The sequence below is a fragment of the Dermacentor andersoni genome, chromosome 6, assembly GCF_023375885.2.
Source record: "Dermacentor andersoni chromosome 6, qqDerAnde1_hic_scaffold, whole genome shotgun sequence".
Classification (NCBI taxonomy): Eukaryota; Metazoa; Arthropoda; class Arachnida; order Ixodida; family Ixodidae; genus Dermacentor; species Dermacentor andersoni.
This window is the reverse complement of record NC_092819.1, coordinates 127055257-127127345: the sequence shown is the minus strand read 5'-3', so window position 1 is coordinate 127127345 and position 72089 is coordinate 127055257.

Here is a 72089-nt window from a genome sequence, read left to right as displayed (position 1 = left end):
CTTAGGGAGATCTTCCAATGCTGAATGCGGAATACCTGCATCGCACGCACGTCGTGCTGCGCGAAATGAAGAGAAGAGGCGGACCTTAATATGTTAACGTAGGACGGTCCCTTGGGTTCGATTTGGCAAAAGGCTGGGAAGAAATGTTGCTTATGGACGCTGGTATAATCACAGAGAGGTACTGTCTATGTCGACAATGATGCTTGCCTCTTGGCCTGCTTGGCGAAAAATAATTTAAATTCCTCTTATCTCTTCTTATAATGAACCATTTGAAATATTATTTTCTAAAACGCTCCCTAGACCGCGCATTACAAGATCGAATGTATAACAAAAGTTCCTAATGGGGTTTGGTGCAGAGCCCCTTAAGTTGAACTTTACCCATTTGTGACTCGAACGACACGCAATTTTAAACTGCATAGGTGAATATTGACACGTGTACTTGTCTCTATCGGGCGACAAGTTTTGCCGCCGAACAAATGTTATCGCACAGCGCGGGACGCGCCTGTATGTATCCGAAGTTTCTGGAAAGTTATCGATGCTTCTACCCGCTGTCTGTTGTCGCCCAACGTTGTGTTATCTGATTTCATCGCTTGACACGAATGGTGTAGAACATTTTAGAAGGCATGCGGGTCCCAACGTTTAATCTGGAACATTCGATGATTGCTGTATAAAAGCCGACGCGCTTGACCCGCTGATCAGATTTTCGACGATCGCCGACTGTGTTCGCCGCTTTCGTTGTGCTATAAGTGTAGCCTGTTTTGTGGGCACAGGTTCGCCCAATAAAAGCTAGTTTTGTATTCCACCGTACTGCTTCTTTCTTCACCGTCACTACCACGTGACATCTGGTGGAGGTGCTTTTGGACCATGTACCGGACGCCCCCGACAAGCCGTGATCCAAGCCCGGACCGTAAAGAGAGCACCAACGTAGTCACGGACCATCGAGTAAGCCGTCGTCTACAACAGCTGCCCCCGGAACACGGACTTCTACCTGAGAAGACCAAGAAGATCGTGGCCAAGACAACCCCAATGGCTGCCCCAGCGACCCCCGTTGTCCTGCAACAACCTCGGGACCCACCGACCTTCCATGGAGCAGCAACTGAAGACCCGGAATCCTGGCTGGAGACGTACGAGCGAATCGCGACTTTCAACAACTGGGACTCCGACGACAAATTGCGGCATGTATACTTCGCCCTAGAAGACGCCGCGAGAACGTGGTTCGAGAACAGGGAGTCGACATTGACAACATGGGACCTGTTCCGTACCGGCTTCCTGCGCACCTTTACAAGCGTCGTGCGCAAGGAAAGGGCCGAAGCTATGCTGGACGCCCGAGTGCAGCTACCTAACGAGAACGTCGCCATATTCACGGAAGAAATGAACCGCCTGTTCCGCCACGCCGACCCGGATATGGCCGAGGAAAAGAAAGTACGCCTACTTATGCGTGGTGTGAAGGAAGAACTTTTCGGCGCAATGGTACGAAGCCCACCGACGACCGTAGCAGAGTTCCTTCGCGAGGCCACCGGCATTGAGAAGACACTCGAAATGCGGAACCGGCAATTCAACCGCCGCACAAGCTCTACCCACTACGCAGGAATTCAATCACTGGCCACGGACGATCTGCGCGAGACCATCAGGGCGATTGTGCGCGAAGAACTGCGCAAGGTCTTGCCTTCGTCGCAGCCTCAAGTGGCCTCTATCGCCGACATCGTGAAGGAAGAGGTGCACCGATCCCTTGGAGTTCCTGAGGTGCAACCAGAACCACCGCAGCCGGAAGCAATGACCTACGCCGCCGCCGTCGCCCGCCGTCAATGCCCCCCTGCGCGACCGCGCCAAGGTCCTGCAACACCGCAATTCCGTCGTCCACCGCCGCCGCCGCCAGCGCGTCCACCCGTCGCCCAGCGCACCTATGCGAGGAAGACGGACATTTGGCGAGCCCCCGACCACCGCCCGCTCTGCTATCACTGCGGAGAAGCCGGCCATGTGTACCGCCGATGCCCATACCGCGACATGGGACTGAGAGGGTTCGCCGTCAACGCGCCGCGTCCACAGCTTGGGGAGCGCCCACGTGACATTGCCGATTACCTAGCCGCTACTCAGTGGAACTCTCGACGACCGTCCCGTTCGCCGTCACCAGGCCGCTACCTGTCGCCACAGCGCCGCCCATACACTGGCCCAGCCCGGGGCCGCTCTGCGAGCCCATACCCGGAAAACTAAAAGCAGCAACCGATGGAGGTGCGGTTGCTGTTCGTCGAACTGACGAAGATCCTCCGCCGCCGACGAAGACGACGAAGAAACCATCTCGACGACCTAAAGACGACACGCCGCCGTCCCGAAGAAGTCGGGAAGCCAAGACTACACCGACGAAAGACGACTTGACGACGCGACGTTCCCGCTTCAGTTCAACACGACGCAGCCGTGATCCGACGCCAAGACCCAACTGCAACGCCAGACAAAGAACCACCGACCTCGACGTGCTTCTCGACGGCCACGCAGTCACTGCCTTAGTCGACACAGGGGCCGATTACTCCGTAATGAGTGGACACATCGCCGCCCAGTTGAAGAAAGTTAAGACCGCATGGGAAGGCCCTCAGATTCGCACCGCTGGAGGACACCTCATCACGCCGACTGGGATCTGCACGGCAAGAATAACCATTCATGACCGGACTTACCCTGCCACCTTCGTTATCCTCCAACAGTGTTCACGAGACGTCATTCTCGGTATGGACTTCCTGGACCAACACGGCGCAATCATCAACCTGAAGTCGAAGTCAGTAACGCTGTCGGAAGATAAAGGAATGCCGCCGGAGAACCCTCGTAGTCACCACGCCTTGAGTGTGCTCGAAGATCAAGTGAGCGTCCCGCCTCGCTGCAGCATCGTTATTTCGGTCAGCACCGAAACACCCGCTGACGTAGAAGGCGTCATCGAAGGCGACCAACGTCTACTGCTAGACCATGAAATTTGCGTCGCAAGAGGGATCGCTCGACTGCATGGAGGGAAAACTGAAGTGTTGCTGAAAAACTTCAGCCAGGAGTTCAAGCACATCAACAAGGGCACGACGATCGCGTACATCGAGGAAATTCTGGAAACAAGTAATGCGTTTGTCCTCTCGGATTCCGCCGCATCTACCCCGACGACCATGGTTCCCGAACCAGACTACGACATTAATCCAAATCTCCCTATGATTAAGCAACAGCAGCTCAAAAGTCTGCTCCGACGATACAAAAGCTGCTTTTCGACGTCATCGAGGCTTCGACAAACACCAGTCGCCAAGCATCGCATAATCACCGAGGAATGCGCTCGCCCACTCCATCAGAGCCCTTACCGAGTTTCGGCGCGAGAACGTGAAGCTATAAGAGAACAAGTCGACGAAATGCTGCGCGACGACATCATCCAGCCGTCGAAAAGCCCGTGGGCATCCCCTGTTGTTCTGGTAAAGAAAAAGGACGGAACCCTACGTTTCTGCGTCGATTATCGTCGCCTGAACAAGATCACGAAGAAGGACGTATACCCCCTCCCACGGATAGACGACGCATTGGATCGGCTCTGCAACGCTAAATACTTCTCGTCCATGGACCTAAAGTCTGGCTATTGGCAAATAGAAGTCGACGAAAGAGATCGCGAAAAGACCGCCTTCATCACCCCAGACGGCCTCTACGAGTTCAAGGTTATGCCATTCGGACTGTGCTCGGCGCCTGCAACGTTCCAGCGCGTGATGGACACGGTTTTAGCAGGATTGAAGTGGCAGACCTGTCTCGTATACTTGGATGACGTCGTTGTATTCGCCGGAAATTTCGACGATCACCTTAGGCGGCTTGCCACAGTACTAGAGGCCATCAAGTCATCAGGGCTCACTCTGAAGCCAGAAAAATGCCGCTTCGCTTACGACGAGCTTTTGTTCCTAGGCCACGTCATCAGTAAATCCGGAGTACTCCCCGACCCCCAGAAAACAGCTGCCATCGCAAAGTTCCCGCAGCCCACCGACAAGAAGGCAGTGCGTAGATTCCTTGGCATGTGTGCCTACTACAGGCGCTTTGTCAAGGACTTTTCACGCATCGCCGAGCCGTTGACACGTCTAACTAAATGTGATGTTGAGTTCAAGTGGGAAACGCCGCAGGCCGAGGCATTTCAAGAACTCAAACGACGCATGCAGTCGCCGCCCGTACTTGCGCACTTCGACGAGCACGCCGATACCGAAATCCACACTGACGCCAGTAGCCTAGGCCTCGGCGCCGTCCTGGTCCAGAGAAAAGATGGACATGAACACGTGATAGCTTACGCTAGCCGGTCGTTGTCAAAAGCGGAAGGCAATTATTCTACAACCGAAAAGGAATGCCTCGCCATCGTTTGGGCTACAGCGAAATTTCGCCCTTACCTATATGGCAGGCCATTCAAAGTCGTCAGCGACCATCACGCCTTGTGTTGGCTAGCGAATTTAAAGGATCCCTCAGGACGGCTGGCCCGGTGGAGCCTCAGACTACAAGAATACGACATCACTGTAACATACAAGTCCGGACGAAAACACTCAGACGCCGATTGCCTATCACGCGCCCCCATTGACCCGCCGCCGCAAGATGACGAGGATGACGACGCCTTCCTTGGAATAATAAGCGCGGAAGACTTCGCTGAACAACAACGAGCGGACCCGGAACTTAAAGGCCTCGTCGATTATTTGGAAGGGCACACCGACGTTGTCCCCAGGGCATTTAAGCGCGGATTATCTTCCTTCACGCTTCAAGACAGTCTACTCGTGAAGAAGAACTTCTCGCCAGTCCGCGCCAATTACCTTCTTGTCGTCCCGTCAGGACTTCGTCCAGAAGTATTGCATGCCCTACATGACGATCCGACCGCTGGACACCTCGGATTTTCCCGGACACTATCGAGGATACAAGAAAAGTATTATTGGCCGCGCCTGACCGCCGACGTCACCCGTTATGTCAGAACATGCCGAGACTGTCAGCGACGCAAGACACCGCCGACAAGGCCAGCCGGATTACTACAGCCAATCGAGCCTCCTTGCCGACCATTCCAGCAGATCGGGATGGACTTGCTGGGACCCTTTCCGACGTCAATAACCGGAAATAAGTGGATCGTCGTGGCGACGGACTACCTCACCCGCTTCGCTGAAACAAAAGCACTGCCGAAAGGTAGCGCAGCCGAAGTGGCGAAATTCTTTGTCGAGAACATCCTGCTGCGACATGGCGCCCCAGAAGTCCTCATCACCGACCGAGGAACGGCCTTTACAGCGGAGCTCACCCAAGCCATTCTGAAATACAGTCAGACAAGGCACAGGAGGACAACGGCTTACCACCCGCAGACGAATGGTCTTACGGAGCGGCTGAATAAGACCCTCGCCGACATGCTAGCGATGTACGTCGACGTCGAACACAAGACCTGGGATGCCGTCCTGCCGTACGTAACATTCGCTTATAACACGGCGGTGCAAGAAACAACACAGATCACGCCGTTCAAGTTGGTTTACGGCAGGGACCCGACGACGACGCTCGACGCCATGCTGCCGCACGTAACGGACGAAGAGAATCTTGACGTGGCTGCCTATCTCCAGCGCGCCGAAGAAGCCCGACAGCTCGCCCACCTGCGAATCAAGAACCAGCAGAGGACCGACAGCCGACACTACAATCTCCGACGACGCTTCGTCGAGTACCAGCCCGGCGACCGTGTTTGGGTATGGACCCCGATACGCCGACGGGGACTGAGTGAGAAACTATTGCGACGCTATTTCGGACCCTACAAGGTCATCCGACGTATTGGCGCACTGGACTATGAGGTCGTGCCAGACGGCATTTCGCATTCACAGCGACGTCGCGCACGACCTGAAGTGGTCCACGTGGTGCGTCTTAAACCCTTTTACGGACGCTAACGAACTTTCCTTATTTTGCTTTATTCTTTGCTATGAGTGCTTACTTATTACTTTGATTTGTTTGCAGCATCGGGTCGATGCTTTTTAAGAGGGGGGTATTGACACGTGTACTTGTCTCTATCGGGCGACAAGTTTTGCCGCCGAACAAATGTTATCGCACAGCGCGGGACGCGCCTGTATGTATCCGAAGTTTCTGGAAAGTTATCGATGCTTCTACCCGCTGTCTGTTGTCGCCCAACGTTGTGTTATCTGATTTCATCGCTTGACACGAATGGTGTAGAACATTTTAGAAGGCATGCGGGTCCCAACGTTTAATCTGGAACATTCGATGATTGCTGTATAAAAGCCGACGCGCTTGACCCGCTGATCAGATTTTCGACGATCGCCGACTGTGTTCGCCGCTTTCGTTGTGCTATAAGCGTAGCCTGTTTTGTGGGCACAGGTTCGCCCAATAAAAGCTAGTTTTGTATTCCACCGTACTGCTTCTTTCTTCACCGTCACTACCACGTGACAATATGACGCAAAACCTAATGCGAAGCCCTTGCTTCGGTTGTTGAACTAGAAGGCAGAGTTGAGCAAGACTGCAGACCGTGGAATTGTAATACCACATTATCGACCGCGCACTGAGAGAAAGCCGATGACTCCCCATACAAATGAACAAAAAAGAAACGAGCGCGAGATCATTGACTCGGCTTTTGCTAATGGGTGCTCGAGGATCATGTCCGGTTTATGCGAGGATTGGGAAGTTGAAAGCTCCCTTAATCAGTCCGCAGAGAGTTCGGCTTTTCCCCGAGTGTGTTCCATTGGAGACGTCGAAATACCAGAGCTCACGGCATAATGCACCACACATGCCGATGGGAGTAGGCGCATCGGCAGAACGCAAACGCGAGAACGGAAAGCGGCGGTTCGATTTATGGAAATTACCTTCGCGCAACACATATCTCCATTTTTGCCGCATTGCATTCGACTTTGTTAACTTTCTTTTTGGCAAAAGAGAGGGACAATCATGCATTAAGTTGCATGTGCAAAAAAAAATACATACGTACCTTTTTTTTTGGCAGAAGTCTTGGAAAGGTACAGATAGCGCCAGCTTGTTCTTTTACCGTTATGTGAATTCTTATGTGAAATAAAAAGACCGCAGACCTAAGCACCACCTCGCAGCTTACGCGTCAAGCTCTTGTCGCAACACATGACGCCCTGCGATAGATTAACACGGGAAACGCTCTGCACCGGAACCTAAGGTCTGTCTACAGAACGCACTTGTCTATACTAATTTAAAAGCAATAAAGAACAGCACAAGTTGGCATTGATGACACAGCGCGGAATTTTGGCGTAGAACGTAGCGCATATCTCTCCCGTGACTCTTGTCCTGCCATGGTTGACGCTTCTAAGACAGCATGTCACAAACTTAGTTTTATTTATACACAGCGACTAAGGGTTGCGCTTGGTAGAGAGATCGCTCGAGTTAGTAACCCAGCAATGGCGCACGACGCTCCTATCTGCTGCCTAATAAGTAAGCACTAAGCAATGCTAGCACTAAATGGACCTCTTTATAGAAGAGCCTGGCAGGTGTTATTCCAGAGCTTTGGGTCCTGAGTGCTGGCCACTTGACCGACCAATCATGCACATTGCAGCACGTTACCCCAGAGTGCTCACAGTATCCAGCTTAGCGCTGGATACTGTGAGCACCTGTGGCGAATGAGGAAGTAGCTCAATGAAAGTATAGAGTTGTGCCAGTGGGTGGGGTTTCATTTCAAGCGCAGTAGGGGCCGTATCGGGATATTATCTCTATAAGAACAATAGGCGCCCTGTAGAAGTATTTAGGCATGTTCTATGGGTGTCCCCTGTCCAACAATAGACGGTCTTGTTTTAGAGCGGCTGGCGTGACCGTGGCAGGTAGACTGAAGCTGATACCACGTACCTAGCGACAAATATGTAGAAGTGAGGGATGAAGATGTACCTGTAGTACATTATCATGTTGATGCGTCATCCAGGATTTACCTGCAATCTCGGGGAGTTCAAGAGAACCTTCAGGGTAGTTTCCACAATTTGTGACAACACGAATGTCGACATAAAATCAGTGTCAAATCTCTTGAAATCGGACGACAAGAATACGAGTAAACCACTTCTGTACAGCTGCACATCCAGCGGATGTTAAAACCAGGATGGATGTATTGTGTAATCGCTTCCGCATTAATTTTCGAAAGGGTCTTTGGAGGGTAAAGCGAAAGTGTTTGTGCCTGTCCCCCTACTTGCTGGTACTGGCTGCTACCTGCTGCGGCCTTGCCTGGTAGACGACATTATGGACCACTGCGTGTGTGCGACAGGACAAGTTCGCATTCATAATCCAAAGCCCAGAATGGGTGCGAACAGTGTGTTATAAGCGGTATAAAAGTGTTAAATGTATAGAGGTATTTATCGTCCTCGTCTGTTCATTGAACTCTCATCGAAAAATCACCCTTGAGAGGGGTCATATATCGCGTCTTCGCCCTCATGACGCAGACGACCAGCAGCTGAAGGCTTCCTAGTTATGGTTTATGAAAAAGCACGAGGTAAACCAGTTATGGAGATCCCGCGATTGAATTTGAAATTATGAAAACTAGCTTAAGTGCCTTAGATCACCTGGCCAATGCTTCTACAGGTGGGTAGACCTGTCTACAACTTTCTGAAACGTTGGACAGCCGATACAGGAATCTCCATCATCATATTCTTCAGCCTATTTTATGTCCACTGTAGGACTAAGGCCTCTCCTGCGATCTCCAAATAACTCTGTCCTGATTCAAGCAATTGCAACTAGTGCCCGCGAATTTCCGAATTCCGTCGCCCCGCCTAGTCTTCTGCCGTCCTCGACTGCGCTTCCCTTCTCTTGGCATCCATTCTGTAACCCTAATCGTCCACCAGTTATCTATACTAGGCATTACATGACCTGCCCAGCTCCATTTTTATCTCTTAATGTCAATTAGAATATCAACTATACTCGTTTGCTCTCTGATCCAAACCGCCCCTTTTCTATCTCTTGACATCATGCCTAGCATTCTTCGTTCCATCGCTCTTTGCGCGGATCCTAACTTGTTCTCAAGCTACAGCAATATTAATCTGATTTTATTATTTTCTACTTTCTATACAGGTACAACATTCGTGTCATTAGGATTACAATATTGCGCAAGATGTAAACGTGCCCTGTTTTCTTTCTTTAGTGGCATCTTATACCTCCATCCACGCAACAAACCTGCCTGTTTGTAGTAAGAGCAGCGTGGTGTTGGTGCTTGTTCTCCAACCCATGTTTAGAGCTGTTTGCTCCCAAAATACGTACAGCCTAGTTGCTTTATTGCAGAACAGAAGTATGATAAAAAAAGGCGTCGGCGACCGAATAGCCATTCACTTTTATTTGCCTTCTGCTTTCATTGCTTCTTTCCCCATCGGGCGACCCCTTCTAGGGAAATTTATATGCAGCACGCATCTGTGCCCCATAAAGTGCGGTCCAGCGTGTTAAGGCTTTTGATGATGGGCACGTGCCCGGAATGTGTCCGTCCTCTTTTAAGATGTCAGCAACAAAGCCTTCTATACGAGATCCAACAAACTAAACTACCCGTTTAATACAAAACATCTACGGGCGATTCCAGTTATACTTACGCCTTTTGACATCCTGTTAGACCTGTGTTTCGTTTCCTTCTCATACATATCGATATTGCCAAAAGGAGTAACCGTGCGAGCTTTCTTTTCCTATACGGATATCCTTATTGCATCGTTTTGTCTCGAGTTTAATTTGTGGGCACCGTTTAGTGTTTTATTATTTGTATAATCACTTTACCCAATCGGTTGCACGAGTCGAGTTGCCTAATTGCTATCATCAATGCAGTGCCCTCCTCGCCCAAAGTACTTCCTTTTTTAATATGTTGCTTGTTACAAAAAGAACCTATTTTAGATTTCAATCAGCAAATTTGCAGAGTTCGCTCAAAATCTCCCGATGGACAACATTTCTCTTTCCTCTGCCTACATTTACTACACAGAACAAGTTTATTTGATTTTGCCAAAGCATTTTCTCGGCACTAGGCACTTTGCACAGCCAGAACTGGTGATTAAAGGGCCAGCAGCCATCATGCAGTAAACTTTTTCAAGTACCCTCACTGTGAATCTGGCCGGCTTTACGGAACCCGCACGGAACGTCTTCGTTGCAAAGGTGAGTGCGTGGTGAGCGAGTGTGCGTGATAGAATCGAGTAGAACGAGAGAACGTGGAAGAACGAGTATCACCTCCAGCACAGTAACGAAATACTCTTTACGAACTGCGCGAGTGTGTCACACCTTTTTCAGCGAAGATCTTTATGGCTAGGCTTCCGAGCGTCTTTTTCTGCGTCTACAAAAACTATCATCATCAGCAATACTTCATCCCTCCTCTAATCAAGCAAAAAGTCCAATGGCTTATGCATCTCGCAATGCAGATGCTATATATATATATATATATATATACATACGTACATGCATACATATATATATGTAACTGCGAGGCCCGATTTTTATTAGTCATATCATAAGAAGCGAAAAAACAACAACATAGGGGAAATTACTGTTGCTTAATAAATGAAATAATGAAACGATAAATAAATGGAAATTAAAGTGGATGAAAAAACAATTTGTGGCAGGTGGGAACCGAACCCACAACTTTCGCATTTCGCGTGCGATGCGGTACAAATTGAGCTACCGCGGCGCTGTTTCCCCATCCACTTTCTGGGGTATTTATGTGTCCTAGTAGAACCCTGGGAGTGTGGACGCGAAATGCGAAGGTTGTGGGTTCGGTTCTCACCTGCGGTAAGTTCTTTTTTCATCCACTTCAATTTCCATTAATTTATCGTTTCATTATTTCATTTATTAGGCACAAGTAATTTCCCCTATGGTGTCCTTGGTGTCAGTGTTTGTTGGGTTCTTATGATATGACTAATAAAAATCGGGCCCCTCGGTTAACCCCCTTTCTTCTCGTTTATTACATAACGAGGTTCTCGAATCCGGCTACATTGATGCCTTCAGGTAGCCTATGTGGATTTATTGACCAGTTGCCTTCACCCAAAAAGATCACGTTCTCGTGACGCCTGCGGCAAAAAGGGCGTTCCACGTCCGCCGCCAAGGTCTGTGAGTGGTGGCGCTGGCTAACACTCCCAGGGTTCTACTAGGAAACATAAATACCCAAGAAAGTGGATGGGAAAACGGCACCGTGGTAGCTCAATTGGTAGAGCATCGCACGCGAAATGCGAAGGTTGTGGGTTCGGTTTCCACCTGCGCCAAGTTGTTTTTTCATCCACTTTTCTTACCTTTAACTTATCGTTTCTTTATTTCATTTATTAAGCACAAGTAATTTCCCCTATGTTGTCCTTGGTGTCAGTGTTTGTTGGCTTCTTATGATATGACTATATATATATATATATATATATATATATATATATATATATATATATATATATATATATATATTCGTGCATAAAAATGCGCATAAATAAACAAACGTGTTTGCGTACCTTTCGTCGCCATGACCACCGATCAAGACAATAAATGTGTTCGTACCTCTGTTCGAAATTCGGTGTCGCCTCTGTGCCGTGTGCTGAACAGCTTCGTTGGTCATCCACCTTTACGGAGTAGAATGGCTCATGAATTTTTTTACAATAGTTTTTGTTTTCTTATCATTTTGGCATTTCAGGTCCATCTTAATGCCCGCTGCCGCGAATTGCTCGCGCGACCTCGTCCTTAACGGTACCACGCCATAGCCACTAAGCCACCAAAGCGGGTATCTAGTTCTCTTGTTTGTCTTCTAGCTTATACGAAGTGATTACCCTCTCTCCATCTTTTCCTGACTCTCTTCCCCTTTTCTGACCTCCATTGTAGGGTACAAGACCGGACGCTTGCCTGGTGGAACTCCCTGCCTTTCTCTCTCTCTCTTTCATTCCTAGTACCACCTTCCTCTAGTGCAGGGTTGCAAACTGGACGTGCGTCTGGTTAACCTCGAGTTCTTTCGTCTCCCTCTTTCTGCAGTATTCGCTTTTTTAGTTTGTACAAGTTTGCTTCTTACAAACCGCGTTCGTTAAAGTCAAGCCGCTATAGATGCATGTTCAATCTTCATGTTATGTCTGATGACGACAGCAATTGTTCATTATAAGAGCAAGCGCTTTCGGGAAATGAAGGAGAACAGCAATTTTCAGCTGCTGTTATCATTCAAAGGCTTACAGATTCGCGGGTGTCTAAGCATTTTTTTTTTCAGTGTTGTTCTGTATTTTCTAAAGGGGCGCCAACACTGCAAGGGTATCTATTTTACGCTTTCTTTAAGTAGTCGGTTCCACGAGAACGTAACGCGACAGTCCGACCTTGTGTTTAAGCGAATTGGAAAAAGCTGAAACAAGAGAATATTAATGATCTTCTTGCGGTAAAAACCCATCCGGAGTCCCCCACTAGGGCGTGCTTCATGTAGAAATTGTAATTTTGGTACGTAAAATCCAAGAATTCATTCAATAAAGTTTACTTTTTGTGTCTTCATTTTAGTTTTGATACAGCCACACGACACTGAGCAGACGCAAATGTTCTGCCTTTGGAGAAACTGCCGGGCTGCAGTTCTCATTCCAAGTTCATAAACAATGAAAAGAAAAATTGCTTTAGCTACATGCTTCACCTTGAAGTACGCTAGTACGAACTTCGGCACCACTAATTATTCTAGTGATTACGGAGCCCGCGAAACCTGGTAAAGGCAATAATTATGTCACTACGCTTTCGTTTCATGCTTAGGGCGAATAACTGAAAACTGGACAAGGTGGGCCAGCTTTTTTTGGACTTCTACAGCCTCTTTTCTGTGCATCGCGCGTGGGCGCCACGCTGGGCCTAACGCCACGTAGGTCTAGCGAGCCCGCCAAGCCGGCATGGCCGATATGCGCATGGACGACGAACTCTCCTCGGAGACGGAAGACGGCGAGGAAAGAATGGGTTGGCAGGTGGTCACCAACCGAAGATCGCGATCTGCGAAAAAGACCTGGGGAGCTGGTGGAGCCGCCAATTCGATCCAAGAATCACAAGGAAAGCAGATCGCCAACAAAGGTGCTGCCGGGGCCGACAAGCTCAAGCGCCGGATTGTGAAGGCGTCAAGAATGCCGCAACTGCCGGAGGAGCACAGGAAAATCATCGTTAGGCCTCGCGGAGGCCTCAACCTGAACAAGGTCAGCACAGCTATTGGAGAAGCGATCGTCGAGGCAGCCGGACTTACAGCAGACCAAGCGAGGGAAGACATCGTCTGCCCCAACTTCACACAGAATATTGTGGTGGTTAGCACACCGGACTCCTCTCATGCTGAAAGGTATGTGAGAATCAAGTCCATTACGATCATGGAGGCAGAATATGAAGTGAGCGCTTATGAAACAGCCCCCCACTCTACGTGCAAGGGGGTTATTAGAAGAGTGAACCTCAATGACAGTCAGAGTGATCACGAAAAAGATTGTGCATGAATACAACCCAACGGCGTTGGCTGCACAACGTATCAAAGCTACGGGATCGGTTATTGTCCTTTTCGACGGATTCAGGGTGCCCAACTTCATCAAATATGGGTCAACACTCGTGAGGTGCTATGTGTACAGGAAGCAATTTGACGTGTGTTACGCATGTGGAAGAATCGGACACAGATCAGACGTTTGTCCAACACCTGATGTTGTGCAGTGCAGAGGATGTGGTATGCAAGACCCAGGGGAGGCTCATATCTGCTCTCCCAAATGCAAGTTCTGGGGTGAAGATCACCCCACAGGTGACAGGGCGTGCAAGCAGCGGTACCAAATACCATATGTAGTAAGAGTAAGAAGAAGACAACGCTCCAAAGTGGAGACCGAGATGGAATCGGCCCAACCGACAAAGGAAACCTCTCCAGGCGCCGGAAAGCGCTCACGCTCGAGAAGCACATCAAGATCAAGACAGCGCTCAACATCGAGGGGAAGAAACCGTTCCAGGTCTCGGGAGGCGCAGGTGCTCTTCGAGGAGCAGGAGCTGAAGACAAACAAGAAAAAGGAACCAGGAGGGACCTGGGCCGAGAAAGTCAAAGGTACTGTGAAAGTCACAGGTGCGCTAGCCTCGCAGGAACAAAGTAATGATGCCAGAGTAGAACAGCTGATCAGAGAGGTTATATCACTAAAGAAAGCAAATGAAGAACTTAAGCAGCAGATTCAGGAAATGAAAAATGGGTTGAGGACAGAAAGCGGCAGTGTGGCAGTAGCTAAGCCGGTGTGTATAAGTAACAGCCAGGAAGAAGACACTACGGCGCCCAAAAAGAGAGCTGTAGTTCCGGAGGCAGAATCGATGTGCTCGGTTCTGGAGGAGATTAGGAATGCGATTAGGGATCTAAAGGACACGGTAGACAGCGTTAACCTTAAGGTGGATAAAACATGGAAGTGGAAGTTAATAGCCGAGAAAAGGTTGAAAAAGCTAGAGGCCCAAGGAGAAGATGAAGAATATATGCCCTTGGAAGCCGAAAGCGCTAGAACACCCCCAGGAGTGGCAGGTGGTACAGTCAAGCGAACAGTGACAGGGGGTAGCAAGTCAGGGGGCAACGACAATAATAATGGATAACAGAAATAGACTTAGTGTGTGGCAGTGGAACTGCAGAGGATTTCAGCAAAAAAGAGCGTCACTAGCACAGATAATCAAAACGGTTGAAAATAGGCCGAAATTAATAATGTTGCAGGAAACTCTAGCGGAGGAGATCGGGCTGTCCGGCTTCAACTCGGTCTGCAAAGGCAAAGAACCAGGCAGAGGAATCGCCACCCTAATTGACAAGAAAATTCCTTACATTGAGCACGATCTAAAATTAGGGGCGAGTAAAATTGAATACATATTTATAGAAATGGTCCTAAAACGGCACAGAGGTAAAGCGCAAAGCTTGTTTTGCCTCAACATATATAGCAGTCCCAGAGAGATGAGACAGAGCTTCAGAGCCATCTTTAATAAGGCCATGAGGGTAGCCAAAACTGCGCCACTCAAAATAGGAGGGAATTTCAACGCCCCACACCAATCTTGGGGTTACCGCTGGAGTAGTAAGAAAGGGGATGGAATCTGGCATCTCGCCACAGATTTAGGCCTTTCTCTTATCACGGACCCAGCCTTTCCAACCAGGTGTGGCAGTTCCACGTGTAGGGACACTACCCCGGACTTATCCTTCACTTATAACTTACCCAGGGCAGACTGGATCAACTCTGGCACGGACCTCGGAAGCGACCATTATATACTACACATAATGGTAGAAACGACGGGGGGGGGGGGGGGGGATGTAAAGCATTTCACTTACATAGACTGGGATCACTTTAGAAAAATCAGAAAAGACAGAGGAGACACAGATAGAAAGGGGCGCATCAGACTACAAGAGTGGGTGGCTCAGCTTAGGGACGACTTGAATGCAGCAACTAAGGCTATAGAGACAGAGGAAGAGGTCGAACAAATTGATAGTAGATTGGCGCATTTGATCGAAGCCAAGCAATCGATTTTACAAAGATGGAAATCACAACGCTTAAACAGGAGACTTAGGAAGCGAATTGCTCAGCTCAATAAGAATATAGAGGAACACGCACGATATTTGCAGAAACAAAAATGGGATGAGGTGTGTAAATGTGTAGACGGAAGGATAAAACGTGGAGGCAATTGGAGTTTGCTCAGGCATCTGCTCAACGAAAAAGGCACTAAATCGAATAGACGTACGGCAGTGGCGAAACTGGTACACCAGGAAAGTTAGACTGCAAGCGCAGAGAGCATAATGGAGCGACTGGCTGCTAAATACTTGCCTCTCAGGAAAGAAGATCAGAATGTGAGTTATCCCGATTACTTAGGGTTAGAGTGCAAATATATGGATCAGGAATTCACCGAAAGTGAGGTACGCACGGCACTGTATGATCTGAATAGTAGGTGAGCAGCTGGCCCGGATGGCATATCTAACAGATTGCTTAAGAATTTGGACGACGAATCAATAAAATATGTGACCACATACATTAATGAGCTATGGAAAGATGGGGTATATCCAGAAGAATGGAGGACGGCCAGTACTATCTTAATACCAAAGCCGGGCAAGCAACTCAACTTGGATAACCTGAGGCCAATTTCGTTAACATCATGTCTAGGGAAGACAATGGAGCATGTCATATTGAACAGGTTAACGAAATATGTGGAGGACAATGACATCCTACCGTACAATCTGATTGGTTTCAGATCAGGCTTGTCCACACAAGATACCATGTTGTTAATCAAACATCAACTGCTATTGGCTAAACCAAAAAACACTCGAGCTCTCTTGGGGTTGGATGTCGAAAAAGCTTTTGACAGAATTAAGCATAGAGCAATACTTGAAGTGATTTCCGAACTGGGATTGGGGAGAAAACTCTATGAAGTGGTCAAAGCCTTTCTTGGCAATCGTTCAGCTCACCTTAGATTCGGGGATATTAAATCAAAGAAGATTGATCTCGGTGACAGAGGGACACCACAAGGGTCGGTCTTGTCACCTATGCTTTTCAACCTGGCCATGTCAAAAGTGGCAAAGGGACTAAAAGGGATAGAGGGCATTCACTTTACCATTTATGCAGACGATGTGACTATATGGACCGCTGAAGGAAGTATGGGACATGCGGAAAGCAGACTTCAGAAGAGCATTTATGAGGTAGAGTCTATTTTAGAAGACATGGGACTCAAATGCTCTGCTAATAAGTCTGAACTCCTTGTACTCAAGAACAGAAGAAGGGGTAGAAAACCGAGGGGATACGTTCCCGAGGAAGAACCCAGGTTAGTACTAACCACGAAGGCAGGCGAATCTATTAAGCAAGTAGAATCCATAAGAGTCTTAGGGTTATTCCTGGAGGCAAACGGGGCAAATGGAAGAACAATACGACACATCACTAGCAAGACTGTGGAGGTAATAAGACTTCTAAGGAGAATCAGTAACAGACACAGAGGGCTGGGAGAGGAGAGCGCCATGAGATTGGTCCACGCTTTCGCCTTGTGCCACTTCTCATATGTAGCTGGGATGCTCAGTTGGACACAGACAGAGCTAAACAAGTTGAACAGATTAATTAAAAGGCTAGTCAAAACAACAGTGGGGTTACCGATTAACACCCCGGATAACAAGTTAATGAAACTGGGGCTCCACAACACAATAGACGAGATAATAGAAGCTCAGCAAATTGCCCACAGAGAGAGGCTCTCTGGAACAAGGCCAGGTAGAGCAATACTAGAAGAGGTAGGATGGTGTCCAACCGAATCCAAAATGTCAGGTGAAGGCACAGTAGAACTAAAAGATAGCATAAGAGAGATAATCAAGACGACTCCTTTCCCCAGAAATATGCACCCGGTGCACAACCTGGAAAGACGAAAGGCAAGGGCAAAAGCTCTCCTGCAAGAGATAGAACACGACAGAGAACATGCGGCATTTGTAGATGCTGCGTGGGTCAGAGGAAAGAAAGCCTTTATGGCAGTAGTAGTAGATGCAGATGGTCTCACTCGGGATGCTATTACAATCATGCCTAAAGATACGACAGTCGCGGAACAAGTAGCGATAGCATTGGCTTTAAGGAATAATAAGTGGACGAAGATTTACAGTGACTCTAAGATGGCTATTAGACACTTTACCAATGGCTTTGTAACCAAAAGGGCTGCCCAGCTGATCGGTGAGTTGGACAGCCAAGAGATCGAAATCCGCTGGTTTCCTGCGCACATGGGGTCTGTCGATCCATCTCGGAAGAATTTAAACGAGATGGCTAACGCAGCTGCACGAGGACTTACTATCCGTGCACTACGCGACCAGTACCTTAATAATATACAGGAGGAGAACAGGGACCAATTACTTACATATAATGAAATCACGAGGCATTACTACATGAACAGAAGGGAATTCCCAGTGCCACACGCTAAGCTCAATAGAGCTCAAGCGGTGACTCTGAGATTGTTGCAAACAAGAACTTATCCAAGTCCAAACTTTATTAACAAGATATATCCTGAAAGAGAGATACCAATCAATTGCGAGAAGTGTAATGGCATCATTACTCCGGATCACATGCTTTGGCAGTGTCCTGTGACTTTCACAGACTGTGTCAAGGAGAGAGACTGGTGGCGGCGAGTCCTACACAGTGGAGTTCTTTCCGATCAAGTACAGGCCGTCCAGAAGGCCCATGATACGGCGGTAAGGTTAAACCTTACTGTCCCGACGTGGGAGCCGCCTGCGTCAACCTAAGGGTTGATCTTCAGGACATTAAATAAAGTTCATCATACCATACCATACCATACTGTTTGAGCATTGTATAGCACAGTTAGCCGCATAGAATGTGTTTTGAGGAGAAGGAACTTTGGATGTCGGCTGATTTTTCTGCAGATGTGCATCCTAGAGAATGCAGGGCATTAAAATATAATTTTACGTTTTCAAAGCACTTAAAAACCGATAAAGGTCATGATGACATGGGATTCTGGAAGAATCCATCTCACGATGACTGCCGACGTTATAACGATTATCAATCAAGCAATTAAGCAACACGCGGTATCTTCCCCTCTGGAACACGTCGTGTGCATCTAGGCTCCACTCTCTCACGCTTCTTTCTAGACACATGGCGCCATCTGGAGGAGCACAAGCAAAGTCCCCCTTCTTTTCCGTAGCCATCCAGATCGGCCCAGTGGTGCACTGCAGCGCGAAATAGCCCAGAATAAATCCCTCGCTGCTGGCGGGCTTTCGCGTTGCAGAGCTAAAGTGTTTGGCTATCATGCTTGAAGAACCCTAGTGACACAGGTTAGCGTTCACCGAACCCCTGAGAAACGTTAAAGCAATTTTTTATTGACGAGAAAGCGACACAGTGAGACCGGATAGATAGGCAGACAGACTTACAGACTCAAACGGGCTGAAGTAGACTTGAAGTGCTCATCCCATTAAAAACGCCGTTAGGCTGAAAGATATATACCACAGCCAAGAGGTTGAAAACATGAGTTGGTTAATGTCACTAGATTTAACACCGTTTTTTTTTTCTTTCAAAATTTCCTTCCTCATTTCTTCCACTATAAATACGAGCATCTTTGTAACCCATGAAAACTAATACTGAATGTGTTAAAACAGCACACGAGAAATTTCTATAGCCTCTTTCTTCTTTATGGTTGTGTAGAGGCAATGCGACAACACCTAAAAAGTGTTTTACTGTGACAAATAACGCAAACGTTCGCTTTCATTGTTATCATAGGAAGGTAAAATGCAGGTCTTTGTTCTTTGCACAGGGAGTGTTTTCACTGCGTTAGATTTCTTTAAGAATCACAATTCTTCTTAGCTTATTCCGTAATTTTTTACAAAATGTAACAAGACGATAGAAGATCTTTTCAGATGTTAAAGTGCAAAATTTGCTACTGTCCGTCAAAATTCGCTATTTATCTTTATTCGCAAATATCATAATGTGTGCAAGAACACAGCTGTAGTTTTTTCGGTGACATTTTACATAGATATGCTGAGTGAGTACAACTATATGTACAACGAACAGGCTTAAAGAAAACACACATGTCATAGTGGGAACTAAGCGCATTCTTAAGCGTACAACCATCACGCCGAACATCATGACGTAAGCTGTGAACTAAACAGCAATTACACTCCTCCCGCTACATTTCTGGGCGTAACCTGAAGTGGGTTCCTGTTTGGTGTCACTGTAAATTGGCCTCGTAGGCCGTATAGGTAGTTCTCAAATCCATACCCACCCGTTTGACGGCTCTAAGTGTGTAAGAAAAATAGGTCTCAAAGCCATAGTGTATCCAACTGCATGCGACGGACTCAATTCCAGCTGCCAGCAAACACCTCATGGGCGCCAGGTTTTAGACATCGCTCATTGTCCGCTGCTTTTCGGAGAGATTCACCGGCTCGTTTCATCGCCTTCTCCTTTATTCCAGCGTTCTAGATTTTCGTTCTTTCGTTCTGCAGGGCCTACGTCTGAAGAGTTAACACAAAAGGCGGCCGTACTACACTGAAAACGCAGGAGCCTCATTTGGCGAAAATGTGCTCGAGTATCGCGAAAATGCCCTTTCGGACACTGCACAGCAGGACAGTGGCTCAACCCCGTCAAATCCTACGGCCGCGATGGTGTTACGTAGTCGCCATTATCGTTCTCTGCGGAAGTAAACGCGCAAAGCGTAGTAATTGCAATAAGGTCCACCACTTCGAAGTCATTTGGTTCAGCCTCATCACATTACGCGAACCTAACTGACCACTTAAGAATGCCATTTACGGGCCAAGTCACGGCTAACCCGGCAAAAGGTGACATCGCGTAGATATTGTTTTTGTTATCTTTTGTTTCATAGTTCTGTAGGCTTGTCATCCTGCAGATGTTTCGGGCTGTGGGGTTGGAGCGTAGACGATGCGAGCTTTACGTCAATTCCCGGGACGTAAGGTGACTTGGGGATTGTTTTGCAGTCATCGCGAGTTCATAACGCAGATTGGATGCCATTAAGTTCTCATTTAGACAGTTTTTTGAGCGCTTCATTTTGACATATTGATCTAAACAAGCTAAAGTAATTGCCAAAGTAGAATAAAACAGCACGTCCGTGATTTTGTACCGACGCGTTTTCGAATGATATTCCTTTACGCGCTATTAGCTCTTCGTCAGCGACCAGACCGGCTCTCCGCACCCCTTAACATATGATCAGCCGGACGTGAATGGTGGCTAATAAGAGTGGTATATAATCAGGTCATAATCAGGTAATCAGGTAATAAGCATCAATACAAGTTCGTGCTACAGATTCTTTTTTTCTCGTAGTGGACACTGACAAAACAGTACATCGTGCTATTTGTTATTTCTTTCTTAGCGTCAGTAAATGGCAGTATATGTAGCTTAACATAGAGGCGTATTTAAAGACTTATACACAGAGTTCAGAAAACGAGATTGGCGACACCTATCACTACCCAGGTTCGAAGAAGCTGCTCACATAATTACGAGTGTCCCTGTGACGAACAGCTATGTTGAGTTTGCAATAACGTTTGAAGTGCGCGTAAGTTAAGGTGAAGATGGAAGTTGAAGGTGATGCAGTAAGCGCCGCTGATGATGGTCATGCAAAGTGTACACCTTAATTTAACTTCACCCTTACCAGAGGAAGAGATTGTATATCATGTAACAGTAGATAATCTTCCTATTACATAGCATGCCGGTTTTCAATAGGAGCGCTCTGCTCTCGACTAGAAATTTCCTGAAAAATATTTCTGGAAGCGGCAGCTGGATCTCTCTGCAGTCACTCGCACTTGGCAACAGACTTTACTTTTGTATTCTCATGGGCGAGCACTGGAAGTAAATGAGAAATCATTTGCTGCTTTCGGGAAAAGTTTATACAGTGAATAACATTTGCAAATGTGATGCTGAACCATAAATATAGCGTTAACAGACGCGTCAACAGCGGTAGAGAGAGTGTTAAACCTAAAACCTGAGAGTGGGGCACAGTGTAGTAGGTAAGAGCAATGCGAAAGAATTTGGATATGAATCTAAAATGAACACGAAAGGATGAAATTCAAAGCGAGATGATTAATGATATTCGACAGTGCTGAGCGCTACTGTTTGGGCATATATATAAATGGGAATATAATTCTCTGCGCGCGATAGTATAGGAGAAAACCTTCCAATAAAATTTCCAAAAGTTTCAATGATGACTGTTCGCCTGTAAAGCATATGGAACTAACGCAGGATACTCTGAGCACGTTCGGTAATAACGTAAGAATATGCATATATTAACGTCTATGTACTGTTCAATTCACTGACCGTGAATGATCGTAGAAGAAAGGTAAATGAAGCTGCAGTTAAAATTAATTCAAGACGACTGTAGTCAAAGAACTAGAACATGCTGGAATGAAATGAGGATCTGCATTGACTTTTTCTCCTTCTCACGCTGCCCTTTAGTTGTGATAACAACCATACTACTCTAACTCTTGTTGTCAATGCAGATTCCTAATAGTTAACTGTTCAAGGAATTTCGTGCAGCAGCCACGGAATAATATGGCATATGATGATACCCTTCAGGTTAATTACCGTCAAACAGCATGTGGGTATGAAGAGATATAGGAACCATGGCCAGCCCAAATTAATTATTCTCTCCTAAGGTCGAGTAGAATGCCGCTTCCCCCGGGTGCTCTCTAAACCACGCCACAGTCTTCCGATGTCCTACAGTTATCCTTGCCATCTTTATTTCTATCCCTTGTTGCGGGCTCTTTAACTTCTTCTCCAGCTAATTCAAAAAGCCTCAATTTTCTGCCCCATATATTATTTCCAGTAAAATGCATTTAGTATAGACTTTCATTTGGAAGGGCAGTAGTCAACTGGCGGTAACGCCTTGATTAAAGCAAATTTTTCATTCTTTTGTAAATTTCCTTCCATGTCTCTGGGTTTTCTGTAAATAGTTGTCCCAGATAAACGCATACTTACAGACGTTGTAGAGGCTGATTGACCGACTAATTAAATTTTCAGGTGTACTCACACACGTTCTGGGCTAACATCCACGATCATTTGTTGTAAATCGCTCCATCATCACTGAACGCCGTCTGCAAACCCAAGGTTGCCGAGATATTCATTATTGATTTTGTTTTTAAATCATTCCCTGAATAAACAGTCAGAGAAGGCTTCTAAGCGTGCACTAAGTAGCATTGGTGAGATTGTGTCTCGAGTCTTATTCCTTTCTTTATTGATACTTATTTCGATTTTTCCTTTCAATCCTTACCGTAGCTGTGAAATTTTTATAGGTATTCGGCAAAAATTCAGGTATGTTTGCAGTACTCTTTGAGGGCCGGTGTCTTCTCAATGAAACGAATTGTTGTTATCTGCAAACGCCATGTAGAGGAGTTCGTTGTACCTCGCAGATTTCTCAATTACTTGATTGATGACACAGGTTGGCACCACAGTCGAATGACTAAGCGTAAATGAAAAGAGCAATGAATAATCAATGTTTATTAATTATGTCTATTAGCGCCGCACATTATATTTTCTCTATGGTCTTAGCTTATCCGAAAAATTAGCATAAAAGTGTAGTTTCTTGGGCTAAGCATTAACTGCATTACCTGCATTAACATTAATTAATTAATTAATGAAGCATTTATTAAGCATTAACTGCATTAAAGCATTACCGACTGGGGGTGTGTTTGTGGAGTTTGTCTTTGCTTAGTCGTTTACGTTAAAGTACGCAATAATTCAGATAAGTATTGCAAATAATGATAATGATACAGATTTTGCCAGATGTATTACGATGCAGATACAAGGCACTCAAAGCATTCGTATTTAAGAATCATGTGTGTTTAATACTCCCGAGCCCTTAGTTTAACACTGCTCATGAGAAAAAAATGTACAACGTTAATTTTACCGCGTAGGTTCGTGAAAAATTGTGGAAATACTGCCCAATTCGTTTCAAGAGACAAAAATTACATTCTCACTTTTCCGACAGGTACCTAACTATATTTAGGCGCATGTTTTTGAGCTATGTCTACAACTCCTCATATTCAGATGCTTTTTTGCAAAAGGCATTCATTCGCCATGTCTAGAATGGTGGCCGTTCACAAAAATTTTCAAAAAGTGGGAATGAAAACACCGGGCTCCGATTCGTGAGTGTCATTTTAACCGTCGTGGTCGAAAAATTGCAAAATCGCCCTTCTTTTTATGCTCAGTATCATCATCATCATCATCAGCCTAGTTACGCCCACTGCAGGGCAAAGGCCTCTCCCATACTTCTCCAAGTACCCCGGTCATGTACTAATTGTGGCCATGTTGTCCCTGCAAACGTCTTAATGTCATCCGCCCACCTAACTTTCTGCCGCCCCCTGCTACGCTTCCCTTCCCTTGGAATCCAGTCCGTAACTCTTAGTGACCGTCGGTTATCTTCCCTCCTCATTACATGTCCGGCCCATGCCCATTTCTTTTTCTTGATTTAAACTAAGATGTCGTTTACCCGCGTTTGTTGCCTCACCCAATCTGCTCTTTTCTTATCCCTTAACGTTACACCCATCATTCTTCTTTCCATAGCTCGTTGCGTCGTCCTCAGTTTCAGCAGAACCCTTTTCGTAAGCCTCCAGGTTTCTGCCTCATATGTGAGTGCTGGTAACACACAGCTGTTGTACACTTTCCTTTTGAGGGATAGTGGCAACCTGCTGTTCATGATTTGAGAATGCCTGCCAAACGCACCCCAACCCATTCTTATTCTTCTGGTTATTTCAGTCTCATGATCCGGATCCGTGGTCACTACCTGCCCTAAGTAGATGTATTCCCTTACCACTTCCAGTGCTTCGCTACCTATCGTAAACTGCTGCTCTCTTCCGAGACTGTTAAACAATACTTTAGTTTTCTGCAGATTAATTTTCAGACCCACCCTTCTGCTTTGCCTCTCCAGGTCAGTGAGCATGCATTGCAATTGGTCTCCTGAGTTACTAAGCAAGGCAATATCATCAGCGAATCGCAAGTTGCTAAGGTATTCTCCATCAACTTTTATCCCCAATTCTTCCCACTCCAGGCCTCTGAATACCTCCTGTAAACATGCTGTGAATAGCATTGGAGATATCGTATCTCCCTGTCTGACGGCTTTCTTTATAGGGATTTTGTTGCTTTCTTTGTGGAGGACTACGGTGGCTGTGGAGCCGCTATAGATATCTTCCAGTATTTTTACATATGGCTCATCTACACCCTGACTCCGTAATGCCTCCATGACTGCTGAGGTTTCGACTGAATCAAACGCTTTCTCGTAATCAATGAAAGCTATATATAAGGGTTGGTTATATTCTGCACATTTCTCTATCACTTGATTGATAGTGTGAATATGGTCTATTGTTGAGTAGCCTTTACGGAATCTTGCCTGGTCCTTTGGTTGACAGAAGTCTAAGGTGTTCCTGATTCTATTTGCGATTACCTTAGTAAATACTTTGTAGGCAACGGACAGTAAGCTGATCGGTCTATAATTTTTCAAGTCTTTGGCATCCCCTTTCTTATGGATTAGGATTATGTTAGCGTTCTTCCAAGATTCCGGTACGTTCGAGGTCATGGGGCATTGTGTATATAGGGCGGCCAATCTTTCTAGGACAGTGTTCCCACCATCCTTCAACAAATCTGCTGTTACCTGATCCTCCCCAGCTGCCTTCCCCCTTTGCATAGATCCTAAGGCTTTCTTTACTTCTTCTGGCGTTACCTGTGGGATTTCGAATTCCTCTAGGCTATTCTCTCTTCCACTATCGTCGTGGGTGCCACTGGTACTGTATAAATCTCTATAGAACTCCTCAGCCACTTGAACTATCTCATCCATATTAGTAACGATATTGCCGGCTTTGTCTCTTAACGCACACATCTGATTCTTGCCTATTCCTAGTTTCTTCTTCACTGTTTTTAGGCTTCCTCCGTTCCTGAGAGCCTGTTCAATTCTATCCATATTATAGTTCCTGATGTCCGCTGTCTTACGCTTGTTGATTAACTTAGAAAGTTCTGCCAGTTCTATTCTAGCTGTAGGATTAGAGGCTTTCATACAATGCACTGGAGACGGATACTCTTGCACTGGAGACGGATACTCTACCGTCCCCGTAGGAGTTAAATTAAATATTAATTTATGGGGTTTTACGTGACAAAACCACTTTCTGATTAGGCACGCCGTAGTGGAGGACTCCGAAAATTTCGACCACCTGGGGTTCTTTAACGTGCACCTAATTCTAAGTTCACGGGTGTTTTCGCATTTCGCCCCCATCGAAATGCGGCCGCCGTGGTCGGGGTCCGATCCCGCGACCTCGTGCTCAGCAGTCTAACACCGTAACCACTTAGCAACCACGGCGGGTCCCGCAGGAGTTGTACGCCTCATTTAACCTACAGTGGTGCCCTATTTGATCAGTCAAGGTGGACCAATCTGAGCTCGGTTATACCGCATGGATGGCACTCGGCTAGAGAACCTGGTATTTATGACCTGCACATGTGAGGCCATACATATTTGAAGATGTATATCTTTTTTTTTTCTTTTTTTTTTAGGAGGGTTCCCGTACAGTGATAAAATAAAGGAAAAGACATTAAAAGAAAGAAAAAAAAAGAAAGAAAAAGGGGCGAAAAAAAAGGAACATAACAGGTGATTTGAACTCGTGACCCTTCGATGTTGCCCGGAAAGATAGCTCAGTCGGTTGGTTCGTCAGGCCCCAGGCTACTTTCAAGCGCCACAGCTCCTGCTCCGAGCGTCACACTTACGTGGAAAGAGACTCATGTTGTCCGCGATAGGCATACTTTCTAGGAAAAATGGCCGCTCGAGGAGAAGAGCGAACTCGAGCGGCTTTAGAGGCTAGGAAAACTGCCTTAAAATATTTAGACTTGAGGGAAAGCTTCGTAAACAAACTATAACACGGCAATCAGCACTCGAATACGACGAGAGAAATTACTGAGACGTGGAAAGTTCTCTTGAAAAAAATCTGGTTTGCGAGACAAATGCTTGTATGTATTGAACCTCTTAAAAGATGAGGGGGGAAATATGCGCTCACCGAGAGGGCATCTTCAGCACGGGACCACCCCAAGGCACCTTACAGAGATGTGGAGAGCTTCGCGGCCGGAACGAAGCATCCCCTCTCCGCCGGCCAAGAGGGGAAAACGCGCTTTCCGATCGCTCAAGGTTGCGCGGACAAAGCATAACTCTAGCGTCTAGGAAAAGCTTAACCAGGTGCGATGGCGGCACGCATAGCGTGGGAAGCTAGCCGCCAGAATAACTATACCAAGGACTGCTGCTGACGACGGCGAAATACCTTCGTGTAATTATAATAACCCTAATAGGACTACTTTCGAAAGAAAAAAAAAGGAAACGGCCCAGAGGGCTATGCTACGAGAGCTATGACTGATAGTTTTCTATATATATATATATATATATGGGATCGCATGCGCGCGCTGTTGCTTTGTCTCTGCGTGTAGTAGTTAAGAGAGCCAGTTTAAGGGCGGAGAAGAAGAAAGGAAAGAAAATCAAAAACTGCAGCGCCGTGGTTTTAAAGCGCACCCGTGGTAGAGAAACGGAATGCGATATAAGCGTGCGTAGCCATGATACGCACACGACAAACTGCCTTAAAATATTTAGACTTGAGGGAAAGCTTCGGTAACAAACGATAGCACAGCAATCAGCACTCGAATATAATTATAACCCTAATACTAATTGTAAATATGCATCTCATCTATGGGATCTAATGCGCGCGCTGTTGCTTTGTTCTTTGTGTAGTAGTTAAGAGAGCCAGTTTAAGGGCGGAGAAGAAGGAAGAAAAGGAAAGTCTCTGAAGCAAAATTACAGCGCCGTGGTTTTAAAGCGCACCCGTGGTAGAGAAATGGAAGGCGATATAAGCGTGCGTGGCCATGATACGCACACGACAAACTGCCTTAAAATATTTAGACTTGAGGGAAAGCTTCGTAAACAAACTATAACACGGCAATCAGCACTCGAATACGACGAGAGAAATTACTGAGACGTGGAAAATTCCCTTGAAAAAAATCTGGTTTGCGAGACAAATGCTTGTATTTATTGAACCTCTTAAAAGATGAGGGGGGAAATATGCGCTCACCGAGAGGGCATCTTCAGCACGGGACCACCCCAAGGCACCTTACAGAGATGTGGAGAGCTTCGCGGCCGGAACGAAGCATCCCCTCTCCGCCGGCCAAGAGGGGAAAACGCGCTTTCCGATCGCTCAAGGTTGCGCGGACAAAGCATAACTCTAGCGTCTAGGAAAAGCTTAACCAGGTGCGATGGCGGCACGCATAGCGTGGGAAGCTAGCCGCCAGAATAACTATACCAAGGACTGCTGCTGACGACGGCGAAATACCTTCGTGCAATTATAATAACCCTAATAGGACTACTTTCGAAAGAAAAAAAAAAAGGAAACGGCCCAGAGGGCTATGCTACGAGAGCTATGACTGATAGTTTTCTATATATATATATAGATATATATATATATATATATATATATATGGGATCGCATGCGCGCGCTGTTGCTTTGTCTCTGCGTGTAGTAGTTAAGAGAGCCAGTTTAAGGGCGGAGAAGAAGGAAGAAAAGGAAAGATGTTCAGTATAGTCGTACGTAATGGGCATCACTACCCCATGTGTACTCTCTAATGATTTAAATAGCATGGGCTAGCCATACACCAAGAAAATTCACTCAGAGTTTCTAAGTAGATGCATACAGTTAATGAATTTACTTTAGCTAGCTGCAATCAGCTCAACAACGAGAAATGGAGATGGCTACATCTATAAATGGAGATAGCTACGTCCTACAAACAGGGAGGTAGCTATCAGAGTAGCCAAGCTGTCCATCTATGAGCCACCAGCCGAGGAAACGTTTATTACTAAATTATATTTAATGTCCTGTACGTCGCACTTTATACAAAGATGTCTTATCTCTTTGCAGGGGATAATATATTACGGGGTTCATCCTTCTAAAAACTGCGTTGCACGTTATGAAATGCGCGTATTCGGCAGTTCCGCATCATTTTTTACCACTTGGGGCTTACTGATTGGGACCCAAAGCTCGGAACACAAGCTTGTCTGCATATCGCCGCCATCATAACGTGGCTGCCATGGCCTGGAGTCGGACTTGTGACCTGTTGTGTAGCAGCACAAAACGATGTAGACAATAAGCCACCGTAGAAGTCAAGTACGATATCAGTTACTGTTTTGCTGCGCACTTAGTTGTAGAAAAAAAAAAACAGATCTTTTGCGGCCGAAGTCTGGAGAATGAAGAAAATAAACACTTCTTTCTTGCTGTCCAATTTGCTTTTTACTTCTGCCATTATTGGCGTCTCGCGGCTTTGATGGACTCATTAGCGATGAAAATCCTTGCGAATATCTACACGTACCTTCCGGACACTTTATTGAAGGTGTGCGCTGCTCTTGACAGGATGCGGAATTTCGAAAGCCGCGTTAATGAGAATAGTAACCATGTCCTTTAGTAAACGCGTTTGCAGGCGCCGGCCCCACGAATTTATGCCCTGCTTGTACTTTCTAATCCCGACCTAGCGCACTGGATATTAATTATTCTTTGGCGCGAGCGCTCAGGTAAACTGCACGTGGAACGATGTAATTAATTTATCAGAAGCTTAGATGCGGGTTTTGCAGCAGAGGCGCTTTGGCAGGTTTCAAAGTGCCCAGCAACAAACTTTCTGGAAGTGGTTATAGAACGTCCCAATTTCATAAATGTAACCACTGCAGGAACCGCGTCCGCAACAGAGCATGCCAAGCCATCGCCGCAAAACGGAAGCATATCGCATCCTGTGAAACTGCGAAGGCGCAAGCGTAAAAAAACTACTTTGTTAATCCTGAAACTGTATTTATGATTCATGCGACTTAAAACAAAGGACCAGCTCTTGAAAAAGTAACCAACCTGCAAAGAGAGAATTGCAGTGAACTGAACGTCGATAACACGGCTGTCAAAGTTCCTAAACGAGTTTATCCACTTCCAAAAGTGCACTCCCAGTATTCGCCCTTATAGAGCCTGGTTAAGAAAGCTAGCGTTTAAAACGCGTTGCCGTAACTACAGACTTTGTTTGAATAAGTCCCAATCCTTTATGTGCAGCGAGCATGAATCTCATTAGGAGACAACCAGTAGAGGGCTCTGGATTTATTTTGATGACTTGGGTTTCTTTAGCGTGGACCCGTGCATGGTACATGAGGTGTTTACATGCCACAAATATTGTGTTTCGGCTGCAGTGGCCGGGATCGAACCCATGACTTTTCCTACCCAGCAGCACAACGCCAGACCCAGTTAATTAACGCTGCGGGTACCCAGTGGTTTCAGCGCAAAGGCATGTCTCGTAAAGATCGTAAAGGTCTCGTAAGCTCCTAGATGGGGGTATGGAAAAAAGGGCGGTAGAGAAATGTCTCAGAAAATACCGTAATGTACAGCGACAATCAGTTTCCAAGAAACGCTAACTGTAGCGCTACGCTGAAAAGTGCACTTACTAAGTAATTTAGCGTAGGAAATGGAATAGAACAGAATAACATTCCGGCGTTCCAGCTGCTCATTCCGTCATCGCTATTTGCCCCATGCTTACAATTTTTTCAATTTAACTTGTAACACTCGTACGCAACATGGAAGACAGATATGAACCACCTGAGGTTGTACTAAAGTTACAGGCATCAAACAAGTCAAAGAGTGCGCATGAGTAAGGAATGAGAATTTAGTTTAGGTTTAGAGTTTGCATTGAGCGTTGAAATATAAGTTGGCCTATCTCGTGCTCTGGTATTTTAAAGCGAAGCTTCTTCTGCCTCTTCTTCCTAATTCGCGAGTCCTAGCTCCGGGCTACCGCATTTGGCTGCTCGCTGATGCCTCGCTGGTTATACAACAACTTTATCCTCTGGTTAAAGTTGTACAGCCGGCGAGGTAGCAGAGACCAGCCAACCACGGTAGCCCGGAGCCATAACAACATGAAATTTACTGCATATTAACCTCTAAGGCGCCAGTGACTATGAGGTGAAGCAAAACGTTCAAAATATTCGGGTTTTTGATAGCTGTGTCGCTTACATTTAATACATGCAATTGCTGACCCTTTGTGATGGCATATATAAGTATACAAAAAAAAGTGTTTATTTTATATGTAAATGTGCAAACCACATCGAGAGCAAGCGAATTAAAGGAAAACAAAAATAATTTTTTGCTCAAACATTTGACCAATAGTAGGGGCATGCACCAGACAAGAAACTGGAAATTGTCTTCCCCCAAAGTCACCTAAGACTTCCTTTGGAATTTGTTCAGAGAACTCTCATCGCACGTGAACCATAGGAGTACATTTCATTTGAATAACATACCGTGTGTGGCACCACTACAGCCGGATATCTTGCATCGGTGTGTTTCTTCTGACCACTGTTTCAAAACAAAGCAAGCCGTGTGCCTCATTTCTTTTCCTCGTACTCAGTTGCCGCTCTAAACGAAGAAATGAAGCATGCAGCCTGTCATGCAAAGTTAGCCGGATACATATTGCCAGAAACTTCTTACTCAATACTGAAACCCAGCGAGACAAAGAGTTCTGGTAAGTTGCCTGCAGGCAACACTCGTCGATTAAACGCTTATAAGATCGGTCTTATCGGTAACCCTTGTTCTTACACTTTAAATAGAGGTATGACTCATGACGTTTCTCCGCTCTTGCAAACATTTTGGGGTCTCTTCCTATTTCCGACGTCGTACGAATATGCGGCACTATTCACCATAGTGGTGCCCCGAGGGCTCAAAAATCATCCTTGCGACAAAATCCGGATATAATTTCTGAAATGAATTAACCTTAATCCATTTCATCAGAATATCAACAGACTTGAGCCGTCCTCCCAGATCGGAACGCGTCTAATGCGAAAGGAGCCGATTGTCACAGCTGGGCACACCCAACATTTCAAGGGCAGCTTCTGTTTTGCGAAACACACATCGTCGCTTCCGTCGGCTACAATACTGTCTCTTATGGCTTCCGAATTATATGCACAGACGCCACCACCTTCCTTGCCTGTCATGGCTGCCAAACTTCGAGATCACGAAGCTTCAAAGCTGCGTGATATGGCAGTGCTTAGCGTGTCCAGCTCCCAACTTCACATTACCCCGAGTGCATGAATTCGAATCCCAGTGGTGTCCGACACTATGACGACGGCAGGATGACAGTCGTTGATGTAACGCGAAAAAAAAAGGCAGATTTACACGATGAGCTGAGTTTCAAGTTAATCAAGGTTTCTCGCAGCAAAGAAAAAAAAATGTTGACAGAACGCACATGTTCGAATCTAGGGAACCAGGACCTTTATTGAAGCATTTAACACTTATGATTTCGTGCAATGCGTTTCCATCACAGCTTTAACCTCACACAAAGTTCATGTTTATGCAATGCTCTACTTACAAGTTACAATGAAGACGTCGAACCTGGCACAACTCCAGACGTAGCGATTCCTCGAGGGTGAAGGCGATGCTTGATGTATGTTGTGGAGAAAACGGGGAGAAGATATTTACGCAGAGAAGTGCGACAATCCCAAAGGGCGTCAATCACATGAGGCTAGTACGATGCCAGATAGCAAAGAAAAAAGAAACCATTGAAGCGTGTGCTGTTCGATAAAAATGTATTTGTGTTTTAGGGGAGCTATGAGACGGCGTCATGTAAGTTTTAAGTGGTGAATAATTATTTTATTACGCCGATCACTGTTTCATATAATGGCGCGGCTGGTCACGCGAACAACGCGACGAACTTCTCAAAGCGGTAGCTGGCTCGAAGGTTATTCGACAGGAACACCCTCAGCGACGCGGTATGTCGGGGTGACGGTAGTATAGGCAAAGAAAGCTTTGCTTCACATAAAAGACGAGGAAAATGCTTTTGAAAGTGCACGATGAGCATTGCCGCAATTGCATGGTAAATCATTCTTGCAGGCAGTAGTTTTAACGTATTAGGGCAGGTAAAGCTCAAATAAAACACGGACAACGGGAAGGATGAGTGCCTAGAGAGCGCTTTTACCACTTCTCATGACGGTAAACGACTGCGAATGGCCTGCAAACATAGAGTCTCAGGTCGAGGGCTCGTACCTCGCCGGTGCTTGGGAGACTATACATGCGAAAACCCCCCCTACTTGTGAGACAGCGTTTCCAAAATACGAGGCGCCAGCATGTCGCCGTGACGCAGGAAATGGGTAACGACGGCTTGCTCACACAAGGTCGTCGAACGGGTGCGCCTATTGCCGGAAGGGTTGCTAAAAAAAATCACGAATTTCTTTTTCTTTCTGCAAACAGGAATGCTTGTAGAAGAGGAAGGCACGAGGCTTCAAGTTCCTTGCCTGCCTAATCGCTGGGAAAACTGAGTGAAATGAGGCGCACGGCCTGCAATGCATCGTACGCCATGGCAAAACGTGGGACGTAGCGTTGCACAATAAACGCTAACCAACGATGCCTGTAGTGACGACGTATACCACGCATCATAAACGCTGAGGGACCGCCAAAGATAACAACAGACGAAAGTATCGTCAAGCGTTCTGGAGGACGCCCTCAGGCGCAGATACGCTTTTTGAGCTTGTACGCAAGCCGTGTAGTTTGTCTCATAATCCCTTGGCTCCGTCGCACTTGGTAGCCTTTGTGCCTTTGAATTACATTGTTTGGCCTTTCTTTACAATTCAAGAATACTTGCTAGGCGACTTGTGAACAAAAAACGAAAGCGCCCAATCATGTGCCCCAGCACTATATAGACAACGATGGGTAATAGCAAATATGATATTCTGTGCTTTTGCTGCTCTTCGACTTCTTCTTCTAATTTTGCGGTTTCGCTTCTCTAATCTTTACTTTATTGGATATCGTTACCATGCTGATGCCTCCTACCGACGCCCAACCCTGATCCTAGGCCATTGTCACTGTGATAGCTGAGTCTACGATGATAGCAATTTCTGCAATTCTATGAAATCTTCATACATTCCTTTATGAGTATATAACAGCGAGTTCACTTTTCCTGTCCCACTGGTTTTCCTTATGGTCTGCTTTTTATCCCGAAAGTATTTTACGCAAGGGTCAACCGACAACTTCCTGTAAGGCATGTGAGACGGGCTCGTACGCGTAAAATATGCTATCTCTTGACTGGGATGGCACCGCCTACAGAAGCACTGAAGCGAAGAACGGAATCATGACACTAATGAGCGCCGACAGTGGGCGCTTTAGTAGTCTGAGCGCAGCGGAGGCCCCAGCACGGTGTTGCCTGGTGTAGGCGGTGTACGCGTTCTGCTGAGGTGACGACGCAGTTACCGCACATGATTTGTCTTTGGCGTCCTGTCAGCTTGTGACGCCTCGTCGCCTACGGAGTGCAGCTTCAACATGAATCCGCAGTGCTTACACGCCACCTACTGCTTCGCTTGCGATGACACCTACTAAGACCACTTCTGCACTAATCGGCGTAGAAACGCAATCACGTGGAGTGGCGAATCTCGCTTTGGTACGGCGACAAACACGCAAGCGTTAAGCAGAACACCACAACTTCGCGCGTTCACGGCGAGCGCTCCGAACTCTGCCACTCAAATTCATGAAGCAAGGCGAGTTGCAACTGCCTGACCAAGACATTACGGAGCCGAACCAAAATGCTGGTACCTTCGCCGCAGCGACTCGGCAGCAGGACGCCGCGCGCCAAGGAAGAATGCAACAGCGTCGCCGAGCCATAAATCTTGCGCCTTTCGCTGCAGCTGACCGTGAGTTCACAAAGAAAATATGCAACAGCTTCTGTGAAGACACGTTTCACTTTCGTGTTCTACTTATTGCTTGTTAGGAATAAAAAAGCTTTACGTCAATCCTCCTGAATACTAATTCTGACATTGAAGTTGTCTGAGTTGCCTGCACGGTATTACAGCGATAGCAATTATATGGACACTCCAGGCGCATTTCTGCCGTCGGCGTTGCCATTACCGTGAGGTTTCGTATAAAGTCCAAGGGCGATAAAATCGTCGCCGCGCGCTGTAGGCCGTATGTGCGAGTGAAAGCGTGCGAGGGTGAGCCGGCGAACGCGGCTTAATCACGCGTGCGCGAGCGAGAAAGGCGTGTCGGAAGCGCGCCCTCTCGTGTCGCGCGCGAGGCACGGGGGTGACGCGAGGGAGGGGGCTTTCTTCTCCGGCAGCTGTAGGCGGCTGCGTATGCACATGCATACGCATATGCATAGGCTGTATATATCCAGCTCTAGAGGAAAAGATGGGCCGAAAGAGGGGGAACCGCTAGGGCGCCGCCATGTTGCTACTTGTCTATGTGGCTTGCGCAATTGAAAGAGCTGAAAAGTACAGGCCGCCTTATGATTTGTCATTAAGCAACGCATATCTGAGAGCTTTATGAATGTGATGTGTGAATATTAAGTTTACAGAAAGCGCTTGCTAAGTGCGCAATTTATGGAAGTCACGATGTACGCATTCATTCAACAACACATGGCGCTAATTTCGGTTTCGATTATTTTTGTTTTTTGGATGCGCAGTAGTTTCGTACAGCTTAGGTTTGACATGCGATCGCGCGATGACATCGGATGCTATGGCACCTTCGTGCCTTTTGTGCCACACCCAAGACTCGAAGGGCTCTGGCATTTACTTTCACATGTAAGTAGAGGAATGTATCTTCTTCTTCAGAACATCACTGTAGTAGACAGCTCTTGTGATGTATCAGAATCGTTTTAGAAGCGTCACAGCAGAACATCTTTTTTTTTTACTTATTGCTCTGTCTGCAAAGCAATAAAGAAAGAAGACAGTGAGCATATGGAGCGGTGTTTTTATTTGCAGGTTTCCCTTCAGTAATAGAGAATGGCTCGACAGTAGGATAAGCGCAACCGGAATTCTACTGGCGAATCTACAAGCGGGTCATAGAGTCTGTTTAATTATTGCACTTTGATCAGTCATGCTTCCACCAAGTGCACAGCTGAAAGACATCGAAGCCTGATGTTGTGCCGAGTATTTCTGTGCCAGGAAGCAATCAATAGTTGAGTGCCTAACGCCGACGAAATCGAGGGCATGAACTCACATATTAATAGCGTAGGCGTTTTATTAATTGTGCAATATTTTCAACGCTTCCTTGTATGCAATTTTATGTGACATATCTTTTCTAGTCATAAATGTGTACAGTGAATCTATTTGCATGGACGACTCTTATGGGACCTGTGGGACTCCTGCGGACGGCCTCCGAAACCGTTCAGTTGCACTTGATGCTGAGCCTTTTACATGTATCCATAAACTGCAGATATGCACATCAGAGCCTCACGAATATATTATAAATTCAGTTATTTTTGACAGCGCGCACATATTCAATACTGACATAATCTCAAATACCACTAAGCAGTTGGGACACAAATATTTCTTCAGCATATTCTCGCCTAAAAAAAGTAGATCATGTGAACAGCTTCAGCTCCTTTTCCTTAAATCAGTCTACAAGGCGTACGCAAAAATATTTTTTTTTTTCGCGCGCACCAATTATATTGCTGTATAAGTAAGAGAACCCACCACATTCGTGTAACATATGTTGTACATCATACTAATATGTGCCTTAATTTACCAAGTCAGATGAATTATTTTTGTGGCTCATTCAGTCATCTGACTGCAAGCTGCAGTCATCAATCTTCTGTTGGATTTTGCAAATGTTCAATGAAAGACATTTCGCTGTTTTGCAGGTATGCAATGACAAGCCCTACTGTGTGTTCCAAAAGTAAAATTTAAGCTCTATATTAAAGAATACATTTCTAGTCAGAAATAACAAGCAAAAATTATTAATGGATGGTATCAGAAGACCAAGGTACAGAAATTATGAGAAGTGTCAACTGATCTTAAGGAAAGAGTGGTATTTGAAAATGCAATAATACTCTTTAGTGGAGGTCAAGCAAGTCAATGGAGATAGGTTACACTGTGAAATTATGCGAGTGATGGGATAGGAAACAACGGCTCAGGAAATGTGTTGTCATTCTGCAAAACAAAAGCTGATGATTTTCATTACACGAGTCACTTTAGCATCATGAGACTGCTGCTTGATAAATACAGAAAAAAAAAACAAGAAACGAGCAACAAAAAAAAAAAAAACAATTTAACGCTGCTCTTTCCACACTGGGATAAATAAGAAAAAACGCGGATCACGTCTAATGTGCACATGTCAGACACCTTATGAAACAACAAAGAAAAAAATCAATTTCGAGCTATGGCACTTGCCGCATAGGTATAGGGGGTCTTGCACCAATATTGATAGTTACCATTGCATTTAGAAATTGAATGCATTCATGCAGACAAAGATGATTGTTTATATTTCTGGCTACAATTGTAATGCCTCCACCAAGCGTTACAATGCTTCACGCAGCCATACCAAGGATCTCACAGCAACACCTGCAAGTAAAAAGTAAAGGCAGTCAAAGTGCTGGTGCATTCTGGACACTATCTTTGACAACTGTTAGGCAAGAACAGAGCAAGAAGCAGACATAAGAACTGTATTTCTTTCCATAATTCCCCGTTTGTATGGCCTTTTCTTCTTGCGTAGGCAATGCCTACGCCTATCCACAGCAGCTCCCTCATGCAGACTCCGCAAGCCAAGACGCCGTGGAGGCACATGCAGGCAAGATGCAAGAAGCAATGGTTACTTATGCAAAAAAGATGAGGCGTGCAGTGTTAGATACGGGACCTTTTCCTGAGCTCCCTTCGAGTTCACCAGACCACATCGAATCGCGTCACACCTAATTAAGGAGCGCAGAAGCACGTATACCACATTCCCGAGGCGCGGCACGTGCAAGCAAGTTGGCGGCCCCCACCTCGTACGCTGCATCTGGAACTATTCACTGCTGGACTCTTCCCGAAAGTGAAGCGAGAGCCTGTCACTGTTCCAGGTAACGTGGGTCCAAGAGGCAAGACGGGTGTAATGCAGTGTGAAGCCCTGGCAGCAATCCCCCCTGTCCGCCTTTGTCACGGTAGTTGCAGACCGGGAAGGCAAGACGGCAGAGAAGTAAGCACTCGGACAATTGGGGACCAAGGAGCGACCCTCTCCGCCGGGTGTGACACAATCGCACGGGAGCCTACCATTGGCCGAAAATGACGACACCTGAGCGGGCTCGCCGATTGGCCGAAAATGGCGTCACGTGAGTGGGCTCGCCTATTGGCCGAAGGTGACGTGTCTTCGAGACACCGAAGGGCTCAAAAGCCAGAGACCGGGAGCATCCCAGAGAGCATTCCTTGATTCATCTCTTTCGAGCTTCTTGCCACGGGCCGCAGCGTCCGAGTTGCTGCCGGCCCGTAATGACTTCTATGACTGTTAATTTCTCGGTCGTCTCAATGTAAATAATGTAAATAAACCTCCAAGTTTTTGACCCCGACGTCCGCCTCAACTCTTACAGCAGACAGGACACAAGAATAGAGAAGTGGACAACACGAACGCCCACTATCAACTGATTGACTATCAACTATCGACTATCAAATATCCCCTATTCTTAACAATATTTACCTGAGTAAGGTTGACAGCTGATTAGAGAAAGCCTTAGGTGATAGCGTTATCAAGATATCTCGTTACGTTGATGATTACCTGAGTTTCTGCAATAGGGAAGAATTCGAATCCGCTGCTACCTCAGTAAGTGAGCAATTTAAACTTTATAGAGGAGGATTAAAGTTTACCAAGGGATTTCCTCAGCAACGCGTAATCCAGTTTCTTGACATTTCCTTGGTCTTCGAACAAAATCACGTTTGTTGGCAGTACTCCCCAAGGTCTTCGAAGCCGTTGCTAAACTTTTAATCCAAGCATTCCAATGTAGTAAAAAACGTAACTGCCATGTCGCGCCTTAAGTCTTCTCTCACCACATCCTACATGCACAAACTGAGCGCCAGTTTGAATGAGCAAGTCCGGCGCCTATTAGAAGCAGGTTATCCTAGTGTAGCAGTGGCCACTGTGGCTGAGCGCCTAAAGAAGTCGGTTTCGAGGGGGACGGACGTGATTCCAGAATGCAGTAATAGCAAAAAAAGAGTAGTGGCTATTCCGTACATTCATTCAGTGTCACACAGGCTTAAAAAAAGTTGCAAGTAGATATGATGTTAATGCTGCTTTCACTGCTCCCAATAAGCTAGGCTCGCGGGATCGAATCCCGGCCACGGCGGCCGCATTTAGATGGGGGCGAAATGCGAAAACACCCGTGTAATTAGATTTAGGTGCACGTTCAAGATCCCCAGGTGGTCGAAATTTCCGGAGTCCTCCACTACGGCGTGCCTCATAATCAGAAAGTGCTTTTGGCACGTTAAATCCGATAATTTAATTTTTAAAGTAAGCTAGGTAAGATATGCGCTGCTGTACAGAGGAAAAAGGAGCAGGTAGAAGGCAAAAAAGAAGAGATATTTGTCCAGTGAAGCACAATAAGAACAACAGTTTTACCGACTTTCGTATGGGTGTGGTTTATAAAATTCCCCTTAGCGGTGGCCAGTTCTACGTAGTGCAAACGGGCCGGTGTATCAATCAGAGGATAATGGAACATAAAAGGTCGTTAACCGGTGGATCGCCTTTAATCTTTCCCTACATTGCCAAGATTGTAACTGCACGCCAGAGTTAGATGAATGCGCGATATTGTACAGGCATAAGAAAGAAGATACGCGTCTTATGGTTGATGCATGGCATATCTATAATGGTGGAAGTGCGTGCGTGAGTCAGCCTTCGATTACTTTACATAAGGAAGAGATTAAGTGCCTTAACAGTTATCTCTCGCGTAGACCGGCACATGTACCCGACTGACACGTGGTGATACCATTCCTGAGCTTGCGCAGATGAGTTTTGTGTCCTCTTTCTTTTTTCGCCTCAGTGCTCCCTTCAAAATAATGAATCTACCAACTAGCTCAGCTTTCTGTCGTTCTAAGAAGCAATGACACTAGTATTCAGAGTCATCCAATTTCTTTCTTTTTCTTGCGTTTAGGCAGCCAGCACACCTCTAACAGCCACCTTGACTGCATGTGGTTCGCCCTAGTTGCCAAGGAAGCATTTGAGAGAAAGCGACAGGCAATGACAACAGCCACTTCTCAATGTAAACGGTACACTTTCCCTCAGATGGCTCCTACGCCTCGCCACGCCAGCTCGCCTGTGCAGACTCAACCAGCAAACATGCCGCGGAGGCAGGTGCAGGTCAGAGGCGAGAAGCAGTGGCACTGGTGTTGACATTCATCCAGTTTCTCTCTTTTTCTTACACTTAGGCAGTCAGTACACCTGGCAACAGCCATCTTGACTGCGGATGTTTCAGGAGATTCCTGTTGTACATATGCGGACAGTAAACTTAAATAAACTTCAACTTGATCATAAATTTGGACGCAAATGGAACATTGATGGATTGCTTTTTTGAACATTTAGTGTACACATACAATATATGTTATACTTTGGAGCACTACAGAGCGAATTCAGAAGCTTTCCTCTGTTTTTCCCCTTTATTTATGTATATGATGTGTGGCCCTCAATGCTGCAGTTTATGTTGTAGCAGCTGTTTGTCTGTGTATTGCACTCTGATTTAAGCTTGCGATATCCACATATGTAAAAGGTCCGCGTTTCTCTGACAAATGCAAAATAAGGTTTTACGTACAGTTCTCAGTGTTACAATAAAAAATAAATTTAAACAATCTCACCATGGTTGTGTTTATTACGGTAATGCCTATGACAGTTATTGACAAGTTGACAACTTGAACAGGTCAGTCCGTCATGGAAGGAAATGTATGTATACATATAGAAAAAAGAGTATGTGTGTGTGTTTGTAGGCGGGGGTTATAGGATTAGGGTGGTACGAAAAAACGTACCAACACCGTCCTCTAGACCCATTCCTTTAAGGCACCGTAACAGAGCGTATTATGCATACAGTTCATGCTACATGCGCCCGGCGACGCGAGCTATATGTGTCATCACTCGCATTCGCGACTGCATCGGATGCCCTCCATATTATTCTGGCTAATCGTGCTCACTGCATCGAGACAAAAGAAAGATTATGGGCGCAGGTGCCTTTAGAGTATCTCGACCTTCCGAGACACCACTGCGCGTGCCAGGGGAGCTGTCTGTGCGTATGCGCACACACCGGCCTCGGCGGCCCCAACATACAGTCCGCCTTGTTTCGAGTTTTGATCCCCCCACTGCCCCTTGGGTGCCTTGCACCGCCTCCTTTATTATAATCTCGGGTACTCTCCTGAGACCTCCGTTTGTCAGTCACATGTGCCCTCCAGCTGCATCAGTGCTTGTAAAAAAAAAAAAACTATCTATCGTCACGACGAGAAAAGCACCCCGCAACGAAAAAAGCGCTCTGCAGCTTCGGCAACATAGCGAGCCCGTGCGAAGAGAATTGCGGATCGCCAACGAGGAATCGGCCGACCACAGTTTTGAGCTCCTAACTCATAACCTTGTCGAGTGACACTTGCAACAGGAAACAGTCCGTGACCGTTGAAAACCGCATATTGCCGGAACATTTAACAGGATCATCCTTCGGTGGCATAACTGCCACCTGCACGGCTAACACCCCCCCCCACACCATCCACGCCATAGAATAAAGGACAAGCTTATAAAGCCCACACACCCCAGACACACGGCTTCACGCGCACCACATCGCACCACTATAAGCGAGACGCTGCTACGCGGGCTACGCTGCTAGAAGGTATCGGTTGCCAGATTAAAACTGACTACTGTCGCCAAGTCTAGCAAGCGCCTCAGGAGCGGGCAACCTCAGCGCGGAGCAACATGGCGGCGCTCATGATGTTTCTAATTTCAGTGCATGGGCCCTATGGGTGGCTTGTCCTCTTCAGCCAGTATAGTAACTCTATGGGCAGCTGCTTCTTACGGTTCCGCCGTGCGGGCGACGCATCTTGAACACGATCTGCGAGGTGGCACAAGTGCGCGCCCGCGCCGACCTCATTTCGAAAGCGATATGCTATGTTTGCAGAGTGTGCGTAGTGTCGGTTGCCTCGTATGTGCTATGCTTTCAACGTTTCGTTCGCGTTGAAGCAAGAGATGTACCAAAGTCAGTTCGCTCGCCGTTGGGGCCGCGATTCCTCACTCCAGCATTTCTACAGCGAATTTCCGCGCTTGTCAATAGAGATGTCTTCATGTTTACCTATGCGGGCGTGACACAGTGCTTGTTCGTTTAGCTAAAGCACGTTAGCGGCCTAGTTAGTATGAATCCATGATAGAATGTGTAAGTGCGACAGAACGAGGACGTAGAAAGAAACACACTCAGAGACAGGGCTGTCCTTGTGTGTCTGTTTCTTTCTAGGTCCTCGTTCAGTCTCGCTTACACATTCTATCATTGTTATTTTGTTAGTAAGCGAACGTTTTTTTATCAGGATAGTGATGCGCTGCTCTTACCGCCCACCCGCTTCATATAGATATATTATAAATCAGTTGCGCATTAGCATAGAAAAGGCATGTGAGCTCTTCGCCGCTGACATTACCTATCCGCTTGGTGACTTCAACTTTCCGTTAATTGGCTGGGACAAACTTTCATTTCCCTGCTACATGTCGACTGAATTCATTAATTTAAGCCTTGACTAGAACCTCTCCCAAACTGTATCGCAGCCAACACGTGGCTCTAGCATACAAGACCTTATACTTACAAACAATCCTAAAACAGTAGTTCACATAGAGCATTTAAAAGTTTTAGAGGTCATAACTTGTTTCAACTCAGCCTAAATATAGCTTTTACAGTTTCTAATATGTCTCCTAAACTAATTCGTGGTTATAATGAAGGTAATTCATTGTCATCACCACTGAACCAAAAACGTTTTCGGCGCATGGATCCTATGGTCATTCTTGGACCGGTTCAAGAAAATTGCTTGATGTTCAAGGAAAAAATGCCCTCGTTAACTAACATACATTGCTCGCATAAAAATTAGTAATGATATATCGAATCACTGGTTAAAAAAGCTCTTAAGCACATGATGATTAAAAAAAAGTGGCTGTACAATTGCGCTAGGCGCGTAAGAACGCCTTTATTGTGGATTGAATACAAAGCCTACCTTACATCATATTGCATTGCCCTTTGCACTGCAAAGGATAAGTACTTTTCTAACGACCTTCCACAATTACTCGATGACAATGCAATAACGTTTTGGAATACAATTAGCCCTAGTCAAGAGAGTAAACGCATCCAGTATACGATGCTAACAGAATCACTCTTTCTGAGAGTGAGTGTTCAATGGTTTTCAGTTCCTTTTTCACACCAATGGTCACAAGTGAGAATAGCTCAAATGTACCTTTTGTACGTTGTCTCGAATACGATTACATAGCACCGATAAAGATCACGGTCATGGGCATTCCTTTGTTCTTAGCCTTAGAGTGTCTTCTTCTTGTGGCATTGATGGAATAAATCCTAAGATAATAAAAATATGACTTGTGTCTCAAGCGTCATCCTGTTACATATACTCAGGCAGTCCTTAATATCTTAAGAGAGCAAAAGCTTTACTGATTTACAAAAATGGAAGTATAGAGCAGTAATTTTGCCACGCATTTTTCTCCGCTCACTGCGCGTATAGGGTTCGGTTAGTATATATACATGAGTACTTATCAATCCCATTACGTTTACATTTCCAATTCATGGTCTAGCGTACAAATAAACTAGCGTACAACAACGGAGCTGACATACGCTAGTTTCCAGCGCATCGCTGCGTGCATAGACCAAAACCCCGTAGCCACGATACAAAACAAAAGCGTATCACCGGTGTACCGTCTCCACGCACCACCTGTGCGTCGTGCGTAGATGACCTTATAATGAAGCCTACGTACAAATGAAATAATAATGAATAAAATAAAACTACAACGGCATCTGAAAATAGCCAATGGGTGCCTCTCTTTAGCGGGTGTCGTCACGCAATGCTTAGCCAGGTTACCGCCGTTGCGTACCCGCCGTGTAATGGGTACGCCGTGTATTGTGCGGACCGAGTAAGAACAGCGTGCCTACAACGAACGACGGCGTGAGCAGACGCGGGAATCGGCACGAAGGCGGAGGGAGTATACGCCAAGTATACCATAGCGACCGCAAAGCCATAGTCACCGTAGTGACAAAATAATAAAGACGGCAGAAAATCACAATTCGTGTGGTATGTATCTGCATATAAATCGATATAGTTTGTCACCATATATAAAGCTCCGCTGGTAATCTACCTTCCCAGAATGGAATGGCACTCAGGTTTGTTTGTGTTTTAACATTACGCAATGTATAACGTCCCAACGCAGAGTAATTTCCTGTCTTTATGCAATGCTTCTTGGTGTTATTGCTGTTTTTATACACACTGTTACAAAAAAGATGTAAAATTACGGGAGCATCCTACGGGACCGTATCTGCCGCGTCCTATAACGGGCTTGAGTGGCTCCGAACCCGTTTTACAATGGAATCTTATTTTGGGTTATGATAAGTAGTTGTGTTTAGTGTGACTGATGTGGTGACTACCGTTATTGTCTGCGATTGCCAGGAGGCCGATCCTATGTCCGTTTGACTAATGCAGCATTGAAATTTCAGTGGAACTAATATCTTCCTCGGAACTTGCGCGACGACGCCACAGCGCGGAAGAACACGGCCAGGTGTACGCAGGCCTCGTTTCTGTGGCGCTTTTCGATGTGCCACTGGCGGCGGCTTCGTCCCGGGTTTCATCATTTCCCGCGTTTTTCACTGCTGCAAAGTCCAACCGTGCAGCGTTGTGGGTTCTTCGGCTCCTGTCAAGAGATGGAACGGTCAGTTTGAAACAACTTGAATTTTCCGTTGTATGAGAAAGCTGTTCACCTACGAATTACTTATCAACTGCCTGGCCGTGCGCCTGCCTTTCTGTATGACACGCTTCGTTGCCATAGATTAGTGTTATAGACCTCACGCGAGTGCTTTTGCGAAGTTCAGCCGTCGCCATGCTTTCCCGGCGTTCAACTCAATGGCGTAGCTTGCTCTATAACCCCAGGACATTCAAAATTTGCCGGCCGGTGCTTGCTTGTCACTTCGTCTAGCCGCTCACAGAGCCAATGTATGCATTAAATAGCAATGAATAGCGCTTCGAGGACGAGGCATTAACGTTCAGCCACACATGAACAGTTGGAAGTTAGCGCTCGTACTGTTCGTGTGTTTGAATTTTACTGTCTCGTCCTCAGCCCGCTATAGTCACTGCTATTCAAATCATGCAACAACAAGCCCCAAAAAGCTACGTGGCTGAATTACAATGTATGCAGCTGGCGTGCCTCTGCGGTGCTGATTCGCATGTACGGTGTGCCGTTGCACGAGTTTGGGCCCTGACTGCGTGCTCATAACTGCGCATAATACGGTGCAAAGGCACAGCCATAGATGCCACCCACGCCTTACCCTGGCGCACCGGCGTTAGATTACGCGCCGCTGCTCGGGACGCGTTCGACTAACGCTGGAAAGAAATTCGCGAGTCAGCTGCGGCTGTCACAGCGCGATAACCGTTTGTTGGTGCATCGCACATCGTTTCCAGCGCTGGCGGCAAACGAGGCGCTGGTAAGGCGGCGCTACTTCGACAAAAACGCCACTCGTAGCGGCGCGCCAGCCGGCACGGATCAGATGTCTGGCCCATCTGTTTGTCTTGATTTTTTCCTTGACACATACGCCTGCGGGCGCCGTTGCGCACAAGGTGAGGCGGAAGGGAGGAGTGACTAAGCGGCACGGCACGTGGGCACAGTATAGGGAGCACGGTTGATTTTCATTACGTCAGGCGCTCGCTGTCATAGGAAAAGAAGGCGAGGAAGTGACATGAGGCTCACACGCCGAGCGCTTCGAAGAGTTGGCTGGATTTGGAACCAGAGAAGTATGCATGGCAGCCTGGCCTAATTGTTAGCGCTTCTGTACTTAACGGCCGAGGTTCGACTCTGCTGGCGGTCACATATTGTTGAGACAAAAGGGCTAAGTGGCTCATAACCCCGATGCTCTGGAAAACGCGGCGTGCGGTACAGAAAGACGTGTGTGCTTGCCTTGCGCAGACACGCGCTCGTTGTGCTGCTCGCACGTTCGCCGTCATCTTATTCTACAGCTGCCTCCAATGCTACTCATGATGCAAAAAAAAGGGCAAGGTTAATTAAGATGGAGTTAATTTAGGCACTAGAACCATCGAGCTTACGTGGAACCCACGACTTTCGGTGTTAAGGTGAACTCAATGAAGACATCGATAATTAATATAGCCTTAATTAGGGCACTCGAACCCACGATCCTTGGTGTAAATTCGGCCGAAGTTAATTAAAGCAGAGTTAACCAAGGTGTCGTCATTTAAGGTGCTCCAACCCCACGGCCTTTGGTCGGAGAAAGTAAGTAATAAGAACCAACTACGCATTCGAATGAGAATGACAATTAATTTAATGAATGTGTCTTGAGCGTGCAGGCTTTCGCCTTCACCTACCTTGGCGTATGCCAAAGTGCCCGTCAATTAAATTTTTCTGTTTCCGCGAGGCTGTATCAAGAGGCTTCGTCCATGTTCCTAGGCTAGTACTGATTTCGCACTAAAATAAGCAAGGAAGCTAACTGCGTTTTTGATTACGTGCGTGCGTCGTTCCTTGATACTCGCACCACTTTCTATAAAAGTACTAGCATATTCGACAAACGTATGACCGAAACTAAATATTCCGGTCCAGTCAGGACCCTCGAACATATCAAATACCTACAGCTATATTTATTTATAACAAGTATTGCTACTACAGTAGCGTGTTCTTACAGACCAACTTTCAGGCCTTTGAAGTAAGCCACGAAATTTCCAAGTTCTATTACTTTTTGCAAACGTTTAAGCAATTTTGAAAGTGTTAGCTGAAACAACCTGTATAGTTATACAAACTGGTCATGCATGTATACCATCATGGCTACACGTATTTCCATTGCAGTGCGGAATAGCCTAGCATGAGTGCCAACATTTCGATAGACGATCGCGTGTAGCTGCTGCGATTTGTGTGTATCTTAACAAGTTGTAATAGGCGTAACATCCGTCACACGAAATTGATTCTGGACCCCGTCGTAAAACACTTTCGTCTTACATGTGTGTGTTTTGACATAGGAAGTGATTTGACCATTGATAGAGGTGCTTTACGGTGTCGCTGGAAAGCGAGCGAATGGAATCGGTACACATCTTTTTTATGAGTTTAAAGGCCTTTGTTGGGGAGGTACGCAGCTCTCATAGTAGAAGCCATATGAAGTATCGCACGTATGTCAGGGTTTATCAGGTCCGAAGTCCAGACATATATATCGTCTTGTACGCTAACATCTCGACTGAATTTGGGAGATATTCGAAGGTGCCACTAGAGCTTAGCATTGAATTGAGTGAAGCTTATACTCAGCCTTGGGGAATGATCCGTTGTGCTTAACGTTTTGTGGTCGAGCACGCTCCTGTATACTGATAAAGAATGACCTCATAAACAGATATGTATAAATTCATTGTAAGGCTCACTCTACCCCCCCCCCCCCCCACAATAAAACAAATCGAAGCGTCTCAGTAGCATCGAGAATGACGTCATGAGATACGTTATAGCGTGCTGTCATGGGTATCCAGGAAGAAAGCGGCAGATAGTCATTTGCGTGATTTCTGTTGCTGGTAATACGTCGCTCGATCAGCAACAACTTAATAAACTGATGAACGGTCACGTCTAAAACCAGCCATGGAACGTGGATAGACGATGTGGTGTTCTAGATATCACTCCTAGCGATTACGAGATCCTTTCCATCACCTTTCGAATACAGCTGGCCTGCGAATTGGCGATGTGAGGTGAGTTACAGTGCGGACGTGCCATGCATCAGGAATAAGACCACACGACTTGTCTTCCATTATTCGGGAACAATACCACCCAGCCAGAATATGTTGAAGGGGCATAATAGTTCTCTCTGTGCGTATTATACCAGGTTATCCAATGCGCGGTATGATATTACGAGCGGTGCCATGGACGAAAGCCTGCCAAAACGCTGGAGTGGTCTGAAGGTTGTCGATTGAAAAAGAAAATCAACGAGGTCCTGATGACAGACGAGGGTGTCACTGTGGCCAGTGAGGTAGGACAGGTTGCTCGGTCGGCAATCCTTACAAAAATATTCTGCTTGACTAATCTCTAGTGACCTCTAGAAGAGCGCTTGGGCTTTGAACGCAAAATGCGGCTCAGGAAGTGAACACATACCATGCAAGGCTCTCCAGATGTGAGAAAGTCGCTACTGGGGGTCTAGTGACTAGCAAAGGGTGGTGCCAAATTTATAAGCTAATCTATCTGTGCAATGAGCAATTTTTTTTAATTGACTTTTCGTCTAAATGTTACACATGGAGTTTCTGCGCCGCTATCGTTGTTGCGTCCGGCGCAAAGGCGTTTAAGGTCACTCCAACCCTGTAGCCTAATTTATTTGTTCAGACGGAAACATGAGTGTGTACGTGGCGTGTCCCATTGCCTAGTTTATTGTTTTCACTATATTATTTTCACCTCTTTGCATCTACCAAAGGTAAATTTAAAATTGACTTTGTCAATTATTCAAATGGCGGGCCGTGGGGCAAACTTGGGCGTTGGTGATGCGAAATCACTCCCTTCGGTTTCAATATATATGAAAACCATTCAACACATCTGGTGAAACAACGGTAGATGCAAGCCTATAATCAAGGAAGGAAGGAAGGAAAAAGTGGAGAAGGAAGGCAGGGAGGTTAACCAGTTTTGCCTAACCGGTTTGCTACCCTACACATGGGAGGGGGATGGGGAGGATGAAAGATGGGGAGAAGAGATAGAGGGCACATAACACGGCACACACATCGTTGGTTACAGTCTGTCACTCTTGTGTGGTACGTGACATCACTGTCACAGTCGCTTGTCCAAGCCCGTATCCTTCATAAACCGAAGTAGTCCCTTCGTCGCCTTCAGCTGCGATGTCTTCAGTCGGCGATATGTGAAAATGGTTGCAACTGACAATGGTCTACTGTCAAGGTGCGCTAGAACGGACGCCATGGACTGTCTCTGAACATTATATTCAGGACAGTCGCACAGAATGTGTTCCAGCGTCTCCTCGCAAAGACAGGCATTGCAGAGAGCGTTGTCGGCCATTCCAATGCGAAACGAGTAAGATTTCGTGAAGGCCACCCCTAGCCATAAGCGATAAAGCAGGGTGGCCTCACTTCGGCGGAGTCCGGTTGGCATACAGAGATGCATCAAGGAGGGCAGGTCGTGTTGATGATCGCTGCGGTTGGTCTGGCTGCTTGGTGTGCACCATAGAGAGAGCGTGATCTCCTGTGCAAGCACTTGAAGTCTGCTGGCTGCGTCGGAACGTGAAAGTGGTATGGCCTCTTCCTGTGTGTCTTCAAGAGCTGTCCGAACGGCTTTATCGGCGTCTTCATTTCCGATGACGCCGCAGTGACTTGGCAGCCACTGAAATGTCACGTGATGTCCTTTCTCATGTGATGTATGAAGTAGGCATCTAATATCGAATACGAGCTGTTCAGATGGCCCGCGACGCAGAGCTGATAGTACAGATTGTAGGGCTGCCTTTGAGTCGCTGAAAATTGACCATTGTCGAGGTGGTTCCCGATTGACAAAACAAAGTGCAGCTCGAAGAGCAGCTAGTTCCGCAGATGTAGATGTCGTTGGGTGGTCAGTCCTAAAGCTGATGGTAATACCTCTTTCTGGGACGACTGCAGCACCGGACGAACACTGGATGTTTGTGGAACCGTCAGTATAAATATGTGCACTGTCTGCGTACCTCTCGTGCAGAAGAAGCAGAGACAGTTGTTTCAGCACAGGCGACGACAGCTCAGACTTTTTCCCGATTCCTGGCACGTTGAGATGGACTGTGGGGCTGACAAGGCACCAAGGGGGCATCGATGGTTTAGATGCAGCGGTGAAGCCCGAGGGAAGTTTGTCGTTGTACTTGACAATAGTTTTTGAGAATGATGCTTGGTGCCTGTCTGAAGGTAGTGTTGCAAGGTGGTGATAGGGGGCCCGTGCCAAATGTCTGATATGCGTTCTCAGGGTTTCCACCGTGATGTGAGTCTGCATTGGATGGTCCCGAGCAATCGCAATAGTTGCCTCAGTTGACGTGCATCTCGGTAAACCAAGACAAACTCTGAGTGCTTGAGCTTGCGCTGCTTGCAGAACACGAATATTTGTCTTGCAGGTGTTGTTCAGTACAGGTAGACTGTATCTTAAAAAACCGAGAAAGAGAGCTCTGTAGAGTCTCAGCATTGCGTCTACTGACATCCCCCACGTCTTTCCTGTCAGGTATTTAAACAACTGGGAGGTTGCTGTTAGGCGTCGTTTCATGTAAGCCACGTGCGGGCTCCAACAGAGGTCTCGGTCGATAATTACGCCTAGAAATCTGTAGGTTCTGACATAGGAAATGGTCCGCCCGTTGATTGAGATGACATAAGGCGTCATTGGTTTGCGAGTAAACGCCACTAGGGCGCATTTTTCTGGCGATATGCTGAGACCTTGTTCACACAAGTAGCTCGCTGTCAAAGTAGCCGCTCTCTGAAGCCGTGCACGTATCTGAGGACGTGTGACTGCCGAAGTCCAGAGACAGATGTCGTCTGCGTATACTGAAATTTTGGTGGTAGTTGGCAAGTGTTCAGCAAGCCCAATAAGAGCGAGGTTGAATAGCGTCGGGCTGAGAGCACCGCCTTGAGGAACGCCCTTGCTGGTATAGCGTCGCGTAGTTGGGCCATCGTCAGTTAATACATAGAATGATCTTGCAGATAGGTAACTTGCAATCCATAAAAATACTCGGCCACCTAGGCCAACCGTCACAAGAGCGTCGAGAATAGCCTCATGCAATACGTTATCGTATGCCCCTTTCACATCTAAGAATAAAGCTGCAGATAAACGTTTACGGGACCTTTCGTGCTGGACATATGAAACGAGATCAACTACATTGTCGATGGAAGAGCGGTCACGTCGGAAACCAGCCATGGAACTCGGATAAATCTTGTAGTGTTCAAGGTACCATTCCAGGCGGCCAAGGATCATCCGTTCCATTATCTTTCCTACACAGCTGGCCAACGCTATCGGGCGGTAAGAGCTGAGCTCTAGTGGGGATTTGCCCTGCTTCAATATTGGCACCAGGCGGCTCACTTTCCATTCGTCAGGAACATTTCCCTCCTGCCATGAGGTGTTGTAGAGACTCAATAGTGCTGTCCGTGCGGATTCTCCGAGATAGCACAAGGCTCGGTATGATATACCATCTGGACCCGGAGATGATGAGCGCCTGCAGAGAGCTAGTGCCGCCTCGAGCTCCTCCATTGTAAAAGGAAGGTCCATGCGGCAATCTCGGGAATGGGGGACATCATCTCGGGCTGGAGGATCTGGGCGTGTCGCTTGGTCTGCCATTCGCACACAAAAGTCTTCTGCGACATCGATGTCTTGCCGCCCTTGGAAAAGCGCGAGTGCCTTGAATGGAAAACGCTGTTCCGGAAGGCAACGCAGACCTTGCATCGTTTTCCAAATGTGAGACAGCGGCTTGCGGGGGTCGAGTGTTTGGCAAAACGTTGCCCAACGTTCCGACGCTAATCTATTCATTCGACGCTGAATCTTCTTTTGTATCCTCCTGGCTGCCCTAAGGTCAAGGATTGATCTTGTACGCCGATATCGACGTTCCGCCCGGCGACGAAGTGCGCGAAGTCGCTCCAATTCTATGTCGAAGTCGTTTCGCGTGTGAGAGATCGTCAGTATGCGAGTGGCGTTCCGCATCGTATTTTTAATTGTTTGTTCTAACCCAGAGGGCAGGCCCTCGCTGCAGGCATCTTCCATATCAGATTTGAAGTTGGCCCATTGAATCGTCCGAATGGTATTCCGTGGGCCAGATCTAGACATCAAGCCTTTGATGTTCAGATAGGTGGGAATGTGATCACTCCCATGGGTCTCAATATCTGGAAACCACTTCACATATCTGGCGAGAGAGTTGGAGACAAAAGCAAGGTCGAGGCAGCTGCCGTATGTCACGCCTCGAAGAAAGGTGGGGCTACCATCGTTCAAGAGAGTAAGGCCATAGTTGTAGGCGATGCTTGATAATCTTCGTCCTCTTGCATTTGTCTTTGTACTTCCCCATGCTGGATGGTGTGCATTGAAATCTCCTATGATGACCCATGGAGCGGGGCAAACACTCAAGATATCCGCTAATCTTTTAGTGTCGAAATTGTTGGAAGGCGATATATACACGCCTATGAGAGTAAACAAGAGTTTGTTCTTTTTAACTGTGACGCATATATACTGATTGTCGTCGTGGGGCGCAATCGGTTGCAAAACATAGGTGAGTTCCCGACGAACAAAAATGATGATTTTGCTGCATGCACTATTTGTTGATGACATGAAACATTCGTACCCTGACAGTCTGATTGGTTTCGACAAGTTGGGCTCACAAATGACGATGAGTGGAAACACATTAGTGTACACATACTGACGGAAATCTGAAATTCGTGATTTTAGCCCTCTGGCGTTCCACTGCATGACGGACGCTGCCTTGACTTCTTTTCGGAAGGATGGGGTATGGGTAGCCATCATTCTAGTTGAGGGATTCAAGCACTGGGCTTAAGGCGTCCAGCACTTTAAGTGCGCTTCGAGCAGACGGTGTCCCCATCTCAACTAAAATCGTTCGGATGGCCTCCATGAGGGAACGTAGCACCGAGATGACTTGATCTGTTTTAGGTGAATCATCAATGGCCGGAGAAGGCTCCGGTGGCGCCGTGACCTTCTGAGGTTCCTTAGCAAGGGAGCGGCTCGGTAGCGTAGGCCATTCCTCTAAAGAAAGAGTCTTATCTGATGCCCTCGTGGAAGTGGTGGGCCCTATCGCGTCGCGACTAAGTGGTGCCGTAGTGGAGCGGGTACTATCGCTTCGCTCATGCGCCTTCTTTGAAGACTTACGACGGTGCCGACGTCGACGCCGACGCCGGACTACTTCGGCTGCCTCCCTGTGGGCCGAATTGTCTCTGGCCATTTGCTTCAGAACCGCGCGCTCCCTCTTGATGCGGGGGCAGTCTTTCGACGAGGCTGCGTGAGGGCCGCTACAGTTGGCGCACTTCAGAACTGTGGCATCGCAGGTCACTTCTGCATGAGGTTCAGCGCAACGGGGACACAGAAGCGAGTTCGGACACACGCCCTTTACGTGTCCTAGCCTGAAGCACTGATGGCATTGAAGCGGCTTCTGGATGAATGGTCGAACTGGATGTCGAAAATGTCCGACTTTAACGTGGGAGGGTATGCAATCCCCCTTGAAGATTACTTTTACGCAGCGCGTATTCCCAAGACGGCGCACTTGCGTAATGATCGTGCCCTCGTTTGCCGGCTTGATGAGGCTAGGTAAATCTTCATTGGGAATGGCAATGTCAATGTCGTAAATTACACCGGCTATCGATGTGTCGTCGATCGGGATGAAGGGGCGCATTTTGATTCCGCCAAGCTCCGTGATTTCTTGAAGTGTTCCAAGCGCACTCGCGTTGTACACGTCTATGGCGAGTATATTCTTGCGTGGGTTTATTCTGATGTCTTTAATTTGATCCGGCACCGCACGTTCCAGAAAAATGGATAGGGCTTGCCTGTTCAGCAACCGTAGGTTGCTTGACGGTTCTTCCGGCATAAAGATGATGACGTGTGGCCAGCGCGCAGGCCTTGACTTCATAGTCGTAGTGCTCGCAGGAGGTGACGGCGCTGTGTTGGCGATCTTTCTCTTCGCCCTCTTACTCCGGACGGGTATGAAGCCGTCGTCGGATGAGTCGTCTTCCGACATAGAGTACAGCTCGGTGTCCTCGGTGTCGCTGGGGGAGCCAACTCGCTTCCTTGCGGTTGACAGCCGTGATGACTTCTGGCCAGGAGGGCCTGTGGCATGCTCCGCGTCCATGGTCGCAAGACGGGGAGGTAAGGCACCCCGAAAGGCAAAGAGTTCACCAAAAATGCAGAGAGCACAGAAACAAGCGTTCTGTCAAGAAGACCGCCTATAATCAAGGTAGCTGCTATATGTAGCACCTCGTAGGAAAGTTGGGCTGCTGTCATTTGAAGACGAAAGGCCGATGCTGCAGCGACAGTCGCTTGTCTTCGTCATCTTGCCTTTCATGATTTGTCTTTGTGCTTTCCCGTATAAAAAGGGGTGCACTCAAATTTCTGGTAATGACCCATGGAGCGGAACACGTCTTCAATATGCGTGCGTATCGTTTGGTATTATTACCATTTGAAAGGTATATAAAAACGTCTACAATTGTAAACACGAGATTGCTCTTTAGAAATGTTAGGCATAAAATATTGATTGACATTTTAAGGCTGTGCCAGCTAGTGAATGTTGGTCTGTTCACAACGTACAAACAGATGACTTTGATGCATGCACAATCTGTTGTTCACATGAAACCTTAGTATCATGATAATCTGACTAGTTCCGCTATTGCTAGGAACACAGATAACTATTATACGGAACGTATTACCACGTATAAACACAAATTTTACCTAATTAGTTACTTGACATCAATTACATATCTGTCTAATTTTCATTTTGAACAATTACAAGTACTTGGTTAAGTCAGTAACCCTCACGGTAATTGTATTACTTCTTCAGGTAGCAAATACATGTGTTAATAAACACATACCTTATTCAGGAGACAAACTGCAACAAACGACGCAGCTTTGAGGACATGCACTTTGCTAAAAATGAAGTAGAGCACAAGAGAAAGGCGAAGAAGTGTTACTGCATGTTTTACTTATAGAAACTCAATTTCTAATAAAGCCAAAAATTACTGCCCGAAGCATACTGTCAATATTTGCCTCATCTACGCAAAGAAACCGTTTCACTGCATGGCGTGCCCTTAGAGAAGAGTAGGATTTTTGTGTCTTTTGCTTCCTAAAATATCGCGTGTCAAATACCTTTTTTTTTTAAAAAAGTGTTCCTAAAACGCTTCATTGGGAAGTGTACGTTGTAGGCTTTACTTATCTTTTTTCAACATAACGACTTTGACATTCTTAGTCGTTCTTAGAAATTATTTTGCCTTTACTCACAACCTCCGCATTTGTAAACACTCATTACTTTTCGGAGTGTTTCAATGCTTAATTACATGCTGTAGCACTGTCTACGACGACAAAACGTTTTTTTAAAGATTTCTGAAAGTATGTCCCTTTTCTCAATTGCGAAATAGTTAAAAACGAGGTGTGTTTTTTCATTCATTCATTCATTTATTTATACTGGCAGTTCTCATCGGGCTATTACAGGAGTGGAGAATAAAAACAACAAAAAGAAACAGAATGCGACCGAGTTACAAGGTTTGAGTGACAAAGCTTGTCTTAGAATGGAAAAGACGTATGAAATACAACATACAAGGGAACGTAATAAAGAAACCGTTCACAATTTGGTACCGCATCGTCATATACACAATAAGAGTCACACATGTTAATGCAAATGCATACATATTGGGTAATTCACTATGTGTTATTACAAAAAAATTTTGCTTTTAAGACTTTCCAAAAAGGGAGTTAAGGACATCAAGGTTACAAGAGACTCGGGTGATAAATTCCAGTCTCTTATCACCCTAGGAAAGAAACTGAACTTGAAGCAATCATTGCTGGCGGGTGGAGGAGGAATGTACATACTATGACGATGCCTCGTAGACGCATTCATAAGAAGCTCAAAATAATCATCTGGTTTGATATCTACTTGATTGTGAATAACTTCGAAGAGGAATTTTAATCTGTCGTATTTAGTTCTGAGCTCAAGTGGTGCTAGATCAGCTAAGTGACATAACTGTGTTGGAGAATGGATGCGACGATATTTATTAAATATAAACCTGGCAGCTAGCCTCTGTATTCTGTCAAGTTTAGAACAGTTAGTTATGGCGTGGGGGTCCCAAACGATTTCAGCATATTCAATAATTGGTCTAACTAGAGTTTTCTAAGCAAGACATTTAATTTCAGCGGTTGCCCGATTGAGGTTCCGCCTCATGGGGCAACCGATGAGGCGATGAAGGCGCACGTGTTGATATCACTTGCTGAGTAGCGACTAGTGGCAGTTGAGATTTGGCATTGAGTACATCATCCATAGATAAAGAGTACCATAAAAAGCCACATACTAGAACAATGCTGTATAATAAGAGGTTATGCATAATGACGAATTCTAAGCTAAGACGCTATATGACATGCTGCAGCAAATAACAAATGTATTGTGCATATATGGACCCGTAAACATGGTGTATTTTCTTTTTTTTTTTTTTTGCGGCGAGATGACACAGTTATCAAGTGGAGAAAGCAGTGTGGTGGCAATATATTTGGTATGATACCTGCTTCGTATCTATCACCTACATCTAGGCGACAATTGAAAACATCCTCAGCGACAGATTTTTCCATAAGTTCAGGATAAGTTGGTATTATGCAAATTTCTGTCGTTTCTTAAAAAAACACATCTAATAAACTGCCTAGGTGGACTGTGCAGTCAACCACTGACCGCTAGGTTTTGCTACCTCATTGTGATCGGCCTTCGTTGCCAACAACCCTTGCAGAAGTAAATACTCTGGCTGTGGTCTGCATGGTTATTACCGAAGAAGCGTTGCACTTCGCAAGTTCATGCACTGTTATGGCAGCAGTTTGCAAAATTCCTTCGTCCTGCACGCAAGCTGTGCATAGCCCAAACGGGCTGCTGCGTGGTTTATAATGAAGGAGACCGAACTGCGGCTGCCCATGGCACTTCAGTCAACTCAGTATGTCGAATGAGCAATAATAATTATGAAGCACAATCATAAGCACGCAAAAAGAAACATTACTGGAGCTTTCATTACGAGAAAAAAGAATCACACCTGTCTATGTAAGCCTTCAATGTTACCTTCTGATTGGAGAAGTTTTATTTCACGATTGCCATATTAACCTCTCTTTCTGCGCACTTTTCTAAGTTTTCAAGGGGATATATGCCTGACATATCAACGCGGTGTCGTTAAGGGCGTCGTGTCACAGAAAATCCGGTGTCGGCATCGGTGGAGTTGTCCGTGAGTGAAAATTTCCTCATATCTTTAGGTATTTGCAACGCCACGCTTTTCTATAGGACATGTGGTATATCCAGGCTTTACTGCCACACTATTCTATCACTAAAGATGTTCATGCATTGCCTTCCATTCTTGTCTACGTTATGCCTCCTAATTTTGAGAATGACAGCGTGCAAACAAATGACATGAAAGAAGATACCGACGGCGCCTGCCTTTTGTGTTAAATCTTCTCAGGCGGAAGTATTAAAAGTGCAAATCAATAACAAAAACCTGAAAATTATGTAATCTTTCTTTAGCGCGGCTGCGCACTACCTCCGGTATCGGCCTATGCAAAGGCCGCGATTTCGCCAGAAATTACTCAAATATTGTTGCGCAACAAAAAACGACAAGGACGTAAGAGAGGACGACGCACCAAGCGCAAACTTTCAACTAAGTTTATTGTACCACTGAAACCGATTTTGTACATGTGAAGCAGTGTAGACCGCGCATGCGCTTACATGAAAATGAACTGCGCATTCATGTAACATAGTTACGAGTCACGTGATGCCGCCTCCAAGAAACTTAGTTCTTTTTCTGTGAGAGCTAGAGAAGGGAAGCTAACACACTTATCACCCAGTTTTTCGATCACCTGCGCTTCAGATATTTCAAGGATGAGCTGCGTGCGGCCACGGGAAACAATCGTGCACAGTTTTCTCTGGCTCTCGCAGAAAAAGAACTAAGTTTCTTGGAGGCGGCATCACATGACTGGTAACTACGTTACATAAATGCGCAGTTCATTTTCATGTAAGCGCATGCGTGGTCTACACAGCTTCTCATTTATAAAATCGGTTTCAGTGGTAGAATAAATTTAGTTTAAAATTTGCGCTTGATGTGTCGTCCTCTCTTACGTCCGTGCCGTTTTTTTGTTGCGCAATATCATTTCAGTAATGGATTACCAACTTGCCCGGAATGCTGCTCTCGCCAGAAATATGGTATTCGTGCATAGCGTTTGGCGGCAGCGTTTCCCAGTAAACATTTACGGTTACGTAAGCTGCGGTTGCCGGGAAGCGTGAGGAGCAGTCGGAGGTCATTTTGATGCTATCGCGTTCGATACCTTGTTGAAGTGAACCTTAACCATCCTCTAAGCTTTTCTTTTTGTGACTTACTAGGTTGTCCTTACTTTTTTAGGCTGTAGGCTAACATGTGACCAAGGTTTTACCTATTTGAGTATTAGCACTATTTATGTCGTTTTCTTAACTCCCATTTTTATCTTTTGGTGGGTTATTAATTCGTGTCAGTTCTTTGTTTATTACGTTTCTATTTCTCTTTTTTTATTTTTGCCCGCCTAGTTCATTTTTCCCACGTCATGAGTTGGTACTTGTCTTATCTGTTTCGGGCGAATGCAAAGTTGGTGAGATCATTTTGGTATTCCGGTAGCGGCAGCACTTATATTTCGTTCCTCGCGCTTCTTCCAGGGAATGCGTGTAATAAGTGCGCCTTTATATTTGATTCCTACCATTTGGTGCAACAAATGTTGACATCCCCAACTTTTTCCTGTCTGTGTTCTTGTCGTATTGAAATGCTCACTCTACTATACGTATTGAACCCTTACGCAACCACCGTCCAGTGGTTCTGATTTACTTTGCAGGGAAAGGCTCTCTGAGAGAACTTTAAGGCATATCATCTTTCTCAAGTAGGTAGCCTGCCTATAACGCCCAGCTTTGAGCGTTTTATGAGAAGAGATCAGCCCTGCTGTCTGAGACAAGCGCACGACGTTGAAGCTGAAAAACACAAGGCGATAGTTGTTAGTTTTGCGGTAACGTGGCTAATTACAGCTCGCCATTGGAGCTATAAATTCGTTCATCTGCTCCTGCATTACGTGGAAGCGCTTAACTCTTGCAGTTCCACTAGTAATCTCGAAAGGATTCCCCATGCCAGCTGCACAACGATGCGCATGAAGACGCAATGCAAACTTCGGCCGCCACGCGATTGCACAACAGTCCTCGAATTACCATTTTCGTAAAGCAACAAGTCGACACTGTGCCTGAGGAAGCACGTGCTGAGGTTGGACAGCTGCCTCCGGCAGGCAAAGAAGACATTGGTCTGCTGCTTTGGGATGAGCTGTGAATGATAAATGCGTTAGATTCCAGACGAACCCGTTGAACGGAAAGCTTCCGCACTTTGTATGTAGCCTACATCCACACAGTGACCCCACTCGCGAAGAAGCTGTGACGAGTGAAAGTTAAACGTGCACGCTTGCGCTTACGTGCATCCTCTCTCGAAAATTGAATTTTCGAACCAGCGACGCGCAACGTTCGCACACGTTGCGTGGCCAGATAGGCACGCTGCGTGCCAATTCAATTGGGTCATCGACTTTCGGCTGACCCCTCGTTAACGCGGGCGCTTGAGTGAAAATTCAGTACGTAAAAAAGGTAGGACATAACCTTGTCGTCAATTATCAGCACTACTTCTTTAAGGCAGGGTCGAGGGGGCGATGGAGTTAAGCAAGAGAAAAAGAATAATAGGATGATGATGGGGTGGGTCTTTCTTACGGAATCGCAATCAGGGGAGCTGAGAAGTCAGCAGAAGAACAATTTTGCTATCGGCTATCGTGTTCCACTTCTCTTTTTTATCTCTACGGTGTAAATCATGACTGCTCCGTGACGTTCGCATTAACAGCTACGCAGGCACCACTCAAAGGTGTCTCATGCACCATTTGTTCTTCCCTGCCGACTCGGTCCCTTTACACCGGCAGAAAGTTGGCCGGGCTTTAACGAAGTTACTTCCCCTGGTATGTGTGTAGAGTGCGACGGATAAAAAGGGTTGTAGTTTATTCTCCATCAACAAATGTATTCGAACGACAATTGTGTTTTGCAGTGTTAAAGCTAGACCCTACAACATCCCTCAAGTGCATTTGTGGTCATCTTATACGTATACCGGGTGTTTCTGTATCACTTTTTTATATAATATGCTGAAATTTTAGAAATTTGGTAGCTAACACAATTGGAGTCCTTCGGATAGATTATTCGAAATGCGGGGCGCCACTTGCCCAATTCGTGAAATGTTCGAAATATTTGCGAAATTTCGCCATGTGTTTCAACCTAACTACTTTACACTGTACATTGCAGCTTACGTGATGTAACTGATCAGTTTGCAAGGCGTACCCACTTGGGTAGAATGCTCAGGGTCATATCATTTTACTAATTCCCAAATTGTACGATAAATTATATTCGGATTCAAGTTGATTTTTATGTTGCACTGCATGAAATGGCGTTCCGGTAAAAAAGTTAGTTGGGCAATATTACGTTAGGTTTCACATTTACTTTACAATATCTTTGCATTACAACTCACAGTGCATATCTCCAAATTAGTGAAATCCTCAGAATCTGCTTAGGTTGATTAGCTTTACGAAATCGCTGGCCATAATTCGGGAATGTAAACAGGCGTCTTAAATTAATTAGTTAAAAAAAATTGAATACTTCTGTTTATGACCAATAATAGATTTCGATTTTTCCTGGAAGTAGTGCTCATCCCTTTGAGCAGTTCAGTTAAAGGATTTTAGTGATATTATGTTATATTATATAATATAGATCATAACGATTATAATTCTTTATAATCTAAAATGTACTCGTCAATATTCTCTCTGCGCCTTTTTGCATACCTTCGTATATAACTGTACTGTACCGTTCTCTATGTAACACGTAGGAAGGCGACTGAATGTAGCGAAATGCTTACTGCCTGCACCGGTAAGATCTTCGGTAGGCCGCAAGATGAGCGCTGTACTTGTAAACATAGAACACTGCGTTACCAGCAAGCAGTCTCATCTACCGCGTAATTTCGAGCCATTATCTCGTGCCAGTGATCGTAGCATTGTTCTGAGCAATGAAACAATAAATCACGCCCATATACCTCAACATTTCTATTGTCACATCATGGTTATCTGCTTAGCAGACGCGGAATTCAACGGTTTTGTTCTTAGAACAGATGAAATGGTACGTGAGAGCATCGGCAGAACGCATGGGGTGTAACTAAATAAGCCATTGAACTCTATAAAGATCAAGCGCTGCATCCTGTCGCCACCAGAATTCCGACTAGGGTTTCTAGTCGTCCCTGACTTAATGATGCTTTGCGACTTATGAATAAATGTTCTGTGCCCCAATTTGGCCTGCTCGGAATCGTCGAATGGTCTTCAAATGAAAATGAAACGGTAAACCCGGTTTAGCCGTGGTTTCGAGACCAGTGCTGCACCTTTCTTCCCATAATTCGCGGCAATGTACGACTAAAAAAGATTGTGGAGCACGAATAGTTGCACGCAGAGGTTGGCGGCTATGAGCACTGAAAGAGTCGGCCCTTCACACACCGCAAAACACAATGATGATGCTGACGAGAACTACGTTGCGTACATTAAAAAAAAAAAATCTCCAGTAGAAGGCCGTGTTCAATGTTAGAGCCAGCCGCCATGCACTAATGAGTTAAGTGCAAAAGAAATTGCTAAAATCTGCTGATCGTGCGTCTTTTTTTTTTTTTTGCGTGTATGTGTCGGCTTACATGGGCATTACCTGAACCCTTACTGCCGTATTCATTGCTTGGGGACGAAGTTTAGAGTAGCGATCATATATTTTTTTTCAGAAGCATTTTCTTTATATTACAGCACGCATAGTCACAATAAGCGCCTCCAGTACGGCTATGCATGAAGCATGCCGTGCATAGGCTTTGTAGTAAAGGCGCACGAAGTGGCCGCCAAAGTTCACTCGAGGAATTGACACATATGTCCGTTTATCTCTTGTAAATCTCAAGCGGCGTAAAACGTTTATGCAAATACGAGGCTGTCATCAGCGGCACGTTTTAAATTAGTGCCATCGCTACAAGGGCAAACTCAGGTTAAACTGACATATGTCGTCGCAATTTGCCGCCTGATAGGGAGGAGAAACTACACAACTGGGCGTGGCAAGTAGCAGTAAAAATGCGACCCATCGTATGACACTATTCCATGACACTCTATGAATTACAAAATTCCTGAAAGCACTTTTGATATGGGTATCCGCCAAACTGAAGTGATACTGTGTACAGATGGAATACGCTGTAAATTTAGCAAAATGACGGACGTAACACTGAGAAAACTAACCATTTTAATAACAGTACTGAAACGTAGGAGACGTCTTTTCGAAAATGCATGCATTACGTGGTTAATTGTGCGCTATAGGCGCTACATCAGCTTACAAATGCGATAAAGAAACGAAAAGAAAGAAAGGAAGGAAGGAAGGTGCGACAAACAATTACCATCCTTACTGGTGGCTCACAAGAAGAAAAGGAAATAATATACATTTCCGCTCAGCCTCTTTTGGAAGTTTTTAATTATGAAACTTTCTAACGTGCATCAATCGGCGATTTGTAGGATCAGTTTCTTTTCGCATATGGGGAATATGCAATTGATTCACACGAATTCATCCGTGACAGATTGGTAACTTTGCCACTGCTCCTTGTCTATACAGCGGGCAGTTCGGAAACGCGGATGGTCTTGAGAGTGAGAAAAGTTTATTCATGAGAAATGCATCGAAGTCGGCTTGAGGCACTTTCTTTCATCCAGCTACTCTACGCTGCAAGAAGCGGCAGAGAGAAAGAAAGGACCACAAGATCGGTGACGATGGCACAAGAGGGGAGAAGCAAACGACATGATAGGCAACCCTACTCAGCAGAGAGTCCAGGTTCGTATGTGAAAAATAAAATAAAAAATAAAGAATATTGAGTATAGCGGGCATTACATGAAAGCTGGATTTAGTTCCGCCAGTGGCACAATATATAGTCCTTTAACAGCAGTTTGCCATGCGGCGCCCCAGATGATAATGATGATGATGATGATTTATTGGCATCCCCTTTGAAACTGGGCAGTGAGAAATGGTTGCCTAGCCTGCTCGAGTTAAGCAGGTGTGCTAGGCATTATTTTCATTCTAGCACTTTTGTGTTTGCAGAACAACAAGCGTCCGTAATAATGACGGAGTGGCCTCATCTATCTTGCATTACAATCTGCCCACCCTCTCAATCGCGCGCACTACCTTGCGGTGGCCAATATTAGCAGACGTGTCACGCACTTCCACCGGAGCACCGGTGCTTCTCGGAACAGGGTCACTGGAGTGTAATCTTTGTGTGCGCCCTGGTTGAGATCTGCGCCTCAAGGTGTCGCTACCAGCGTTGTTGCCACCCCCACTGCTATCCGGCTTCGCGGTATCCCGCTAACAATGCGCACGAGCTAAAACATTGGCAAAATCGCCTCGTCCAGGCTGTAGCGTAGACACACGGCACCGCGACATTCACATTTCGGGTTTAAAGCTTTCGTTACCACGCCTATTCAAATCGATCACTTATGATCGATGCCTTAGATCGCCAATTTCGACATGTTGTTGCCGTTTCTTATCCACTTAAGGCCGTTCTGTGGTTAGTGCAGGCACTCCACTTTCATAATCAGCTTAAATTTTTCCCCTCCGGAAAAGTTGTGATTTTGACGTTCCAACCAAGAACGTTACAGTTAAATTCGAATTGTCGCACACGACTACATCGACATCGGCAGAACTTGCAGCTCTCCATGCCGCTATGATGTACGTCACCGAAGAGCCAACAGAGAAATGGGTCGTATTTTGTGACTCTAAGGCAGCCCTTCACAGCATCAAGTCTGCATTACGTCACAGAATATACGAGCAGATGATATCTAACATCAGGGAAGTGCACCACCATGCTCTGGAAAGAGGGCACACCATTACATTTCAATGGATTCCTGCTCACTGTGGCATTGTCGGCAACAACCTAGCAGACAAGGCTGCCCGGTCTGCCCACGAAGATACCCAGACGCGTTCAATACCTTTGGCGAGGTCGGACGCTGCCAGGGAACTTCGCCTACATACACGCAAGAAGTCGCAAGATCTCTGGAGTTCAGGTGCCTTCAACTGCCGATTATATAAACTGGACCCCACGCTACGGCTACAAGTGCCATCTAGCCTTTCCCGCGGTGAAGCAACCTTGCTGTACCGCTTGTGGCTGGGAGTAGCGTTCACAAACTCATATTCCTTTCGTTTGGGAATGGCCGAGAGCCCGATGCGCGATTCCTGTGGGTGCGAGGAGACCATCGAGCACCTATTGTGTACCTGCCCACGCTACGATGTACAGCGCCTCCCTCTGCGGGAAACTTTGCACCGACTAGACTTACGACCTTTCACCGAGTCAAAGATACTCGGACCGTGGCCCCACCCGTCGCTGGCACGAAAAGCGAATCGTGCATTACTGCAATACTTGAGGAACACCGGTTTAAGAGACCGTTTATAGTGTCCCTGTGCATAGTGTCCCGCCCACACGTACTCAGTGCTCACTCTCTCCCTTTCTCCTTTTTTATTCCCCTTTCCCCCACCCCCAGTGTAGGGTAGCAAACCGGATACTCTTCTGGTTGACCTCCCTGCCTTTCCAGTCCTTGCTTTCTCTCTCTTTGACGGACCTTTTTACGAACTAATGTGCTTATGTTGTAGCGAGAAGAGGCGCGGCTGTCACCTTCTGCCACGCTCGAGAAAGAAAGCAAGGCGCTCGCGATTACGCTGCACCAGCATCGAAATTTTGAAATCAAATGACTCCCAGCAAGTCAAGAATCAAATTCTATTGCCGGCTTTGCCGTGCGACAGTGCTGAGCCATGATATTTAACCGAAAATGAAGCCAGCTGTTCACTAGTGAGCTTTCGTTTGGAGTCCGAGTCGTTTTATTTCGCCAAAGTGTATCTCTGAAGGACCGCCGCATGTCCAACATAAGGACCTGGCATTTTTAAACCAGTTTTCAAGAGTTTCGATTTTGCTTCTTTCCTAAAATCTTGACAAAGGGCGCCGCCGGTGTCACCGCGCAGTTAGCGAAAGTCGCTCCCATGGCATCGTCCTGTGTGGCTGCGTCGTTAGAAAAGCTTCGTGCTCGAAACTATGCCGCACCCGCACTTCAATGTAGTGATGAGGACTCGAGTTATGATTCTGAACATGACAGCAAAGCAGACTCACGCTCTGACGGATTCACGCTCTGTGTCCATTTTCTCGTCAATGTGCAATATTGTGGCAAGTGATCTTTAGAATGGGAATACGCAGTAGGCGCGAAGTTAAAGAAGCACGGACGCTTTTTGCGCACTACATAAATGAAGTGTTTGCTCTGCTAAAATCGAGTTTAATGTCAGATGCTTTCTAAGCAGGAGAAACGCTAAAGTAAATTCATTGTCATCTGCCTGACGTTAAACTCACAGCCGTGTCGCTTACAGTAAGAACTCTCTAGCTCTCTGAAGTAATTAGGCTCTTTTCGAGACTTAAAATTCTGTTCGACTTAACGGAACTACACTGCGAAATGGACTCTCTTTACGTACACTAAGCATTCATGCAGGGAGGATATATGCAAGCTCTCTGTATGGAAGTAATTTACATTGCAAATCAATCTTCCCTAGCGCCAAAGAGCAGTCATGCACGTGGCTTTGATTGCGGGTCTATGCCATTTCAAGATGATTAAAATAAAGACGCTACTTCCGACCAGGCTGTCACTTTTTTTTGTTCGTAATTACCTGAGTATAGGGTGAAGATACATTATAGCGTCTAGGCACGCATGGCACAACAATTTTCGCAGGCTGTTGGTTTTAATGCAAGAAGGATTACCACTACGACCCTCTCTCACTGACGCCTGTTGCCATGCAAAGCCAAGTGTTCTAGAATTTCTACAATATTCATATCATAAGCTTACTAATACAAGTGACTAAAGGATAGGAAACATTACGCAACAAAGAGGTGAGCCGTGCAGGCAGGGCACAAGAGTAGATAAGCTTTAGTGCAGAAATCAGGCATTTGTATTGGCTCAAAGGTTGCCCCTATTCTTAGCAATATTTACCTGAGTAAGGCTTACAGCTGCTTAGAGAAAGCCTTAGGTGATAGCGTTATCAAGATATTTCGTTACACCGATGATGACCTCGTTTTCTGCAATAGGAAAGAATTCAATTCCGCGGCTACCTCAGTGAGTGAGCAAATTAAACTTTATGGAGGAAGATTAAAGTTTAACAAGGAATTCCCTCAGCGACGCGTAATACAGTTTCTTGACAATATCTTGGTCTTCGAACAAAATCACGTTTGTTGGCAGTACTCCCCAACATCTTCGAAGACGTTGCTAAACGTTCAATCCAAGCATTCCAAAGTAGTAAAATCGGAATTGCCATGTCGTGCCTTAAGTCTTCTCTCACCAGATCCTGCATGCACAAGATGAGCGCCAGTTTTAATGCGCAGGTCCGGCGCCTATTAGAAGCGGGTTATCCTAGTGTAGCAGTGGCCACTGTGGCTGAGCGGCTAAAGAAGTCGGTTTCGAGCGGGACGGACGTGGGGCGCTATAACGTAAAGCTATTCCAAACTTTTCTATTCCAATTCTGCAATCAGCCCTCCGCGATTGGTCAAAAACTTTTTTGAAACACGCCCCACTTCGCCTGTCTGTCACACGACGCCACGAAAACCGCGATGGCTCCTCATATGATATGACGCGTACATGCTGATTATGCATCATTGGACTGAACAAAAGAAAAATAGTTATGTCTGATTCCACGCCTTTTCGTCATTAGCCCTCGGCTATTGACCAAATGTTTTCGGGCGGCACCCACTTCACCTGCCTGTCACGCGACGTCACAAAACCGTGAAAAGTCACCGCGTCAAAGTATGAAAGATGCATTAATATGCCGAACAAAACTGAATTTTTTTCTGAATAGCCGCAGGTTGCCCCGTTCCGAAAGGAATAAGAGATGGCGGCCGCCGATCGCTCAGGCACTGGCTACTCGCACATGCCGGTGAGTATGGGTTTATTTACGTTCAATAAAACTTTTTGCGAGGCCTTGTAATGCTTTCGAGCACTTTCGGTACGTTTACGACCTCGCTCCACCAACTCTTCTTTGCTTTGAAGAATGACATCGCGTGAGAGGCAGGTTAAATGGCTGCAGCCCGAAAACTTTTGACCAATAGCCGGGGGCTAATGGCGAAGAGGCGTCAAATCAGAAATAACTATTTTTCTTTTTTTTTTGGTCAAACCGTGCATAATCAGTGAGCACAAGTCATATCAGATGGAGAGCTATCGCGGTTCTCGTGTCGTCGCGTGACTGAAAGTTGAAGTGGGAGTGGTCGAAAAAGTTTTTGACCAATCGCGGAGAGCTGATTACAGAATTGGAATAGAAAAGTTTGGAATAGTTTTACGTTATAGCGCCCCAGTAGTAGCAAAAAAAGAGTAGTGGCTATTCCGTACTTTCATTCAGTGTCGCACAGGCTTAAAAAAGTTGCAAGTAGATATGATGTTAATTTGCCTTCGCTGCTCCCAATAGGCTAGGTAAGATATGCGCTGCCGTACAGAGGAAAAAGGAGCAGGTAAAGGGCTGAAAAAGAACAGATATTTGTCCGGTGAAGCACAATAAGAACAACAATTTTACTGACTGTCGAATGGGTGTGGTTTATAAAATCTCCCTTAGCGTGGCCAGTTCTACGTAGGGCAAACGGGACGGTGTATCAATCAGAGGCTAATGGAACATAAAAGGTCGTTAACCGGTGGATCGCCTTCTAATCTTTCCCTACATTGCCAAGATTGTAACTGCACGCCAGAGTTAGAGGAATGCGCGATATTGTACAGACATAAGAATGAAGATATGCGTCTTATGGTAGAGGCATGACATATCTATAATGGTGGAAGTGCGTGCGTGAGTCAGCTTTAAATTACTTTACATAAGGAAGAGATTAAATGTCTTAACAGTTATCTCTTACGTAGACCGGCACATGTACCCGACTGACACGTTGCATTCCTGAACTTGCGCAGATGATTTTTGTGTCTTCTTTTTTTTCGCCTCAGTGCTCCCTTCAGTTGATAGTCGGCGTTCGTGTTGTCCACTTCTCTACTCTTGTGTCCTGTCGGCACGCCTCACCTCTTTTCTGAATAATGAATCCTTACCAACTAGCTCAGCTTTCTGTCATTCTAAGCTAAGAAACACTAGAGCACGAGGATGGATGTGCCTAGGAGGATGATGTGGAGGAATGTAAAATTAACGAAGAACGAATTAAGTAACGAAGGAGAGTTGCAATTGAAGACTCCAACAGTTTGTTTTAAACGTCAGAGTTATAGCCAAACTATTTCGTATTTGGAAACAGTGAATAATGCTTTTCTGAAAGACTAATAAAAAAAGTCGCAGTTTCGCCCGAAAAGCGAAGCATCGCTTGCGATAGCAAATGAGCAGACAGCCGTACCAAAGAAGGATAGTACATTTCATGGCGGTGTGAACTTGTAAACATTCGCTTGTTAACTAAATTAACAAGCATGTTGTCAACGTGCACACGTCACACTTGATGACCTGGGACACTCACTGTCGAAACGCTTGCGTGAGCAAGCGCGGCAGCACAAGCGAGGGAAGTGACCTTTCTGCTGTCTATTGCTCCAGCGCAAACTGAGGGACGTGAACACACAGCACTGAGGAAGCTACGAGCCGTCGGCGACATACGCAGCTGCAGTCAGAGTAAAACGCCACCCCCCTTGCCCTTCCCTCCCTTCCGGTGACTCGCACGCGACGGAAGACTGCGCGCTTCCTCCCCGCTTACCTTCATTTCGCACGGGCGAGATTGAGACGCTGTCGTCTGCAGCGATCGAACATGAAGCGTAGCGCGCGACGTGATTGAGTTATCGCCCTTGGACCTTATACGGACCATCCCGGCAACGGCGACGGCACAAATGCATCTGGAGTCTCTGTATAATTGCTATCACAATAAAACCTGATACAGAGCGACATATCTAAAAGGCGATACTGCTACACAAAAAGAGAACTAATTCAATTAAAGGACTTCGTGTCAAGGTTTGATATTCGGGTACGTTAAATAATAGCGCAGTTGATTTACTTTATGAATATTAGCACGGAAAGCATATTGTGATACCTTGCTATTAGTATAGTTTTTTTTTTCTTGACTCGGGTAATATATTAGTAATATTGTTCGGTGGTGTGCTCCATGTCATATCTGCACAATGGCTTCTTTAAATAATCTATTCACTAGCTCTGGATGGATCTTAAGATATAAATTTACTTCACGATATTTGTTGCATTTACGTAATTTAAAGAGTTTTAGGCATGGGAGCCAGCAACTACCACAATTTGAGAAGCTTTAGCCCTGGGGCTCCTTCCTCATTACGTGGGGAATGGATAAATAGTTGTTTTGTAGCATCCAATTCACCGAATTTGTTTTCTGCATATGAAAGACAAAGTGAAAATATAGTAACTGCTTGGGCGCAAAACGTAAAGTTATACCAACCTTATCTATTCGAATTCTGCAATCAGCCCTCCGCAATTGGTCAAAAACTTTTTTGGACCACCCCCACTTTATCTGTCTGTCGCGCGACGCCACGAAAACCGCGATGGCTCCCCATCTGATATGACGTATACACACTGATTATGCATGATTACTCCGAACAAAAGAAAAATAGTTATTTCTGATTCAACGCCTTCGCGCCATTAGATTTCGGCTATTGATCAAAAGTTTTAGGGCTGCACCCACTTCACCTGCGTGTCACGCGACGTCACAAAACGGCGAAAACTAACCACGTCGAAGTGACGTCTACTCATTAAAGATGCATTTTATATGCCGAACAAAACTGCATTTCTTTTCTGAATAGCCGCAGGCTTCTCCGCTCCGAAAGGAATAAAAGATGGCCGCCGCCAAACGCTCAGACACGGGCTACTGGCAGCTGGTGGAGGGCATGTGTTTATTTGCGTTTAATAAAACTTTTTCCCTGGCCGTGTAACGTTTTCGAGCACTTTTGGCACTTTTACGACCTCGCTCTGCCCACTCTATTTTTGCTGAGGGTACGTTGACCAGCATTTTTAACCTTCCGTTGCATGCCGCCTCCATTTTCCACCAGCCAACGCAAGCTGAGTAAGGGAAATGGGACCAATCGCAGACACCGTCACCACCCTATTCATACTCTTATCGATTGTCAGTGCACTGGCTCGATCCCATGGAAACCTTCTCCACTTGAACGTGCTCATCACCTCGTGTTAGCCTAAGACAAGCGGCTCAGTATAGGCAATGTTATTCGTTTTTAAAGCAAACAAAAGTGACCTCCTATAAATGAGCACAGCTTTTGATTGGTCTCTTCAGACAACCCTGCTGCGGGTCACAACCTGATGCATGCGTCCGCCGTTACTCAAACGTGACGGCAGGAGATCGGAATAAAAACATATTGAAATAGTTTTATGTTATAGGGCCCCTGAAAACAGATTGTTCTTTAGGCTGTAAACGCTGTTTACAGAAATTGTGGAATATTGCAATAATAAAAAAAATTGGAACTCATCTACAAAGTTTGCCACTGTCTTACTGCCTTAAATCTGTCTTACAAATGTCTTTTGTACAGCAATGGTATTGACAATGGTACTGGCAATGGTACTGGCAGTGGCATTAACAGCATACGGCATGGTAATACCATTGTGTAAACTCCTAGCAATAACGCATTTAGGCGCACAAATATTGTTTACAAATCAATATATCCCTTAGGAAAGTGTTATATCTGGGTTGATATTAAAAAACCATGTATGTGCACATTGGCAAATAGCTAGATATGTCAACATACGAAGCATAAGGAGTCATATTTGCTGTGTATGCCCATATCTACTTAATTATTGATATGCCCATATAAGAAGAGTGTCATTTAAGCCACTTATATGACCCGTGTTTGCCAGATATGCTTATATCTTCCCATATTTTATTATGTCTCTATATGGGCCTCTAATATGGTCGTATTTGTTATAATAATGAGCTGTTATATTTGAATGTCTGGTAAAACACATCGAAGGCCGTATGCCATCGATTCTTAATAGGCATCTTTGCCCAAATTGTGCGTATTTCCGTGCATGAATAAAGCAATATGCATGTGTCATCAGCACAGTAATCTGGGATGTCAAGTTCTGCAATATACAATATACAATATGTGTGCAGTCAGCTATAAAAGCGATTTCGCCTAGGCTTCACAGCCACGGTGCCCACTGGTATGCTACAGGCGCCAGACGCCTTCGGCTATACCATTTCACGTTTTCGTCTGCTGCACAGTAAAGGATAGCTTGGCACGTAACAAACTTGCCACTTTTAATGGGCCCCTCATCAGTCCTCGCCATCTTGAGCTAACAAGCGCAGAGCATACATTGTGCGATAACAACAATACTATCTGCAAAGTATTACATCGCGACGCGCCGCGGAAAGAGCTGAAATTTCCAACCGAACGCCATTTGTCCTTCTCCATGCGGGCGCCGCGCTCCAAGCCGGAGGGATGACGTATTGACCATTTTCGCGAAGCAGTTTCCTCTAGGGAAGCAAGATCGCGCTTGCGGCCTCGCGCAGCACGTTCCCTCCGCGAAAGCGCGAGAATACGGAACCATTACCCCTTCTGCCCTGCTTCTGCGCGAACAGCTTTAGGAACTGCAACTGGGTTTTCGCTAACGCACTGTGCTCTATTCGTGCTGCAAAATATGGAGCGGTGGAGTGAAGACGTGTGCAGCCGCTGCAAAAGTTGTTACTGGCATATTGAGGAATTAAATGAATCTGTGTGTGCAAACTGACGAACCACTGCCACATAAGGACTGCCTGTGTAGCCGGCTCTTCGCAATACAGGGCTTCCATCAAGGGTAAACAAGAATTCACTCATCCACTATCGTAGTAGCGCTAACCTCCAAGGAAAGGACTTCAACCTCGGAACGACTGCACGCGAGAGGGCCACGCGTTAAACAGTGACAAAGTGAGCAGCGCAGCTTCTCGGCGTATAGTAAGTTTCTCCCACGTTATTGACACACATCCACCCCAACTTACGGGCCAACTTATCGCCCACTCTATCGCCAACGTACCAAGAATAAGTGAACGGGCGCACACTTGATTAAGTGCGCCAATGCGTCGAAGCATGGGTGACGGCGACGGCACCAATACCGCACTAATGTTCGAAGCTGAACGTTTCGTAACAGTGCACACAGTAAGCGAGTGACTAGCGATAATCCGCCTTTGCTCAAGCTATTAGAACTTACATAACATCTATGTTACAAGCCTTGTGTGCAGCAAGAACTAATCTAGCGCAATTGAGCACACCCGCTAGCGATCAGGCAGAAAAGAAACAATCGGATACTGACCGCCCAGGGAACTTAAAAACATGACAAGCTGCTGCTTAAAGTTGCTTGCTAAGAACGAGGAGCTAACCACACTGCTACTGATTCGATTCGTAAGCGGAAATTTAAGATAGCTTGGAACACGTTTTTATCCCCTGCTTCTATTAGAAGCACCGTATACACTGCACGCGCCGTTTGGACGAAGCCTAATGAGCTCCGAAAACGCTTAAAAGTCCTTCGAAGCTGTAGCCAAAGCTTCGCGTGTCGTCCACCCCGTCACCGTCTACTATATCCGCCAGAAACAAAGGTTTGCAGAGCAGCACCGGCGTCATGCACATTCATTCTAAACCCAGAGGCAAAGGAGGCAGCTGAGGCAAGCAAAGAACGCGTCGCCACGTGATCAAACATGACAGCGCCCACGAGATCGCCGTGAAAAGCGTGAATATGTGCTAGTGCGCCTACGTACACGTGCCTTTGCTGTGATGTCACCCTTAGTGAATCGCGACTTCGAGAAATATTCAAGGCAACATCTGTTATTTGTTTAATCTGTTGCATCGATAGACGAATTGAAGTATAGAGAAGTAATAAAACACAAAAACCGAATGTCTGTGTGTATTTATTTCACTTCGCAGCACAGCAAGACAGCTCTACTTCCGTTTCGTCTGCTTGCTCCCACGTCGTGCAGTCGCGCGCGCTGACACCGAAACTATGCCATTTTCTACCGTCTTTCAGTGGGCGCGCTCATGCTCTGTGATCCGCTTGTGTCTGCCTCTGTGTTCGTGTAGCACT